The sequence below is a fragment of the Apium graveolens genome, chromosome 6, assembly GCF_009905375.1.
Source record: "Apium graveolens cultivar Ventura chromosome 6, ASM990537v1, whole genome shotgun sequence".
Lineage (NCBI taxonomy): Eukaryota > Viridiplantae > Streptophyta > Magnoliopsida > Apiales > Apiaceae > Apium > Apium graveolens.
In genome coordinates this window covers 266,961,274-267,033,362 of record NC_133652.1, presented here as the reverse complement: position 1 = coordinate 267,033,362, position 72,089 = coordinate 266,961,274, and positions in this window count along the sequence as shown.

Here is a 72,089-nt window from a genome sequence, read left to right as displayed (position 1 = left end):
GAGGTCGGTACGGGCTGATCACCCGTATTATAATCAATTAAAAGTTAAAGTAATCCAATCAAGGGTTCCATGACTATTTAAAAAGGAATTGAATTTCCTATTCAGTAATTGATTCTTTAAAAATGAAAAAGCTTATATTGTTTTGAAAAGAGTTGATTGTGATATTGTAAAGCTTACAGCTTGTGAACCCTGATTTTTGATTCTGTTGATATTATCAATCATATAATTGATTCCCAATAATGAAAAGATTATCACTTTCCATTTGAAAGATCATTTGGGATCCTATTAATGATTTGTGTTGAATGTCGGCTTTCACCCTATCCTGAGCCTTGTTCCTTGAAAGCCCAAATCTTTTTTTCCCAAATCTTTTCTTCGTAACCCTTTCATAGCCCAAAAGATAGAAATCCGCCACCTAGAAATGATAAAGTAGAATGCCCTGAGTTCAGAAATGGTATATTGTGGTTTTTGTATCGTAGAACTATTTTATAGTTACTTGCTGAGTTTTATACTCATATGTTTTGTTTAATCTAACCATTGCAGTTAAGCAAGAAGATGACCAGGCTTAAGCGCACTACTCGTAAGAGCGTACCTGGTGGTCCCTACCATGTTGAGGGCTTCCGGTTGCCAGAGAAGGTAGTACAGGTTTTGCGTGAGCAAGCGCTTAGCCGAAAGGTTGTTAAGATACAATGGATATCTGTCGATTCCAAGTCGGGATCGACTATGTAAATTTGGATTTAATTCGGGTTGTAAATTATATTCTATGGTTGGTAGTTGTAATCTTGTCTCATACTTTATCCTGTTTGATCCTGTTAGTAGCTAATCGGGGTTTATGCTTATTTAATTCATAGATTAAAGGTGTGTGGGTCCTCATTTCCTAACCCCGAGATTGAGGGCGTCACACCGCGCACCTCTTCTCATACTTTAACAGATAAATGTTTAATCCAAGTACGTTCCTCAACTTAAAAATTATTCTAAAAAAATTACCCAGATTCCTTTCACGAGTTGTTGACGCCTAGTGCAACTGGTTTGGTTCACCGACGACTAAATTTGATTTAGGTCTTCGTATTATAGCCTTGATTACATTGTTAAGCTTGCAACAACTTTAACACTTTGGACACTGACTGTCAATAAACAAATATACTTTCACTGGAATCCTTTATGGTACTTTAGACAACATCATCATTTGCTACTACAATCTTGAATATTTCATTCACTGTTCTTCACCAACGCTTGAACATATTAAATGAAATCCTGCCAGTGAGTATAACTTCAAGACTGTAGCTGTCATCTTTAACCTCTTTCTATACCATGTCTTCAATTCTTCAGAATCCTATACTTCAAACACTGTCTATCTTTAATCAATTTCAATACACTAAAATCTTCTGGTAGCACTTATACACTGAATCTTCATCATTTCTGAAACCCTGAAAGTCTTTAACCTTTATTCTTCACTGAGGCATGATCATATTAATGAACTTCTTTTAGTGACCTGTAAACAGACTACAAGCTTTCTTCTAATCTTTTGATTCTTTGTATTTTCCATGTCTTTATTTTTTCTGATTTCTTGTGTAGGCGTAGTATTATTTACCTATCATGTTCTAGTGTTGTTCTCGTGTTCAGTTATCACGTAACTGTTCATACAGCTACGCAGTCTCACCAACAATCTCCTCTCATTTGATTGTTAAACCTAAAAAACAAATTAAATAGAGAGGATAACTCAACTAACAACTAGAAAAAATAAAGTAATAGGACTTGCAAATAATGCTACTGGTTTTCAGGATCAAATTCTGCATTTTCAGATTTCTTGAGTAAGTGAAATGAAAGTTGTTTGTTCCTTTAGCACTGGACTGATCTTCAAGTAGTTTCATCATCATTTCCTTGGTTCTTTAAATCTCTTCCAGATAACACTTCTCGGTCTTGAAGTAATCATCAGCAGCTTCCTTTGTACAACCACATTTCCTGTTGAGAAGCACATATCTCGATTGTTTCTTCCCTTATGAAAGAACAATGATGAAACAAATCCACTTCTTGTGATCACTAGGAAATCACCTTCGTGTTTACCACATCTCCCGTACAATAGGATCTGTAGTTACAAACAACAATGGTGTGATGTAGTGTACATGCGCTTTACCTTTTTCCTCCCGCCTGCTATTTCTCCCCTTTAGTTGAGGAATCCTCCAAACTAATATTTAAGCTTTTATCTCCCCCTTAGAGAAGGAATATATGCTATTGTTTGAAGGAGTTCTCATATTTTACTTAGTTGGAAAGAAATAACAAGTCATAGTTTGATCAACCATGTCCCTTTAAATGCTGCAAAAATAGCTTCACCGTTGATCATCCTGTTAACCAACCTTCCCTAAATCCTTATACCCCCCAAATTTTAGATCATAATTGTTAGGCCCAACTATTAGAATCCAATCTATAAACATTAGGTCCCTAAGACTTAGGTTTCAGTCATAAACTGATTTAAGGCCCGAAGTATCAAGAACTATGTTTAGGGATAGGGAATGGGATATGGCATTTCTCTTTCATTCTTACTGTGAGTGTGTGATTCTGTGTTGTGTACCTCATAAGTGTTTCAATCTTCTCTCCATTTGTGTTTACACTCATTCTCACAAGTATATCACTCCTCTCATACCTCCAAAATCCAACTGTACCTTCAAGGAAATTACCTTAGCCATCCTTAAGGAGGTCACATGTTATGCAATGGGAGTTCGCAAATCCCCATCCTCGTTAGAATCGTCAGATAAATCTGAATTATAATCTACAAGTTGCTAGTTTCCCATTGAGGGTTCAAGATTTGAACTCTGGGAAGGTAAACAATGATCCAAAGAATTTAGCATAAAGATCAAAGTTCCCTTCTAATGTCTGTAAAGATATTTCCTTGTGACTCATCAGGTAAATCTGAATCATTGTCAACAAGTTTCTGATCTACACCTATGTCAGATCCACTATCCGCAGATGCATCCATGGGATTTAAGCTTGGGGGGGTAGACACTGACCACTGACATATGGCTATTGGATCAGTATCCTCTCCTATCACCTGTAAAGGCAATTGGTCCATTAAAGAACCTTGAACAATCGAATTTGACCGTAAAATGGTTGAAACTCTTATTTCCGTCAACTCTTCCTTTGTGTGTGTAACCTATCCTTGTGCATCAAAAAATGTTTATGTTTGAGGTGGTGACACTATATCGGATACCCTGGCCGACATGCGAATTTCAATAGACGCACCATGTTGAGACGCACATATTTATGTGCCTTTTCAGCCATTACATCTTTTTGAGAAGATGTATGGGAGCTAGAAGTTGTCTTAGTTTTGATACTACTCAACTTTATAGGAGACAAAGTTGTTGGGTTGACTTCAGAACCTTCTTTATATGGTGCACTAAGGCACTTTATCCCTCACGCTCATTCATACTTCATTGTAGGGGTAAGAGAGTGTTGGTTGGTTCTGTTTCTGTGTCTGTCTTTACAATCTGGGATAAAAGTTGTGGGTTTTCAACCTCATGACTATCAATGAAAAAAGGCCATTGGAGGCTGAACCTGCATCACAGAACATATGGCAATATAGAGATAAAATGCACTTAAGATCTATAATGAATGAAAATTATGCATTTAATCTTTTGAGAGAAATGATGTACAATAGTGATTTCACAAAGATTTTCATGAAATAAGCAATCACTAATATAGAAAGAAGTTTGATTTTTCTCTTAAAACTGTTTAAGTGCACGAGTCTGTTTTTATGCATAAAAAAATAAATAATCATGTCTTTTAATATGAAAAACACATAGACTCATGACCTAAAAGTATTAAGAAGAGAAATAAAGATTTTGTCTTTTAATATGAATGAGTTTTTAAACAATCATTGACCACTTAGGGTAAAGTCTAAGCAATTCTCATTCATGTCAAAAGCTCCATAATCTATCTTTATAAAACTATTTCCAACAACATTGTTTATTGATAAATAATCTTAATAAGAATGACTATATTGTTGATTTCAAATTATAGTGAATCTTTCAGATATAGCAACACACATAAATTTACAAGAACTTACTCACAATTATCTACAACATAATATATTAACAATATATCATTGACTGATACTTGTCAAGTACTTTGATACCAATAATTATGTTGCACCTTATTCTAATATAATTTAAATCATGAAACTGATTTGACATGGAATTGTCTAACATCATAATTTTTTTATCGTAGGTAATGTAACGACTGGGAATTTCGTGACATAATTAAGTGAATAAAGTATGATTTTTGTGGTGTAATTATAAAATTATGTGATTTAATAAAGGGATTAAATGATTTTTGTTAAATTGTCCTTATTGTATATTAGTAACTAGGAGCGTAAGATGATGCGTTCCAGTTTAATGAGTCAGCTTAGGTGTTAAGCTGTATTATCGGGCCGTTAAGTAGAACGGAACCCAACCGAAAAAGGGATTAAAATGTTTAAATATGAACTATGTGTTGTTATGTGAAATGGAATGTTTAAGTGAATATTATGTTCTAGTGACGTGTTGGTTGGTAAAGATAATTGTGAAGCGTAATTGAAACGCTTAGCGTCAGGCCGTCAAGCAGAACGCAGCCCGTTACGCAAAAAGAGGAATAATAATAATAAAAAGGGAAATTTTATGATCAGATATGAGTTGTGATGTGTGAATGTATGTGCTTGCTTGTTTGTATGCATGATTGCGTGATCTGTTGATGTTTAAAAGGATTTAAGGGATTTATTTGATTTAAAATAAGGTTTATTGAATCTTTATACCTTTTTATAAAACTTATTCGAGTAAGGTCAAGGCGTGAAATTTGTTTTGTTACCTTCAAAATAGTCCTCGAGACTTTCTAAAAATGATAGATGGATTTATTTCGTGATCGTTGCATTTTAAAATGATTTTATGGAGTTAAAATGCTATTTTCAGCATAATCTTGTAAAATCCGTATTAAATCAATCGTTCGTTTAAAAATTATTTTAAAAATATGGCTGAAAATCTAGTTTCGAGATCTATGCTCTAAAATTATTATTCGTTTCATTTTCATCTTTCCTGAGAGAGTTATTTCTTGATTAAATTCATTTTTAGATTGAAAAATAAGAGAAAAGAGAAAAGAAAAATTAAAAGTATGGTATAAGGCCATACTACCCTTGCCAAGATAATATATATACTTCCTCCCCTCCCCCTTTCTTTTCCTTCACACGGTCTCACTCTCTCTCATCTCTCACTTTCTCTCATCTCTCTCTTTTCTCTCTCAAACTCTCGAAGCTCTCGAAGCTCTCTCTCTCTCTTTCTCTCTCTCTCTCTCTCTCTCTCTCTCTCTCTCTCTCTCTCCCTCTCTCTTCTTTTCTCTTGGTATAACCCCCTTCTCTCATTGATTTCTATAGAATCATTCAAGAAACTTCATGCTCATCCTAGATATATACTTTAAATCATTTGCATGTGTGTATTTGTACATGCATGCGGGTGTATGTATGTGAGTTGGGCTCCTTTTTGAGCCATGTATGTAGTCTTTGCTTTCTTCGAGTGTTTGCTTACAATTTTTGTAAATTTCTGTGAAGATTAAGCCTTGCATACGTGTGTTGCTGTGTTTTTGAAAGTAAATCGGGGGTTTTGTGGTTGGACACCCTCGAATGAGGGCACCACCATGAAGCCACTGCCACCGGTGATGAACTCCGGCGAACCAATGGTGAGTGATGATGTTGTAACTGAGCTCTAGTACTCATAAAACTTATTTTTGGTGGTTGCATGTGGTGATTACTTAAAAACCGAATGGGTTTTTGATTTCGGAAGTTATTGAGTTGACTTTTGTTGATTAAAGTGATTGTGGATTATTGTTTTAGGATAATAGTGGGAAATTAGAGTGGTTATTGGTTTAAAGAAATGAATTAATAATTGCATGTAAGATTTGAGTATAATCGAATAAGTTAGGTTTGATTTGTAAAGGAAATGAGTTGAATGTCTAAGTTAGGCTTAAAACAAGTTGAATTTGTGATTTAAAACTTTGCATGTCAATGTTGGATGGTGCTTGTGTTCGAATTTTGATAATTGAAAGAAGGTTTTGATTTTCGATTTTTAATGTGATTATGATTCGGTTTTTGGATTAAAAAGGATGAAGCTTGATTTGGTAAATGACTCTTGTAATTTGCATGTTACCAAAAGAGGTTTATTTGTGTTTGATTATGCGTGATTGAAATTGAGTACACTTGATTTTGTTTTATGATTATAGCCGAATGGTTTGTAGGTATAAAAGTGATTGATTTGATCCTAAGTGAATGCATGTGTAATTTCTAGAAGTTATGTGATTTATGTGTGTGTTTTGGTTCGAATTAAATGATTAAAAAGGAAGGATTGAGTCGTCTTGCTATGACGTTATATAATTGATATGATAACTCAAGTATAGAGTTTTAAATATAAGGATTAAATATTATATGATGTATTTGCATCGTAATGCGTGGTTCAAAGTCTATTTGGTTAAAGTATACGGGCATTGGTATAGTCTTGTTGTGTGATTATATTTGAGTATACATACTCTTCGGGTATTGCAATTAAGGGAATTGTTAAGCGTTCTGGGAACGTCGAGTGGGAATCTAATTAAGGTTTTGATTTTTGGATTGTAGATTCGGAGCGTGAGGGCATTCAGACTAGGAAAGGGAAAAGTGTACTAGGTGGCAGTAGTTCAACCTTTGTGAAATAGGAAAGCGAATTCAGGCAAGTAACTCTACTTACTTATGCAAGTTGACATAGAAAGGATATTCCTCATGCCATGATAGAGTATTGAACTTTTATAGTGGTTATACACTTATTGTTGATTCTTGAGATACCCTGTCATTGTCCTTGTGAACCTTTTATTGATAAGATTATTGTTCATACCTTTTAGTAACCTTTTTTATCCTGATCACTTATTAATACCTTGAACTTTTTTAAACCCTATAAGAACCTTTGTGAACCCCCTTGTATAATGATCCTTCATTCCTTTGTTACCTTATCGTTTAATTATCCTTGAAACGATTTTGATTCCCTAACTTGAATACCTTGTTATCATTTGATCAACATCCTTAGCATTGAACTTTGCTTATCTTTGGTTTATTCACTTTCTTTAAATTCTTGAAATTGAACTTAAGAATGAGTTTCGACTTGCAAGAGTCTGAATGATTTCATATTCTCGGTAATGATAAAATGAATTTAGTAAACCTTTCTTTTCCAACACAAGGTTTTCAAAACGAATTCCTGATGGATTGGATTGAGATGTAAGAGACTTGTGGAATAGTCCAGTCATATAAGAGGCTAGCGGGGCTAGTCTGATTTGAGGCTGAAATAATGTCATAGGTACCTTAAAGACCGGATGGAGGCCGGTACGGGTTGATCACACATATTATTATAAATTGAAAGTTAAAGTAGTCCAAAAAAGGGTTCCATAATTATTTAAAGAGGAATAGAATTCTCTTATTCAGTAATTGATTCTTTGAAAATGAAATGGCTTATACTATTTTGAAAAGAGTTGATTGTGATATTGATTAGCTTACAGCTTGTGAACCCTGATTTTTGATTTTAATAATGTTATCAATCGTATAATTGATTCCCAATGATGAAAAGATTCTCGCTTTCCATTTGAAAGATCACTTGAGATCGTGTTAATGATTTGTGATGAATATCGGCTTTCAACCCTATCTTGAGCCTTGTTTCCAGAAAGCCCAAAGCTTTTTCTTCATACCCCTTTCATAGCCCAAAAGACAGAAATCTGCCACCTAGAGATGTTAAAGTAGAATGCCCTGAAAAACAGTAATGGTATATTATTGATTTTATATCGTAGAATACCCTAAAGTAGAATGCCCTGAGTTTTATACTCATATGTTTTGCTTTGATCTAACCATGGCAGTTAAAAAAGAGGATGGCCAGGCTTAGGCGCACTGCACGTAAAAGCGTACCTGGTGGTCCCTACCATGTTGAGGGCTTCTAGATGCCTGAGCTGGTAGTGCAGGTTTTGTGTGAGCAAGCGCTTAGCCAGAAAGTTGTAAAGATACAATGGGTTATCTGTCAGTTCCATGTCGGAATCGATTATGTAAATTTGGTTTTATTTTGGGGTTATAAATTATATTTTATGGTTGGTAGTTGTAATCTTTACTCAAGCTTTATCATGTTTGATCCTGTTAGTAGTTAATCGGGGTTTATGTTTATTTAATTCATAGATTAAAGGTGTGTGGGTCCTCATTTCCTAACCCCGAGATTGAGGGCATCACAGATAACCAGCAACCGCTACTAAAATAAGATATCAATGAATTAAATACCAACTATCTATTAAATAGACATTAGAATTCAGTTTCATATAATATACAATTGTTAGCTTCTACCGACTGTAATATCTCAAAAAATATTGGTTCGATAAATAAAGCAGTATTAACCAACATTGTCATATTTGTAATCTTAGAAAAGGGCTGACTTCTATGGAGTCCTCCTTTTTGTCGGAGTCCTCAGAGTCCATCTACGTTCTGCAAATAAAATATCTTATAAAATGTGTACTTTTGCAAAACATGTTACACAAATAGCATAACTTCAACAAAATTATGCAAATCTCATATATTTACAGTACAATATGTATGTTCTGCAATATGTTCTGCAACATGAACATTTATGTTCCGCAAAATAAACATGTTTTGTAGAATAATATATTTTTGCAATGTTTTGCTTGTAAAATATATGCAATATACAAGATTTTTAATAGAATAGTGATGTTTGTCGAAAAATAATATCTTTTGCAATATTTTACTTGCAGAACATATATGGACTCCGAGGACTCCAATTAAAAGGTGGACTCCATGGAACTGTACTCTCTTAAGAAAATATTCTAAGTTCCATATTGTGATATCCCGGATTTTTAGCAATTATTATTATTCCTTGAATATGTTTATGTGATTTTCTGATTTAGAAGGAATAAAATTATGGATATTTTATTCCTGTTTGACGTGTTTGTTTCCTTAAAGAGTAATGTGCTAATTGGTAGTTGGTCTCAGTCCCTGTTATTATTGTGAAAGTATTTAATTACTTTTACAATTAAAATTTTATCTCAAAGCCGATTGTTTTATCGATATTGGTAAAACTGAATGTGTTTTTAAGTCTTAGTGATAGAGTGGATATTTTACTCGCCTCAATATTTTATTTTTGTCTGAAATATTATTTGGTATTTTAACCGTATTCACCCGGATATAGGGTGAGGTTTAAAAATATTTAAAAATAATATTTTACAGCTATTTTGTGACTTGTTAAATGAATAATAATATGGTTAATATTATTGAAAATGTGTTTGGCCATGATTTAATAGGCGGTGGATTTGTATGTGGTCCTGTAAGGACCGGAGTATTTTTCGGATACTCATAACGTGTTTAAAATGCATTTGTATGAAATTAACTGCAATCTGGATGCGTGTTAAAGTGCATTTTTATCGAGTTACTTATTTATCTCGTTTTGCGGGCCTTTGCATATATTACATATGTTTTCGAGGTTTACTATTAATTTAGAAAAACAATTGGTTTTATAAGAATTATCGAACCGTGCCCCTATCGGGACGTAAAACCCCACAAAAATCAGACTTTTGTTTTTATAAAATCGTTGGACATCCAAATATTTTATATTTTCACATTTGTCAAATAATCATAATTTTTAGGAAATTTTGGTAGAAATCTTATATTTATTAGATTAAATATTATTCCCCGCTATTTATTAATTTTGGGCTAATTTTAATTATGGTGTATTGAATTTTAGTATAAAGAAAAAGAAAAAAAACAAAAAAAATAAATTAAAACGTGTTACCACCCCCCACCCCCACCCCCTGCCACCCCCCCCTTACTCTCTTCCCCCCTTATCTGTTCTGTTTCTTTTCTTTTCCCCCGGATTGCACTCTTCTCTCTTCTGTCTCTCCCTATTTTATATTTTTTAATTTTCAAAAATTCATAACTTTTCAACCGTCCGTCCAAATTTCAATTTTTATATATATAAACGATCAGCGCTTCGATAACTACGCAAAAGTATATATTGCAAGGTTTTGAGGAGATAATTTCCGTGTTAATTTATTTTCGGGGCATAGAAAAAGAGTTTAACGACGTTAATTACTCCCCATGGCATTTCAGCGTGAATATGTTTATGGCCATGAATTTCAAATTTTTCTGTAGATATTTTCCGAAAATCAGATATTCTTTTCGGGGTGATTATGAATTTATTTTGGGTAACGATTTCGAAATTCCGCTTTCGTACTTTTGTATATTATAGCATGTTTGTGTTTATGTATTTATTTCGTAATTTTTAGAAGTTGTTGTAGAAGTCACTTTTGGCCGTGTTTTTCATTTCTGGCGTGTTTATATATGCAGATATAAATTATTGTGTGTGTATAAATTTATTGATTTTATTAGAGTATAGTTGGATTGTATGGTTTGGGATTAATTTTGAGGGTTTATGACCATGGAAAAAGTTCGTTTTACAAAGACGTTATTTTGAATTTTTTCTAAAATATCTATTTTAATTTTAAATCATTATCATTTATTATTTTCAAAAATCATAATTTGAATTAATTATTTATAATTTGTTTTGATTAATTATTTATTCATTTAATAAATTGATTAATTCATTTAATCAATTAATTTTATTTATAAATAATTGAATGAAGTGTAATTATTTATAATTAAGCCAAATAATATTTTTAAAATTATTTTGAGTTTTTAAAATTATATTGGTATTGAATATTCAATTAATATTATTATTAATTGAATTATTCTTATTTTATTCATAGAAAATAGACCGTTCATCCGTTTAATACGAAGTGAACGTGTCTACACTCAGAAAAATATTATGCTTCTACTAAAAAATATTTCCGAGATACAAATCCTTTTATTTTGAAAGGTCGCTTATTTTGTAAGTTAGTTCTGAGTCACATATTTATCAAAAAGTCGTATTTCGACTCGATGTCAGTTTTAAACATATCGAGTCAAATGTTTTGACAAATTGAGTCATGTATTATATAAATTATGTGATACGTGAATTATGTGTTTACTGTAATATTCGGGATATATCGTGTAATTATTTTTGTTAATAAATAATTAATATATGTGTTCAGTATTCATTCTGTGAATTAATTTTTTTTTTATCGTAGGTAACCCGCAACCGCTACCCTTCGAGTGCGCACTGGGTAAATCCTACGGGCTCACGCAATAGCCTGCAAACCACGTAAACCAAGGTAAACCGCATTTAAGCGACAGGCTCTGACTCAGGAGGCATAATCATAAATTCTCCTCCCGTGAGATTCGAACCTGTGACCAAGAGAATAATTTTCCTCTCTTTAACCAACTGAGCCAACGCTTGCGGGCATTCTGTGAATTAATTGTTAAGTGTTAAATATGTTTGGATGTTTAAAAATATTATTAATTGAGTATTTTAATTTTTATATGTCCAAAATAAAATATAGATAATTGTCATATCTTCCTAATTATTTTTATGTTGATTTATGGATTTATAAGGATCATATGAAATTTATAAAATCTTTTTCCGGGTATTTCAAATCTATTTTATAAAAACGGGAACCAACTGACATCATCCGTTGTTACGTTTTTGGAACCCGAAACTTTTCCGAGAACTCCTTCCTAACCTAATTGTAATATTCCAAGCATATTCCATGTTTCGACTTTTTCAATCCGGCGTACGGTTTGTCCTGCGCGGGTCCCGGCGCAACATTTTCGATACAATTTTCGTACGGTTTGTCCTGCGCGGGAGCTTTTTATTAAACTATCCCAATTATCACCTCGTAGTACGTGTAACCAGGCGTTGAGACCAAGACCACAGTAAAAATTGTACTGATTTGGATAACTGTCTCGAAAACCGATACTGGTTGGATCAATTTTTATAAATAAACGTACCGTTTTATATCCGGAATGATCCAACAGGATACTAATTTTTCGTAATTAAAAATAGCTTTTCCCCGTATTTTATTTCGTATCAAAATCATTTGCAGACAGATAATTATATAATTTTCCAGAGAAAAACCCTATATTCATAAAATCTTCCAAGAATCAAACAGCAAAACGAAGGTGTTATTGATCTCTGTTTTCAAAGCTCGAGTACTCAATCCAAAGGTCTTGAGGTGTTCTATCAGATTCTGTGTTCCAAATCACTGCAGAAATCAAGGTTTATTTTCTGAAAATTTAATTATTTTCGAATTATTTTTATTAAAAATATGAATTTTTGTTCGGATGATTGTTTGTATGATTTGATGATTGCATGTTGTAGAGCTTGTTTTCCTGATGATTTTCATATGTCATACGTCTGATTTGGAGTTCAATAACATGTTCAAAAGTGGGTTTAATTCTCGAATTTTAAAATTAGGGTTTATAACCCGTATGAATGTTTTCAATTGAAACTTGGGGCTTTTTGATTTAGGGGTTATTAGCTATTGATTTATAGTGGATTGTGTTCCTTATGAAATTTGCAATCGATTGGTATATAGCTCGTTAACAGAGGATGCTTGAATCGTAGGGAGTTGTGTTTTGAAGATTTCCGAAGTTCGCCGGAAACCGGTGATGTTCTTGGCAAATTTCCGGCCAAGTCTGGGGTTATGGATATGTTTTGATTGCATGAATCGATTCCTGGTTGTCTGTAGATGTGATCTGGAGCTTGTGGTGGGGTGAGGATGCCGGGAACGTGTTCTCCGGCCACCCCCTACGTTTTCCCGACGACCCTTGTCAAAATTACAGTTTAGTACCTTATTTTTTGAAAACGATGAAGTTCAGTCCCTGAACTTTCCAGAGTTTTCAAAAATAGGATTCCTGTATTAAAATTATTCAAAAATCATATTTTCTATTTATTTTAATTATGAAAATTCGATTTTAATTTCTGAAAATTCCAAAAATTATTATTTTAATTCCAAAAATTATATTTAATTCAAAAATAAATATGAATTAATTAGTTAATAAATTTCAGTTAATTTTTAATTGATTAATTAGTCAATTAATTCGAAAATTAATTGATTAATTGATTTAATTAATTATTAATTGATTTTAGTTAATTATTTAATTGGATTTAATTATTTAAAAATGATTTAAAAATTCCGAAAAATAGTTTCGAGCTTTAAAATATTATTTTAAATTGTTTTCAAGGCTCGATAATTATTATGAAATTGTTTTGAAGCCAGAATTAGCCAACCGAACCCCGTTTATTATTCCGAAATTGATCCAACGACTTGTTTTAATTCCGAAAAATGTTTTAAAAATTATTTTAAATACCATAAAGCTTGTTTATGACCCGAGAATTATTTATAAATGGTATATTATTGATTATGTGATGTGCTATGTGTTATATATGACTTGTTGGTTGACTGTCGGTCTGTGTATTCGATATTTACTTGTTTATTGCGTAACTTTCAATCCGTTAATCGGATTTGGGTGAAACGAAGGGTAGATGGAAGTATGTGTCAAATAGAATCGTATAAGTTAAATATTGATAGATGCTTATGATATGTGAGCAGAAGAGGCAAGGCGTAGGAAAGGGAAACAGATAGTCAAGGAGTAAGACAGTGGTGATTGAGAGCAAGTGCAGTGTAGTCAGCTAGTACCAGGAAAGTGTTCTGAACTTTCTCGAGATATTGTCGTGATTGATATTCCTGTTTTATATTGCAAGTGCTTTGAAGCACTGAACCCTAAACCTTGATTCCAGTTATTGATCTTGAGCCGTAAACCTGATTTTTTTTAGACCATCAATTGTTGTATACCCAAATATGAACCTCAAATATACGGTACTACTCCACAAATACATACAAACTAAATATCAAACACTGAACCAGATTGCTTACACATTCAAACCATTGTATCTTATGCTTTGAAAGACCAAATCCTTGAAATTCTGAAATGTCATTTCCTTTGTTATCCAATTCTTTCCTTACCCAGCATCCAAGCTTTGAAATTAGCATCCAAACTTTGAAAATGCTCTTTTGATCCTTATGCAGATTAAAACCATTTCATTATTGAACGTCCAATGTTGTTAATGATTCAAGTTATTGTTTATTATTGCTTATTCTGTTATTATGTTAGAATTGGATTATTTTTATAAAATTGTGGACCAGATTCGTGGTCAGACCATATAATGGTCAAGTTAGGCCAATGTGTGCCTTGGATCCAGTTGTTAGAGCAGTGCTGTGTGCTTTGCTCGGGATTAGTGCATGACGGATCAGCAGCCTAACCTTGGTTTTTAACATGAAAATATAATATCCAATTCTAAATCATAATCCATTGTTCACTTGATATCATAACCATATTTACTTGATGAGCATTATTCTTAGTTTTATCATTGTGACTTGCTAAGCTAGTTAGCTCATTTGTGCGATATTGTTTATGTTCTTTTCCAGTTAAGAAGAAACCGGTTGGTACCGAGGATCCCCAGTCCAGCGCGAGAGCTAGGGGTTCAGGTTGATCAAGCTAAGTTAGTAGGCTTCTTTTGGGATAATTTGAGTTTGTAAAAGTTTGTAATAATGTTTAATACGCAGTTCTGAGTTTGGAATAGTTGGGATTTGAACTTTTGTAATATAAGTAGGTGTGTTTGGCTTGTGTGCATACTTTAACCTATTGCGGTCCGTGGTAGTTGGTAAGTAGGGTTACTGCATATTATTATTATCTTTATCATTGTTATAAGCAGGTTATTAATAAGGTGTGTGTGTGGACCCAAACTTCTGACCCGGGTTTGGAGGGCGCCATATTTACTGCAAGTCAAGGTAGATTTTCTTATGTGTTTACAACAAGTCAAGGATGATCTTTACTATATATTTGATTGTTGATTAAGATTGGAAACAGGTGGATATTCCAATAAATAGAGGAAATGCTGTCGAATTATTGGTAGATTTCCTATCCATTTATTGGATATGAATGAGTTTTTTATATCAATATATTTTCAGTTACATATCATTGAAACATTTCTACGTGCATACGTGGGTCAAGAGTCTTGTGTCTGACTTTTTTCTTTATATGTGGGTTATCGTTTGGGTAGACGATAGAGTTTTGACGCGTAGTTTGTCTAGTAATTATCGTGTAGATGATTAAAATTGTATTTTTTAATTATAGATGCGAGTTGTTCGACACGATCAAGGAGAGACTTTGGGATCCATAGTAAAGTTGAACCGTAATGCATATCGGGCTTCTAGCAATCGCAGGAGCAGCATATCAGTGAATTATTGAAATAGAAGACAACAATGTCATGAGATGCCAGAATGAGTCAATTGTGTTACTACGAGTGTGCTTAACTGCTAAAAACCAAAGGAAAGTATTTCTATAATATTCTAATTCCAGAATATTTTAACGTTTTACTTATCAAATTACTTAGATTTCTACAGGTTTGGTATCAGAGCTACAGGTTATAAGTCACTGACACAAGCCTAGGTTGACGGGAATGGGTAGAGGGTTAGGATTAGAAGTAAGGAATAGAAAGATAGGACGTCAAGAGGTTGAGTGCTTCGGTATAACAGGTATTAGTGTAATTCGTGTTGTGGTTCGAGATTCTTATATTGCGATATGATTTCAGATAGCAGCGATGGCCGACTCTTTCATTCCTGTATCAGCTGATCACTCAGAGCCTTCAGTTGGAGTACCGTCTTCGGATCCACGTCCTGTTGTTCCATCAGTGTTGGCTATAGTACCTCCACCTGTGTTGCAGCCCGTACCACTGCAGGCTATTCCACCCCTAAGCATGAGGCCACCTATCAGAGGACCCCCACCTGCTGATTCAGGCTTTACTAGTCAGTCAGTTACAGGAGTACCTTTCCAGTTCTCTTCCTATCCTGTCCCATATCATCAGTTTGAGGCTTGCCTTATGGAGCAGCGATTTCTACAGGGTCAGATTCAGGAGTTACTACATATTATGCGTACCAGAGAGGTTGGGAATGGTGAGAGGCGACTCAGAGAGAGGCTCCAGGAATTTCGTAGAGCAGCTACAGTGAGGATTGCTGAGGCTACACATGAGGACATCACCCCTGATTTTCTAGTGGAGTGGGCTAAGTGGGTTCTAGAGGAGCTTGAGGAGATTGGAGGTCCAAACTTGCCATGAGTTAGAGATCTAGAGATACTGAGTAGTATTGTGATGGTTGTATAGTATATACAGTAGTGTGTAGTGTGTATCAGTAGACTTTTGAGTTGTATTTATAAACTAGCTATGCTGACTAGTGAGTAAGTTGTTGTACCCTTTTGCTTTTGCTTTCGAAGCATCTTTACGCTTGTACTACCTAAAACTTTTGATCTATATATATCAGCACCTTTCCTTTCCAGTATTGTCATTCATTTTACTACTCATGTTTTACTTTACCTTATTTATTGCACCAGTTATACCCCTGTGATACCATGTACCCTGTTTTTCATAACTGTTTATATTCTGTAAAGAAGCATGCAATTTACTTAGTTATAACTGTTTTCAAAAAAGGAGATATTTCCGTTTTACAAAACTTTTCTTTTCTACAAAGAATTTGGTTTAAAAGCTAAATAAGTTGTTTAATTCTTTACAGAAAAATGCCTCCTAGAAGAAATACCCGCACCAACACCCAGAATGAAGAAACTAACAATAACAACAATAATAACAACCAAGATGATACAAATCTGAATGTGAACCCAGGACCCATAGACCCAGCAATAGCCCAGATTCTTCAAATCTTGGCCCAACAAACAGTTCACCTGGCACAACAACAACAAAGACAGACCAATCCCCAGGTAACTTTCAAAACTTTTCAGGCAATAAACTCACCAGAATTCAAGGGATCCCTAGAGCCGATTGAAGCAAATGTTTGGTTAAAAGAAATAGAGAAGGCATTTGCCTTAGTGAAAGTAAAGGAAGAACAGAAGGTTGAGTTTGCAAGTTACTATCTGAAGAATGAGGCCACCTATTGGTGGGAGATGGTGAAGACATTGGAAGGTACAGATGTTATTACTTGGGTGAGGTTTAAGGAATTGTTTTTAGAAAAATATTTTCCTCAGTTTGTCCAAGATCAGATGGAGCTGAAGTTTTTAGAATTAAAGCAAGGGAATATGTCGGTGGCAGATTATGAGAGTAAGTTTGAGGAATTGTCAAGTTATGTGCCGTCGTATGTGGATACTGACAGGAAGAAAGCTAAAAGATTCCAGCAAGGTTTGAAACCATGGATCAGAGGGAAGGTAGCCATTTTTGAATTGGATACCTATGCAGGAGTGGTACAGAAGGCTATGATCGCAGAGACAAAGAGTGAGATGTCCCAGAAGGAAAAGGAAAGCAAGAAAAGGAAATTTGAAGGGAATGAAGGTCAGTCACAACTAGGGAAGTTTCCAAATTTTAAGAGGGCAAGTTTCAGCCAGGGAGGAATTTTAATTTTAGGAGACAAAATGTAAGCGACGGAAGCCATGGCAACCGTCCAGTTAATGCGAATCAGCCAAATCAATTGAGATTAACTTTTCCAAATTGTCAAGTATGTGGGAAGAAGCATGGGGGAGTTTGTAATAAGTTGAATGTAGTTTGTTTCAAGTGCAATCAGAAAGGGCACTATTCAAGGGAGTGCCGAAATCAGCCAGTAAGAGAGCCAGCAAATAGGGATCAGCCTATCTGGAATCCAACAGTGAAGGTTCCAGCCATTGGATTTACCTGCGTTAAATGTGGGAAACCAGGACATATAGCCAGGGATTGCAAGACACCAGCCCCAGTCAGTAATGCATTGAGGATTATGGGATCTACCCCAGCAGTGAATGAGACTCCAAGGGCTAGAGTTTTTGACATGTCTGTGAAGGATGCTATCCAGGATACGGATGTCATGGCAGGTACGCTTAATGTGAACTCTTTATGTGCCAAAGTGTTAATAGACTCGGGAGCAACTCGATCATTTGTTTCCCAAGATTTTGTTAGTAAGTTAAATTGTCCAGTTGAGTATTTAAATGAAATAATGACTGTGGAATTGGCAAATCAAGAACGAGTATCTGTTAATCAAGTTTGTGGGAATTGCGATATTGAGAATTCTAGTAGTAAATTTTGTGTAGATTTGATACCATTTAAGCTAAGAGAATTTGACGTTATCTTAGGAATGAATTGGTTATCTAAGCACGATGCCCAGATAGATTGTCGAAATAAGAAGGTAATGGTAAAAATGCCAGATGAAAGAATAGTAACGTTCAAGGGTCAGAAACAAGTAAAGAAGTTCTTAACGATGATTCAAGCCAAGAAGTTATTACGACAAGGATGCTAGCATTTTGTAGCATATGTGATTGACAGAAGTCAGGAGCCAACAAAACTTAAAGATATTCCAGTAGTGAATGAATTTCCAGACGTGTTTCCCGACGAGTTACCAGGACTTCCTCCAGATAGAGAAATTGAGTTTGTAATCGACTTAGCACATGGAACAGAACCAGTATCCAAGGCCCCGCATAGGATGGCGCCTGTTGAGATGAAAGAGCTAGCGAAGCAATTGCAAGAGCTGTTAGAGAAAGGAGTATTCAGACCCAGTGTATCCCCGTGGGGAGCCCCGATATTATTTTTCAAGAAGAAAGATGGAAGTATGAGACTGTGCATCGACTATAGGGAACTCAACAAGCTTACAATCAAGAACAAGTATCAGTTACCCAGAATTGACGATCTGTTTGATCAATTGAAGGGAGCCAAGTACTTCTCTAAGATTGATTTAAGATCGGGATATCATCAACTGAAGATTAAGCCAGAAGATATGTCGAAGACAGCTTTCAGAACAAGGTATGGACATTATGAATTTTTAGTGATGTCTTTTGGATTGACCAATGCCCCAGCAGCATTTATGGACCTGATGAATAGAATTTTCAAGGAGTATTTGGACAAGTTCGTTATTGTGTTTATAGACGATATTTTAATTTATTCAAAAACGGAAGAGGATCATGTGGAACATTTGAGAACAGCTTTGGAGATTTTAAGGAAATAGAAGTTATATGCTAAATTCTCGAAGTGTGAGTTTTGGCTACAGGAAGTTCAGTTCTTAGGACACACAGCCAGTAATGAAGGGATCAAAGTGGACCCAACAAAGATCGATGCAATTACAAATTGGGAAAGACCGAGAACACCCACCGAGGTAAGAAGTTTCTTGGGATTAGCCGGATATTATCGTCGATTCGTTCAAAAATTTTCAAGGATTGCAACATCATTGACAAAGCTTACGCGGAAGAATGAAAAGTTTATATGGAACGACAAATACGAAGAAAGTTTTCAGGAATTAAAGCGAAGATTAATCACGGCACCTATTTTGTCACTTCCAGACGATCAAGGGAATTTCGTGATTTATAGCGATGCTTCTTACAAAGGACTAGGATGTGTTTTAATGCTGCACGATAAGGTGATTGCGTATGCGTCAAGGCAATTGAAACTACACGAATAGAAGTATCCTACTCATGATATGGAGCTAGCAGCCATAGTTTTTGCTTTGAAAATTTGGAGACATTATCTGTATGGAGAGAAGTGTGAGATTTATACGGATCACAAAAGCTTAAAATACATATTCACACAAAAGGAACTTAATATGAGGCCAAAGAGATGGTTAGAATTGATCAAGGATTACGACTGCTCGATTAATTATAATCCCGATAAAGCGAATGTTGTAGCAGACGTGTTAAGTCGGAAGGAAAAGTTAAATATGTTATCAGTACCTGAAGAGATTTATAAGGAATTTCAGAAACTGGAATTGGAGATTATAGTTTGCAGGCCTAATGAAGCAGAAGTGTACAGTATGACTTTTCAGCCGGAGTTGCTAGAGAAAATAAAGAGGTGTTAGGAAGATGTAATGAATCAAGATATAAATCATTTGGTAGGTGAAGAATTATGCACGCAGAAGGATGATCAAGGTATTCTTAGGTTTTCTTCAAGAATTTGGATTCCACCAGTAACGGAGCTGAAGAATGAAATTTTACAAGAAGCACATTCAAGATATTCAATCCATCCAGGGAGTACCAAAATGTACAGAGATTTAAAGGAAAATTTTTGGTGGCCAGATATGAAGAGGGAATTGCGGAATGGGTTAGCAGATGTTATACATGTCAGAGAGTTAAAGCCGAACATCAAAAACCAAGTGGATTTCTACAGCCATTGGAGATTCCAGAGTGGAAGTGGGAACATATTGTCATGGATTTCATAGTTGGATTACCAAGGACAAGGGCTAATCATGATGCCATTTGGGTTATAGTGGATAGATTTACCAAGTCAGCTCATTTTCTGCCTATAAATGAAAGATTTTCGCTCGACAAGTTGGTCCATATGTACCTGAAGGAAATTGTAGTTCGTCATGGAGTTCCTGTGTCTATCGTATCTGATCGAGACCCAAGGTTTAATTCAAGATTTTGGAAAAGTTTTCAAGAATGTTTGGGAATGAGATTGAATATGAGTACGGCTTATCACCCCCAGACGGACGACCAAAGTGAAAGAACGATCCTAACAATCGAGGATATGTTGCGTGTTTGTGCTATTGATTTTAAAGGAAGTTGGGACGAGCATTTACCTCTGGTAGAGTTTGCTTATAACAACAGTTACCACGCCAGCATTGGGATGCCACCCTATGAAGCCCTTTATGGACATAAATGTAGATCTCCAGTATATTGGGACGAAGTAGGAGAACGTAAGATACTTGGACCTGAATTGGTACAGCAAATAAAGGAAGTTGTTAAAATTATCCAGAAGAGATTGACAGCAGCACAAGACCGTCAAAGGAAATATGCAGACCAGTCAAGGAAAGACATGGAATTTGAAGAAGGAAACTTGGTATTACTGAGAGTATCACCGTGGAAAGGACTAACGAGGTTTGGAAAGAAAGGAAAGCTGAGTCCAAGATATGTCGGACCTTTTGAGATTCTAAAGCGCGTTGGCAAAGTAGCTTACGAGTTGGCGTTACCTCCGCACATGGAGCACATTCACAATGTTTTTCACGTATCAATGCTTAAAAAATATAATCTAGACTCCAGGCATGTAATAGAATATGAGCCAATAGAGTTTCAGGTAGATTTGTCATATGTAGAGAGTCCGATAGAGATCTTAGAGAAAAGAGAGAAGGTATTGAGAAATAAAGTGGTAAAGCTAATAAGAGTATTATGGAGAAACCCAAAGGTTGAAGAGTCAACCTGGGAGTTAGAAAGTGATATGAGAGAAAAGTACCCTCATTTATTTTCTTAGGAGATTCTGAGGACAGAATCCTTTTAAGGGGGGAAGGATGTAATATCCGGGATATATCGTGTAATTATTTTTGTTAATAAATAATTAATATATGTGTTCTATATTCATTCTGTGAATTAATTGTTAAGTGTTAAATGTGTTTGGATGTTTAAAAATATTATTAATTGAGTATTTTAATTTTTATATGTCCAAAATAAAATATAGATAATTGTCATATCTTCCTAATTATTTTTATGTTGATTTATGGATTTATAAGGATCATATGAAATTTATAAAATCTTTTTCCGGGTATTTAAAATCTATTTTATAAAAACGGGAACCAACCGACGTAATCCGTTGTTACGTTTTTGGAACCCGAAACTTTTCTGAGAACTCCTTCCTAACCTAATTGTAATATTCCGAGCATATTCCATGTTTCGACTTTTTCAATCCGGCGTACGGTTTGTCCTACGCGGGTCCCGGCGCAACATTTTCGATACAATATTCGTTTCGATAAATCAATAAAACTCGTATTATCGATAAACGAGAGCTTTTTATTAAACTATCCCAATTATCACCTCGTAGTACGTGTAACCAGGCGCTGAGACCAAGACCGCAGTACAAATTGTACTAATTTGGATAACTATCCCGAAAACCGATACCGGCTGGATCAGTTTTTATAAATAAACGTACCGTTTTATATCCGGAATGATCCAACGGGATACTAATTTTCCGTAATTATAAATAGCCTTTTTCCAGTATTTTATTTCGTATCAAAATCATTTGCAGACAAATAATTATATAATTTTCCAGAGAAAAACCCTATATTCATATAATCTTCCAAGAATCAAACAGCAAAACGAAGGTGTTATTGATCTAACAAAGGTCTTGAGGTGTTCTATCAGATTCTGTGTTCCAAATCACTACAGAAATCAAGGTTTATTTTCTGAAAATTTAATTATTTTCGAATTATTTTTATTAAAAATATGATTTTTTGTTCGGATGATTATTTGTATGATTTGATGATTGCATGTTGTAGAGCTTGTTTTCCTGATAATTTTCATATGTCATACGTCTGATTTGGAGTTCAATAACATGTTCAAAAGTGGGTTTAATTCTCGGATTTTAAAATTAGGGTTTATAACCCGTATAAATGTTTTCAATTGAAATTTGGGGCCTTTTGATTTAGGGGTTATTAGCTGTTGATTTATAGTGGATTGTGTTCCTTATGAAATTTGCAATCGATTGGTATATAGCTCGTTAACAGAGGATGCTTGAATCGTAGGGAGTTGTGTTTTGAAGATTTCCGAAGTTCGCCAGAAACCGGTGATGTTCTTGGCAAATTTCCGGTCATGTCTGGGGTTATGGATATGTTTTGATTGCATGAATCGATTGCAGTTTAGTACCTTATTTTTTGAAAACGATGAAGTTCAGTCCCTGAACTTTCCAGAGTTTTCAAAAATAGGATTCCTGTTTTAAAATTATTCAAAAATCATATTATATTTTTATTTTAATTATGAAAATTCGATTTTAATTTCTGAAAATTCCAAAAATTATTATTTTAATTCCAAAAATTATATTTAATTCAAAAATAAATATGAATTAATTAGTTAATAAATTTCAGTTAATTTTTAATTGATTAATTAATCAATTAATTCGAAAATTAATTGATTAATTGATTTAATTAATTATTAATTGATTTTAGTTAATTATTTAATTGGATTTAATTATTTAAAAATGATTTAAAATTTCCGAAAAATAGTTTCGAGCTTTAAAATATTATTTTAAATTGTTTTCAAGGATCGATAATTATTATAAAATTGTTTTGAAGCCAGAATTGGCCAACCGAACCCTGTTTATTATTCCGAAATTGATCCAACGACTTGTTTTAATTCCGAAAAATGTTTTAAAAATTATTTTAAATACCAGAAAGCTTGTTTATGACCCGAGAATTATTTATAAATGATATATTATTGATTATGTGATGTGCTATGTGTTATATATGACTTGTTGGTTGACTGTCGGTCTGTGTATTCGATATTTACTTGTTTATTGCGTAACTTTCAATCCGTTAATCGGATTTGGGTGAAACGAAGGGTAGATGGAAGTATGTGTCAAATAGAATCGTATAAGTTAAATATTGATAGATGCTTATGATATGTGAGCAGAAGTGGCAAGGCATAAGAAAGGGAAACAGATAGTCAAGGAGTAAGACAGTGGTGATTGAGAGCAAGTGCAGTGTAGTAAGCTAGTACTAGGCAAGTGTTCTGAACTTTCTCGAGATATTGTCGTGATTGATATTCCTGTTTTATATTGCAAGTGCTTTGAAGCACTGAACCCTAAACCTTGATTCCAGTTATTGATCTTGAGTAGTAAACCTGATTTTTTTAGACCATCAATTGTTGTATACCCAAATATGAACCTCAAATATACGGTACTACTCCACAAATATATACAAACTAAATATCAAACATTGAACCAGATTGCTTACACATTCAAACCATTGTATCTTATGCTTTGAAAGACAAAATCCTTGAAACTATGAAATGTCAATTCCTTTATTATCCAATTCTTTCCTTACCCAGCATCCAAGCTTTGAAATTAGCATCTAAACTTTGAAAATGCTCTTTTGATCCTTATGCAGATTAAAACCATTTCATTATTGAACGTCCAGTGTTGTTAATGATTTTGGTTATTATTTATTATTACTTATTCTGTTATTATGTTAGAATTGGATTGTTTTTATAAAATTGTGGACCAGATTCGTGGTCAGACCATATAATGGTCAAGTTAGGCCAATGTGTGCCTTGGATCCAGTAGTTACAGCAGTGTTGTGTGCTTTGCTCGGGGTTAGTGCGTGGCTGATCAGCAGCCCAACCTTGGTTTTTAACATGAAAATATAATATCCAATTCTAAATCATAATCCATTGTTCACTTGATATCATAACCATATTTACCTGATGAGCATTATTCTCAGTTTTGTCATTGTAACTTGCTGAGCTAGTTAGCTCATTTGTGCGATATTGTATATTTTCTTTTCCAGTTAAGAAGGAACCGGTTGGTACTGAGGATCCCCAGTCCAGCGCAAGAGCTAGGAGTTCAGGTTGATCAAGCTAAGCTAGTAGGCTTCTTTTGGGATAATTTGAGTTTGTAAAAGTTTGTAATAATGTTTAATACGCAGTTCTGAGTTTGGAATAGCTGGGATTTGAACGTTTGTAATATAAGTAGGTGTGTTTGGCTTGTGTGCATACTCTAACCTGTTGCGGTCAGTGGTAGTTGGTAAGTAGGGTCACTGCATATTATTATTATCTTTATCATTGTTATAAGCAGGTTATTAATAAGGTGTGTGTGTGCACCCCAAACTTCTGACCCGGGTTTGGAGGGCGCCACATTTACTGCAAGTCAAGGCAGATTTTCTTATGTGTTTACAACAAGTCAAGGCTGATCTTTACTATATATTTGATTGTTGATTAAGATTGGAAACAGGTGGATAGTCTAATAAATAGAGGAAATGCTGCTGAATTATTGGTAGATTTCCTATCCATTTATTGGATATGATTGAGTTTTTTATATCCATATATTTTCAGTTACATATCATTGAAACATTTCTTCATGCATACGTGGGTCAAGAGTCTTGTGTCTGACTGTTTTCTTTATATGTGGGTTATCATTTGGGTAGACGATAGAGTTTTGACGCGCAGTTTGTCGAGTAATTATCGTGTAGATGATTAAAATTGTATTTTTTAATTTATAGATGCGAGTTGTTCGACACGATCGAGGAGAGACTTTGGGATCCATAGTAAAGTTGAACATTAATGCATATCGGGCTTCTAGCAATCGCAGGAGCAGCATATCAGTGAATTATTGAAATAGAAGATAACAATGTCATGAGATGCCAGAACGAGTCAATTTTGTTACTGCGAGTGTGCTAACTGCTAAAAACCAAAGAAAAGTATTTTTATAATATTATAATTCCAGAATATTTTAACGTTTTACTTATCAAACTACTTAGATTTCTAAATGTTAACATACTCGAAAATTTAGAGTATTTTATAAAGATTTTGGGAGACATTCCATGCATATAATCATTGGATTATTGAAATCATGCTATTCTAGTAATTGTTCTGCTAGAATATAATTCATTTCCAGATAGATAGTGAATAACTATTCTATCAATATTTTCTTTATACAGTGGATTTTGATTATATATTTAGCTAATAACTAATCATTCTAGTTATTTCGCCATCAGTTATTGAGATTACTCCGGACCATGTGAAATAGGGAGTAGATTATAATAGGATATCGATTGATTAGATTTCTTTATGACGGAAAATTATTTTGATTGAAAGATGCGTAAGTGGCCCGGGCGGACGGTCCAGCATTAGGCCTTTGTATTAACTGAAATATGTTAACATAATTTTGTCCTTTGGCCACAATGTGCCTTTTTATTAAAGTACATATCGGTTATGGCCGGTATGTAGCTTTTGTTTGAGTACTGATTTTTGGGATCTGAATTCTACGAATTATGATCCAGCTCTATCATAGTGGCTGATCAGAATGTGATAAGGCATCTGCCGGAATATTGTGATTCCCAATCTAAAAGTTATCGCTTACTGTTTTATAAGTTTACTGGTAGCTTCAGTTATTATTCATATATCGTTGATTATCTATTGTTCTTTCTTTATCAGCATAATACTGTTGTTGATAATCATACATAAATGATTTATCCCGTGCTTCTGTTTTGAATAAAAGGTGAAAATGCAGTGTTGATTCAGTTTCTGGTTGATATTGATATTTAGTTTGTTGTTAAATATCAAAGGTGGTATTAATATAGATGATTGATATTGACTCCAAAACAAGTTTTCTATTCGGATTATTCCAATGTTTTATTTATGAATTTTTTTGTCGCATAAAAAAACTTTTTGAGTTTCCAGTAGAAAGAGATTTACCTAATGACAACGCTTTTAAGGCTGCCCAATATCCCTTCCCTTTTCAAATATTTTTACGAATACGCTTTTTTGAGATAGAAGTACGTTTATTTGGAACTGCCATTTAAAAATTAAGAGGTTACTCGTTGTTATAGTTGGATGTGAAAGACATCTATTGGTCAAAACAAATATATTCATTATCTAGTTATTCTCTAGATAATAATTAGATAATATAATATATATTATCTAGAGAAACAAAAAAATATATATATATAGATAAAAAATATGCGAAAATGTATGGGATGTTATTAGCATCAAAGTTCATATTAATATCTAATTTGATATGACAATAAAATGAGTATTAATTTCAAGAGTTTGGTTTTGAATGAGTTTATGATTCAGTCTATAATCACTATTTCATATTTTTGTTTACGATAATCATGTAAACACTAGTTTACGATTTTTATTCTCATCGAGATTTAAAGTATTGCTGAAGCATTTTCGCTCGAAAATATCAAAAGGATTTTAAATACATTTAAGGAACCAATTCTGGGATTCCTTAACTAAAACTTTCCTGGTTCAACAATTATTATTTAAAATATTCTGCCCTAGTGCAGATGTCAGTTTTATATCAAAAGACCATATATATATGCTATAATGAACTTGCTGAGCATTTCTTTCGCTCATACTTGCTTGTTTTTAAATTTAACCTTCCATTGAGGATTAGCTTGCGCTGTTTAGCCGCGTAATTGGAGAAAGCAAAGAAGATGCTTTTGGAAGGTGGTTGGTCCAGGATTTGCGGACTAGTGTAAATTTTATTGTGTAAAGTTGTTTGTTTATATATTAGTTATGTTATCTTATATTTGGTCCTAGTATACTTCTTTTCGAAGTTATACTAGCGGGTTAAGTTTTGAGTTGAAATTGGTTGAAAAGATGTTTTAAAAGAAAGTGAAAAATTTATTTATGGAATTTGGATATCTTGTTTCTAGAACTATAACCTGAAAAGATCTTGGTGTAGTTTGGGGTCACAGATCCTATATTTCGGTTGCTGGCTCTTATTTTCTGTTAAATAGGTTATTTTGGATTAAAATTTCATCGTGACGACCAAATCTTTTGACCCTCGATTTGGGGGCGTCACAGAATGGTATCAGAGCTATGGTTATGGTAAACTAGAAACGAGAGTGTGTGAGAGTGTATATAGTTATGTAAGGACGCTAGAGCATATATCGAGTTCGTGTAGGACTATTGGATATAATACCAATTAGTAAGTTAATATAGGCGTACTCGTTTGAGATTATTATGCATAGCTAGATAGAATTCCTGACAGCTGTGAACGTCTATTGGGGAATTTTCTGAGGATACTATGAGTAGACGGCGACGTAGATTATCAATAAATTAAACATACGGAGAAGAAGACTTTGGAAATGGATGACGAGTCATTTGAAGAATCGATAAAGAAGATAAGTATGAAGAATTTGGCAATACCTTTTCTTTCTATAAATTATTTTGACATTTCTCAAAAAAGAGGTATGTGTTAGAGGATATATTCCCTAACACTTATTTTCAAATCACGTATGTGTTTTAAATGTGCCAGAGGCTATTATGATGCATAATTTCAGGATTTCATAGCTCTGTCAAGTTATGATATTGAACTTCCACTTTTCTTATATGGTGGATAGTTTATTGGTGATACGAAACCACTTGGTCGTTTTGTACCAGAATCTTGTTTTCTGAATTTTCTTTTCCTCCAGAAATATCAGCTTTGAAATCTATTCAGTTTTAATCCAAGGAATACATTTAAGAGTTATTTATTATAAACCCTTGATTATTCATTTAATTTTGAACACTTTTCATATTCTTTTACTCTGACTGAGATGAACAACCTTATTTATAAGGGACGCCAGGACTCTCTGTCTGTGTGATAAAAGTTAGATGGGACGCCATCACTGGTGTGTTTTGCATTACAAAAAGGCTAATTACCTTCACTTTAAAGTTTCTTAACTAAGGCACGCAACAAAAGTTATTTGATCATATTGATCTCTTGGTTATTCTTTTATTCAAACAAATTTTACTCAAAAATCATCATATTTTGATAATCACATTTGTGGAACATGTGTTAGTTGTCAGATCCTTTTCTTTACAGAACTTCATTATTTTATCATTTGAAATATTTAAAGGTATGCCAATTGACTTGAGATGAGTTATGCTAGTCAAGTCAAAGTAAGACTTTGTAATGGGATTACCAAGAACGACAATGGTGAATGGCAATGTGATTATAATATTTATTGTGTATAGCGAAGTAAGCTTGTTTTTTTAGTTCTTTCTCTGTATCCCCTTTCATTTTTCTTTCTTTTTATCCCTCTTTATCTTTCTCTTTCTCCTTTTCTCTATCAGTGAAAGTGATTCTATTGTGAAATTGGTCAAATGGTATTTGGATGTAACAATGGTGAGGAGTAAAGCTCCCGTGATAATTATGTAATATAAGGAATCTAAGTTTTTATTGAGATTTTCAGAAAGGTTGCTTATGCAAGGTTGGAAAGTTGGTAAGAAGATCCCTAGTGTTCTCTTTTGCTGATTGCGAGAACGGAATCCTTATAAGGAGGGTAGATTGTGATATCCCAGATTTTCAGCAATTATTATTATTATTATTCCTTGAATATATTTATGTGATTTTCTGATTTAGAAGGAATAAAATTATGGATATTTTATTCCTGTTTGACGTGTTCGTTTCCTTAAATGGTAATGTGCTAATTGGTAGTTGGTCTCAATCCCTGTTATTATTGTGAAAGTATTTAATTACTTTTACAATTAAAATTTTATCTGAAAGCCGATTGTTTTATCGATATCGGTAAAACTGAGTGTGTTTTTAAGTCTTGGGGATCGAGTGGATATTTTACTCGCCTCAATATTTTATTTATGTGAAATATTATATGGTATTTTAACCGTGTTCACCGGGATATAGGGTGAGGTTTAAAAATATTTAAAAATAATATTTTACAGCTATTTTGTGACGTGTTAAATGAATAATAATATGGTTAATATTATTTAAAATGTGTTTGGCCATGATTTAATATGCGGTGGATTTGTATATGGTCCTGTAAGGACCAGAGTAGTTTTCGGATACTCATTACGTGTTTAAAATGCATTTGTATGAAATTAACCGCAATCTGGACGTGTGTTAAAGTGCGTTTTTATCGAGTTACTTATTTTAACTCGTTTTGCGGGCGTTTGCATATATTATATGTGTTTTCGGAGTTTAATATTAATTTAGAAAAAAAATTGGTTTTATAAAAATTATCGAACCAAGCCCATATCGGGACGTAAAACCCCACAAAAATCAGACTTTCGTTTTTATAAAATTGTTGGACATCCAAATATTTTATATTTTCACATTTGTCAAATAATCATAATTTTTAGGAAATTTTGGTACACATTTTATATTAATTTGATTTAATATTATTACCCGCTATTTATTAATTTTGGGCTAATTTTAATTATGGTGTATTGAACTTTAGTTAAAAGAAAAAGAAAAAAAACAAAACAAAAAAATAAAACGTGTCACCACCCCCCACCCCCTGCCCCCTGCCACGTGCCCCCCGCCTTATTCCATTCCCCCCTTATCTGTTCTGTTTCCTTTCTTTCCCCCTGGATTACACTCTCCTGTCTTCTGTTTCTCCCTATTTTATATTTTTTAATTTTCAATAATTCATATTTTTTCAACCGTCCGTGTAAATTTCAATTTTTATATATATAAACGATCAGCGCTTCGATACCTACGAAAATGTATATATATTGCAAGGTTTTGAGGAGATAGTTTGCGTAGCATATTTCCGTGTTAATTTATTTTTAGGGCATAGAAAAAGTTCCGGACATCATATATTCTTTTCGGGGTGATCATAATTTATTTTGGGTAACGATTTCGAAATTCTGCTTTCGTACTTGTGTATATTATAGCATGTTTGTGTTTATGTATTTATTTCGTAATTTTTAAAAGTTGTTGTAAAAGTCACTTTTGGCCGTGTTTTTCGTTTCCGGCATGTTTATATGTGCTAATATAAATTATTGTGTGTTTTAAATTTATTGATTTTATTAGAGTATAGTTGGATTGTATGGTTTGGGATTGATTTTGAGGGGTTATGACCCCGAAAAAAGTTCGTTTTACAAAGAAGTTATTTCGAATTTTATCTTAAATATCTATTTTAATTTCAAATCATTATCATTTATTATTTTCAAAAATCATAATTTGAATTATTTATTTATTCATTTAATTAATTGATTAATTCATTTAATTAATTAATTTTATTTATAAATAATTGAATGAAGTGTAATTATTTATAATTATGCCAAATAATATTTTTAAAATTATTTTGAGTTTTTAAAATTATATTGGTATTGAATATTCAATTAATATTATTATTAATGGAATTATTCTTATTTCATTCATAGAAAATAGACCGTTCATCTGTTTAATACGAAGCGAACGTGTCTACACTCAGAAAAATATTATGCTTCTATTAAAAAATACGTTCGAGACATAAATCCTTTTATTTTGAAAGGTCGCTTGTTTTGTAAGTTAGTTCTGAGTTGCAAATTTATCGAAAAGTCGTATTTCGACTCGATTTCAGTTTTAAGCATATCGAGTCAAATGTTTTGAAAAATTGAGTCATGTATTATATGAATTATGTGATACGTGAATTATGTGTTTACTGCAAGTCAAGGCAGATTTTCTTATGTGTTTACAACAAGTCAAGGCTGATCTTTACTATATATTTGATTGTTGATTAAGATTGGAAACAGGTGGATAGTCCAATAAATAGAGGAAATGATGTCGAATTATTGGTAGATTTCCTATCCATTTATTGGATATGAATGAGTTTGTTATATAAATATATTTTCAGTTACATATCATTGAAAGATGTCTACGTGCATACGTGGGTCAAGAGTCTTGTGTCTGACTATTTTCTTTATATGTGGGTTATCGTTTGGGTAGACGATAGAGTTGTGACGCGCAGTTTGTCGAGTAACTATCATGTAGACAATTAAGATTGTATTTTTTAATTATAGATGCGAGTTGGTCAAGAAGATCATGGTGAGACTTTAGGATCCAGAGTAAAGTTGAACAATAATCCATATCGGGTTTCTAGCAATCGCAGGAGCATCATATCAGTGAATTGTTGAAATAGAAGACAATAATGTCATGAGATGTCAGAATGAGTCAATTGTGTTACTGCGAGTGTGCGTAACTGCTAAAAACCAAAGGCAGGTATTTCTATACTATTCTAATTCCAGATTATTTTAATATTTTAGTTATCAAACTGCTTAGATTTCTAAATGTTTACATACTCGAAAATTTAGAGTCTTTTATAAATATTTTGGGAGACATTCCATGCATATAATCATTGGATTATTGAAATCATGCTATTCCAGCAATTGTTCTGCTAGAATATAATTCATTTCCAGATAGATAGTGAATAACTATTCTATTAAAATTTACTTTATATAGTGGATTTTGATTACATATTTAGCGAATAACTAATTATTCTAGTTATTTCGCCATCAGTTGTTGAGATTAATCCGGACCTTGTGAAATGGGGAGTAGATTATAATAGGATATCGATTGAATCGATTCCTTTATGACGGAAAATTATTTTGATTGAAAGATGCGTAAGTGGCCTGGGCGGATGGTCCAGCATTAGGGCTTTGTGTTAACTAAAATATGTTAACATAATTTTGTCCTTTGGCCACACTGTGCCTTTTTATTAAAGTATATATCGGTTGTAGCTGGTATGTAGCTTTTGTTGGAGTACTCGTGTTTGGGATCTGAATTCTACGAATTATGATCCAGCTCTGTCACAGTGGCTGATCAGCATGTGATAAGGCATCCGCCGGAATATTGTGATTCCCAATCTAAAACTTATCACTTACTATTTTATAAGCTTACTGTTAGCTTCAGTTATTATTCAGATATCATTGATTATCCGTTGTTCTTTCTTTATCAGCATAATACTATTGCTGATAATCATACGTAAATGATTTATCCTGTGCTTCTGTTTTGAATAAAAGGTGAAAATGCAGTGTTGATTCAGTTTCTGATTGATATTGATATTTAGTTTGTTGTTAAATATCAAAGGCAGTATTAATATAGATGATTGATATTAACTTCAGTGACATCAAAATGAGTATTAATTTCAAGAGTTGGGTTTTGAATGAGTTTATGATTCAGTCTATAATCACTGTTTCATATTGGTGTTTACGATAATCATGTAAACACTGGTTTATGAGTTTATTCTCATCGAGATTTAAAGTATTGTTGAAGCATTTCCGCTCGAAAATATCAAAAGGATGTTAAATACATTTAAGGAACCAATTCTGGGATTCCTTAACTAAAACTTTCCTGGTTCAACAATTATTATTTAAAATGTTCTGCCCTAGTGCAGATGTCAGTTTTATATTAAAAGACTATATATATATGCTATAATGAACTTGCTGAGCATTTCTTTTGCTCAGGGCCGTTTGTTGTCAAATCAGTTATTTTACATGGAGCGGTGGAAATTTTTGAGAATGATCTGGGCCAAGTATTCAAGTTAAATGGTCAGAGGTTGAAGCATTACTATGGTGACATGGCAAACCGTGAGGTGGTTAGTGCCATTTTATTATCCGTTTGATCACACATTTCTATGTCAAGCTAACGACATAAAGCGAGCGCTTCTTGGGAGGCAACCCAAGTTTGTTCTACATTAGTAGATAGAGGAAGAAGAAAGAAAAGAGAAAAGCACAAAAAAATAAATTCGGGGCCAGCTACAGTAGCACGGCTCGCCCGCGCGGAGGAAGCGGGGCGGCCGCGCCACTTTTCCAGAAATAGAGCGCAGCCGCGCTTCCTCGCGGGGCGGCCGCGCTGAAAAGTCAGAAGCACGGCCCACCCGGACTGAGGTAGCACTCGGCCGCGCTGCCCCTTGAATCCAAAAAATAATAATAACAACTGGGAAAAGAGAAAATCGGGGACTTATTCCAAAAATCAATTTCTACCCAAATTTTACTCTTCCACATCCCAAATTTCCGTCTCCAAATCAAACCCATTATTCCCACTATTCTCATAATCAATTCCCACTTCTATTACATATCTAATTATCTTCCAACCTCCTATATATACACACACTTATACTCAAACTTCTCCATCACTTCTCAAATTCTCGAACACTTATCTTTTATTCTCTCTTATTCAATCCCAATGGCACCCAAAAGACAGCGAACTCAAGTAAGCAACAGCAACACTGATTTTTCGAGTGCGGGCGGTGTGAGGCCAAGGTGTTCAACTCCCGAGGCTGAAGCGGAGTATACGAGGCTTCTCTCGAAGCTTATAGCCAAGGAGCGTGGTTTTCTGTCATCGGGGAAAGATGGTTAGTTGTTGGAGATGATCTTGGAGATGGGTTGGGTTGCTTTTGCGAGGCACCCGTTGTTGTACCCATGAGTGTGGTTCGTGAGTTTTATGCTAATTTTAAGGCGGAAAAGAATGGTTTCACTGTGCTTCGAGGGATGACGATGGAGTACAGTGCTGAGACGATAAGGAGGGTGATTGAGCAGCCTGCCAGGAAGCCCGGTCAGGATATTTGGAATGAGAAAACTGCGGAGGAGTTTGATTTGGATTTGATAGTTGCTACTCTGTGTGTTGACTCACTAGAAGTTCAAGAGGGGCATGACTGATTATTCCACTTTCCCTGCTTCGTGCATGAACAGGTTTGCACGTGCATGAAATTTTTTTATTTGTGTTAACATCATGCCACCTTCTCACGTGCATGATGTTACTGTGGAGCGTGCACATTTGTTGAGGGGTATTCTGCAGGGTGACTATGTGGACCTTGATATGGTTATTCACCAAGGGATTCTGAGATTTTGCGAGGGAGTACTACGGGTTCTATACCCTATGCATCGATTGTGACGAAGCTCTGTGTGGCAGTTCGTGTTCGTTGGGCCACACATGAGCAGCTTCAGCTTCCTAGTTCTGCTATCAATAGTTCGACATTATTGAGCATGATGGAGTGGTACGGTGGTAAGCCAGATCCTAAGGGGCTTGGTTATTCATATGATCTTCTTCCGGTAAACGGCCAGCTGATCAGACGTTTGATGGTGGGATGAAGCATGCCCGTGAGGCGGCATGGAGAGCTCATTTAGGAGAGGAAGTAGAGTCGTCCCAGTCATAACAACCATCGCAACATGAGCAGGAGGAAGCAGGAGCAGATGTTGGAGTTGGTATGAGCATGGCGCAGTATAGTCGTTTACTGAGGAGGATGGATGCGATGCATGACATCCATAGTGGGTTTGCACATGATCTCACCCAGGCATTGGGGACAGCTTTTAGAGCCATAGGTGTTGACATCCAGTGGCTAGTATTTGGTGAGAATTCCATGTATCCACCTCCAAACACGCCTGACACTCCACCCATTGGGGGTGAGGATCCTAATTTTGAGTAGGTATCCCCAATTCCTTACTATTATCTTCACTGCGGACAGTGAAAATTTTAAGTTTAGGGGTAGTAGTTGAAGGAATATGTTTTGTGTGAGTCGCATATAGTTGCATATTCATGATAGTTTAGCGCATATAGTTACATATTTGCCATGTAGTAGGTTTTTTTATTATTTTTGTATTTTTTATGATAGTTTATTCATATAGTTTCATGCATTTGCATAATAACATGATCCCTTAGATGATTTTTCCGATTGATTTGTGATATTGATGCTAGTGTAGTGATTTCGTATTTAGTGATGTTAAGTCTTATCGAATTGATTTGCATGCTATAGACAATTATATTTCACTAAGTCTTATAGGTTGCTTGAGGGCTAGATCATGGTCATGGTTTATTTATTTGTCAAGGTTTAATCGCTTATTTATATTTAGAGTTTAGGATATTCTCTTAATAATAAATTAAAATGGATATCTAAAAATTGGAGAAAATTGGATTTCATTGCTAGTTATTGTGGCTAGGTGTCAAATGGCTAGTGGCCAGCTCATTTTATATGAGTAGTCTAGGGTTGAGCGAGATGGAGCGAAGCGCACTCGCTCAGAAATTTGTGAAAAGAAAAAAAAAGAAAAAGAAAAAAAATAAGTGTTATGTATAATTGATCACGAGTGGGCTCTTTATTACTCGAGTTATTAAGTTCTTAGGGGACTTTGTGCCTAGTGACCTAAGGCTTGTATAGTCTGGGATTCGCTAACCTAACGTTCGCTACATATGTGCTATTGTATAAGTCTTTTGTGGACCTCACTAATTGCACGATCAATTAAGCATATTTGTGTTGTTTATGTGTTATGAATAAAAGCGTGAATCCATATAAAACTCCAATATAAGAATTGAAGTGTTATAAGTTATTTTGAGTCTAGCTTTTATTTTATCTATAACCTTGCGATTGCTTTGATGAGTAGTGAGTCATGATTATTGATCTAGTGGCGATGGTATGTCTGTAAGCATTTGCACACACACACACACGTCTTTGGATTGTAGGTTATTTTGTGAGGTTTGATTGATCTTTATGCGAATAACTGTATTTGTTGAGATGTTGCTTGTTGATTGGTTTAGTCATTCTATGGGGATCGTTGCATTCATATAGTTTGCATTCATGCATTTTTTTATTTCTTGTTCTTTGAGTCTGTTTATGGTTGAGGATAAGAATCGATTCAAGTTTGGGGGTATGTTGAGTGGCATTTATGACACTTTATAACGCTCCATAAGCTTTGAATTGGTGTATTTGTACTCAAGTTATTGATGTTTTAATGTGTTTTCTAGTGTTTTTGCATTTCATACATTAATCCGAAATTCAGGTGAATTAGCATTGATTTGATGCTAATATGGTGTTAGGATGGTGTCCAAGGAATAAAGGCTCGTGAAGACCAACTCATTGCAGCAAGAAAAGAAGGCAATTTCAGTTTTTTCCAGGAGACCGGTGCGCCGGCGCTGTTCTAACGCGCGCCGGCGCCAGAAAAGCAGAATGTCAGCACGCCCGCACTGGTAAAGCGCACGCCCGCGCCAGGTCGGAATTCCAGATTCCTGTTTCAATTAAAAGACTATTTTTTTGGGCTTTTGAATTAATTGGGTTGCTATTTAAAGACAACAAAAAGACGTTTTTCATCACAGAGCTTAAAAAGAAGACGACAAGAAGACCTATAGCACAATTCAACGAAGGCGAAGACAATCTAGTTTATTCTTGTGAATCTTTGTTCTAAGTTGTAATCTTGGATGCTCGTTTCTTGTTTTGTTGAACCTAATACTATGGATTACATACTTTGTTTATTATTTATTTTATAAAGACTATGTTTATTATACCATGCTTTCATCGGAACCCACGTTGATCATGAGTCCATTTATGGGCTAATCGTTATCGTGGGGTTCTAGCGGATTTATTTATGGATTTCTTTAGCTAAATTGTTTTGATGCCTTACTGTGTGGTGATTGTATGATAACCTAGTATTGGTTGTGCTTATTCGTCTTATGAGCATCGCGGACTTATAAGATAGCGTGTTAATCTTTAATGAAGCGAAAGTGAATTTAAGGGTTTAGAACTTGCCATGCTAGCATAGGTTCATTTGTTATTGTTATGCATGATTTGTAGGTAATTTTAACCATCTAACTTGCCCAATGTAATCACGATAGAAAACTTGTGCATTAAACCTTTATGTTGTCAAATTCTATAGACATATAGGGTCTCAATATAATTGGTGTCTATTCAGCTTCTATCTATTTTGTGGATGCCTGGTAGTATGGTATTCGTATAACAAAATTTGGCGTTTATCAGTTTCGTGTTATTTGATTAGTATCATCACCATTACATGTTTAGAATCCCATGTTTGTGTTATATATTATTCAACTCTCTTTAATCTCTTAGTTAATGTTCTCTAGTATAATTCTCAATAGTTAATCGTAGTATAATCAAAACCCAAATTGTTATTCGTCTTAGCATTGAATAATAGCCATATCATTGTTGCATAAGTGCATAAATCAAAAAGTTAACCTAAACCAGCCTTTATGGGAACGAACTAGAAATAATTCTATATTACTTACGAACGCGTATACTTGCGTGAATTATTAGCGGGTGTTTAGCGACTAACACATACTTGCCTGTTTTTAAATTTAACCTTCCAGTGAGGATTAGCTTTGTCATGCCCCGACTTAACAATATATATTATACAAATTATTACAATAGCTAACAAAAGAAAGTAAATACATATGAATCCAAGATCTTACAGTTTAGGGTTTAGAACAGCCCAACACTATTAACTATTATAACCTGATTTTTAATATCGAGTCCTCACACAAACCGATCACTTAATCTACCTGAGCTCGAACATACGTATCGGCATCACAAGTCTTACGCGCTGTCTGCTTGAATCTAACCATATCTGCTAGCTGTAATATCAGGGTGAAAGCAAGTAGTGAGCCAAATGCTCAACAAGTGCTATACAAAATAATACATAGATCAACATAAAGGAATTAACAATGTGAAGGAAGAGCTAATAATATCAAGGAATAAACATTTAGGTGATGGCATCATTTATTTGTAACAAAACCATTTCTTTATCAAAAACCATTTTATGACGCTACGGATTATAGCCGGTGATCAGCCGCGAAGTAATCCCGAACCTCGCCGGGTTCTAGAACATTAATGGGATCCCTAGGCAACTTTTAATCCTACAAATTAAGAGCGGAAAGGACTTGCATCTCAGTCCAGATCCACTATCTAAAGAAAATTATTTGTCCCCCTTTGGGACTGAAAATTAAATTCTAATTTTTTTTTATTTTATTAAAAACTGATGCCAAGTGACGGTTAATTTCTTAAACAGTGAGCATCTTCATCAAGGTTTCTAGATCAACTTTGAAGCACAGGGAATAGGTCCACTAAATTTCAAGGCCATGATCAACTAGACTATACTTTATCAAGAGAATTGCGAGGTTTATATATACAAAGATTTTGACAAGGAGATTTAGCAAGGTTATCAGATAGTATGAAGGAACAAAGTCAAACTAGGTCCAAGGTAATGGTTCTAGATAAGAAATAGGTATTAAAATATAAAGAAGGTGATCATTAATGGTTCCAGATAAGTTTTAGATATTAAAATATAAAGAAGGTGATCATTAAATGGTTCCAGATAAGATTTAGGTATTAAAATATAGAGAAAGTGAGCATCAGCTCAAGGTACAACAGAGTATCATGCTTTAGGGTAAGGATAGGGTTATCAAACAATTATGAACAATCGTTAAGGAACAACTGACTTTTAGGTATCAAGAAAAGGTACATGGGTATAACTTGCACATGGTTCAACATCATAATTACTTTGGTGACTAGCATGGTATGACTTTTGATTTACTTGCATAACAATCTTCAAGTAAAGTTTAACTACTTGCAATAAATAATAGAGGGTTCATGTCATTTTCATATAATACAAAGATAGATTTGAAACCACTTGGTTCATGTATATCAAGGTGAATTAGAATACTCGCATCATACATAAGAACTAGTTATCGCATACTTGCAGTGTAAACAACAAGATAGGTTGAATCACTTGCCTTGAGATTGGCTTGACTTGACTGGAAGGTAGGAGCAACTGGAAGCTTTACTCGACTTTAATGGCAAGTTTACCCTCGTCTCGAGATCCTACACAAATAATAATAACCTCATTATAATATGCTCTCACCAACTCATCCTATTTGCAAACCGAAATTAAGCACAATGGCACTTAGGCCTATATACACACATATTTACAAACACCTTATAGGTATATTAATACACATAACCACTTATGCTCACATACCATATTTAAGTAAAAAATACTATATCACATACTATATTGCATCACTAAGCTTGGATGATCTTACTCCACTTACCTAAGTCTCTTGGTCGCTAAACTAGACAAAACTCCAAATGTTGGCCTCCCAACTCGAAGTGCCTTTACTAAACCATCCAATTCCTATTGACCCTGACTTGGGCCTTTCACTCTACTGGCTTTAAGCTATCTTTCAACTATGGTGGTCAACCAAATCTTCACTCATAAGTGTTCTAAAACTATGTGATAAGTGAATGTGCTCATTTAGTAAATTTCAGGATGACATCTATGGTTTCTTGGGTGCTTATGACACTCTTATACTTCAAGTTTACCTCTAAAACTTCTACACTAGACTCTTCTGATCCTAATTCAACTCCCAAACTTGGTGTGGCTCAAAGGCCTAGCTTGGGCCTCCCAAGGTCTAAGCTTAAAGTCCACATTTCCCCTGTTTTCTGGGCATAAAAGGGTTCTAATTTAAACTATCTTATGACACATGATTCTAATTCAAATCCTATGAACTATGGCTGGAAAAACTCCTCTGACACTCCCTCTAAATAAGGCCCAACAAGGCCTAATGAGGGCCTACCTATGACATGGTCAAAACTTCCCATTTCTAAGTTGTAACAAAGCTGTCCCCTGGTGGACAAATTTTATGTTTCCACTCGTGCACCTAACCAAACGACTTACAAACCTCTAAAAAACACCGAAAACCTAATGTATACTCCTAGTGCTAGCTTCTGGTGACTTGGGCCTCAAAGTGCACAACAATGACAAGGTCAAATATCACTCTAAACCTCATGGTACCAAACTGATTTTTCTGCAGAATCTAATGCTCTCCTTTAACCATGATTCTCACTTGACAAACTCAACCAAACATTAGCCAAAAACCCAAAACAAACCTCAACCAAGGGAATCTACTGAACTAAGTCTCCTACATTCAATATTGGCTTAGTGGAGATCATCCTTACCTAAGGTGCAACATAGCAAAACAAAAGTTATCACACTACACTAATTACAAGTCATCAAATTTTCGAAAACAACAACTTATATCCTTTATATATATATATTCGAATTAAAATCACCTATCAAGGAACACAAATCCAAAATCAATATCTTAACTCAACTGAAATTAAAGCCTATTAACAATTATCAATCCAAATGATCAAGAACTTTCAAAAATCATGAATTGATTCCATGCATGCATGCCTTCGAATTTTACAAGCCAAAATCATATGATTTCCATAATAAATTTTATCATAAAATCAACATGCAAGCCTATCATAGACTATAATTAAATGATCACTTAGCATGCAAAGGGTTTTATCAAATTTTTACTATAAATTCATGCTATTATCACAAAAACACACAAAATTGAACAAGGCAACAAAACACCATTCCATTCGGCTCCTAACAAGTCATGGCCGAATGGAATAGGGTGAAAACAACATTTGCATAAGTGTAACACACTCATGTCTAGCCATTCTCATCCCTATGATAATATAACTCATGGTGAAAACCTTTGATTCACAAGAATCAAAGGTGTTCACTTTGAGTTTAACAAAACACCACCATGCAAGGTCAAAACATAGGTTTTTCACTCTAAACTTTTTGGATTATGAATGATCAAGATATAGGAAGTAATATTTACTTGAATGGAAGATAGATGCTTGAATGAAAAATGAAGAAAAAGAGGGGGGGCTGGGGCTTCGGCTATGGGAAGGCCGAGAGGGAGGAGCCGAGAAGGGGAGGGAGGAGAAAAGGGGAGGGTGAAGTGGTGGAGTGAAAAATGAAGTGATCATGATACTTGTGCTTGTTTTTATGATTTTGATTTGACTAAGTGTGAGTGGAATTAGTAATTGACAAGGGTAACCTTCTAGCAAAAGTTGGGTAAATTTGCATGCAAGGACAAAGAGGTAATTTGGCTAGTAAAATGAGAGTTAGTGGGGTTGGAATTGTCTTTTTAGCCCTTCAAGTTGAATGGGTGGGTATTTGCATGCAAGGGTATTCATGTAAATTTCTAATTACTAAACAACTAATTTTCAAAGATTTACTTTTATAAAATAAAATAAACATTCAAAAATTATAAAATTGTACCATAAAATAACTTGGATTTTTTTGAAATTTTATGAAATCATTTTGTGATTTGTGAATGAAATAATTTTTAAAAATAATTTTTTCCATGGTAAAGAATATTCTTTATAAGTCAAAAATAAGAGCAACTAATAAAACTTTCGCTTTGAAAAAAAATTATATTTTAAATAAAGCAATTTATAATGTAGCAAATTCCATTCACACAAATGTACAATCAATAAGTATATTTATAATCGACTCTAATATTATACAGAGTTCACAATTAATATTACAGAAAATGTCGGTCGTAACATCCTCTCCCCCTTAAAGGCTTCTGTCCTCAGAATCTAAGAGAACAGATGAGGATACCGGTAACGCATATCAGACTCTAACTCCCAAGTTGACTCTTCGACCTTGGGTTTCCTCCAAATTACTTTTACTAACTTCACCGACTTATTTCTAAGACTCTCTGCTTTCAGTCGAGTATTTTAACAGGTTGCTCCACAAATGACAGGTCTGCCTGAATTTCTATAGGTTCATATTCTATCACATGGTTGGCATCAGGATTGTACTTCTTAAGTAATGACACATTGAACACATTATGCACATGATGATACTGAGGCGGTAAGGCTAACTCATAAGCCCACTTGACTCAAAATTTCAAAAGGACCAATATATCTAGGCGCTAACTTCCCTTTCTTGCCAAATCTAGATAATCCTTCCTCGGTGTCACTTTCAGCAAAACGGCTTCACCCACTTGGAATCTGACATCCTTACGCGCTGGATCCACATACTTTCTTTGCCTATCTTGAGCAGCAAGTAACCTCTTCTGAATTAATTTGACTGTCTCATGCAATTATTGTACCAATTCTGGGCCTAGAATCTTTCCTTCTCCCACTTCATCCCAACTAGTTGTTGATCTGCATTTTCGTCCGTATAAAGCTTCTATGGTGGCATTCCAATACTGGAGTGATAGCTGTTGTTATAGGAGAATTCTACCAATGGCAGGTGGTCATCCCAACTTCCCGCAAATTCAATTACACAACTGCGCAATATGTGTTTGATTATTTGAATTGTCCTTTCGCTTTGACCGTCTGCCCGCGGATGATACGCCGTACTCATGTTTAACTTCATGCTAAGACTTTCTTGAAATTGCTTCCAGAATCTCGAGTTAAATCGAGGATCTCTGTTTGAAACAATCGATACGGGTACGCCATGTCTTAATACAATTTCACGCACATACAGATGGACCAATCTGTCCAATGAAGACTTCTCATTAATTGGAAGAAAATGCACCGACTTCGTAAGGCGATCAACTATATCCCATATAGCGTCATGTCCGAATTTTGTTCACGGTAGTCCCACTATAAAGTCCATAGCAATGTTTTCCCATTTCCATTCTGGAATCTTTAGGGGCTAAATTAATCTGCTTGGTCTTTGATGTTCTGCCTTCACTTTCTGAAAAGTATAACACTTCGCAACCCATTCTGCCACTTCTCGCTTCATATTTGGCTACCAAAAGTTTTGCTTCAAGTCCTGATACATCTTCGTGCTTCCCGGATGGATTGAAAATCTTGAATTGTGGGCTTCTTGCAATATCTCATTCTTTAATTCAGGTACATGAGGGATCCAAATTCTTGAGGAGAACCTTAGTATACCTTGTTCATCCCTTTGAGTACCAATCTCTTCTCTGGTTAGCTGATTACTCCCCTGCTTCATTACTTCTTCCTAACATTTCTTTATCTTCCCCAATAATGTTGGCTGGAAAGTCATAGTATGACAAACTTCTTCAACTATTCCCCAATCACAAAGTTCCAATTCAAATCTCTTAATCTCTTCAGACAATTCCTTTAGTATTGCTATCATATTCAATCTTTCCTTCCTACTCAAAGCATCAGCTACCACGTTCGCCTTTCCCGGATGATAATTTATCGAACAATCATAGTCCAATCAATTCCAACCATCTCCTTTGCCTAATGTTGAGCTCCTTCTGAGTGAAAATATACTTTAAACTCTTGTGATCCGTGTAGATCTCACACTTTTCTCTTTAAAGGTAATGTCTCCAAATCTTAAGTGCAAATACTATGGATGCTAATTCCAAGTCATGCGTAGGATATTTTAATTCATGTGGTTTTAACTGTCTTGACGCATACGCAATCACCTTATTATGTTGCATTAGCACACAGCCCAGTCCTTTATGTGAAGCATCACTGAAAATCACAAAGTTTCCTTGATCGTCTGGTAATACTAACACCGGAGCTGTAACCAACCTCTGCTTCAACTCTTGAAAGTTATCCTCATATTCTACATTCCATTCGAACTTTTGATTCTTCCTAGTCAACTTAGTCAATGGCGTGGCGATTTTCGAGAAATCTTTGACAAATCTTCTATAATATCCCGCCAATCCTAGAAAACTTCACACTTTCGTAGGTGTCTTTGGCCACTCCCAACTCATAATTGCCTCAATCTTTGCCGGATCTACTTTAACTCCTTCATTTCCCATAACATGTCCCTAAAATTGAACCTCTTTTAACCAAAACTCACATTTAGAAAACTTGGCATACAACTTCTCTTATCGGAGTATCTCCAGTGCTATCCATAGATGCTGCTTAGGTTCTTCTTCCGATTTTGAATAGATAAGAATGTCATCAATGAATACCACTACGAACTTTTTCAAATACTTTTTAAATACCCGGTTTATCAGATTTATAAATGATGTCGGAGCATTAGTCAACCCAAAAGGCATTACTAAGAATTCATAATGCCCGTATCTTGTCCTGAATGCTGTCTTCGGGATGTCTTCTTCTTTGATCTTTAATTGATGGTATCCTGATCTTAAGTCAATCTTTGAAAAGAATTTTGCTCCTTTCAGCTGATCAAATAGGTCATATATTCTTGGTAGCGGGTATCAATTCTTAATCATTATCTTATTCAACTCCCAATAATCTATACATAACCTCATGCTTCCATCTTTCTTCTTTCCGAACAGAACAGGTGCTCCCCATGGCAACGTACTTGGCTGTATCACTCCTTTGTCCAACAATTCTTGTAGCTGGCTCACCAACTCTTTCATTTCTGCTGGTGCCATCCTATATGGGGCCTTCGAAACTAGTTTCCTGCCTAGCCTGGTAGTTCGTCTGGAAACATATCTGGAAATTCGTTGACTACAGAAATATCTTCTATGCTGAGGCTATCTCTTTCTGAATCTACCAAATAAGCTAGGAATGACTCGCAACCTTTCTTATGCAATTTCTTAGCCTGGATGATTGTAAGAAATAGTCGCTCTTGCCTCTGTCCCTTAAATACTACTTTCTCTCCACTATCCGTCTTTAAGTACACCTTTTTGGACCTACAACTTATCTTAGCGTTGTTCTTCCCTAACCAATCCATGCCTAAGATTATATCAAACTCCCCCAACTTGAAAAGTATCAAGTCGGCCGAAAATTTATGCCCCGAAATATCAATCTCACACTTAGGACAGAGTTGACTCACATGAATCTTCTCTTGATTCGCAATTACCATATTTACTACCTCGTTCATAGCCATTTTATCACATTGAAGTTTATCAACAAAAGTTTCTGATATAAAAGATCTCGTCGCTCCAGAATCAATCAATACTTTAGCTTCGACATTATTTAATAAAAGTGTACCTGCTATCACCTCAGATTTCTGAACAGCGTCCTTTATTTTTAAATCGAATGTCCTTGCCATTGCTTGTGAAGTGGTTGTAGGTGGTGGGGGTAATGTTAATACCTCAGCGGGCATGCTTGCACTTGTACTTGCCACGTTCATCAAAGCTTTGACTGGTCCGGTTGACTTGCACTCCCTAGCTATGTGTCCAATCTTTCCACACTTGTACCATGTGACTCCCGGCTTCGGCATCTTACACTCGTTAGCAAAGTGTCCCTTCTGGTTGCATCTATATCATGTCATATTCAGCTTATTACACACTCTGGGGTGTCTTTTTCCACAATGCTTGCATTCTGATCTCTGAAATCTATTTTCTCCAACTTGCCCTTGGCTTGCCTGGTTGTTCCCCTTTAATTGTTGTCTTTTATTCAAATTTCCCTTCTTCTGAAAATTTCCACCTTGGTGGAATCCAATCCTTTTCACACTCTTGTCTTGTGAGCTTCCAGCTTCAGACTTTTCTCCATAAAATGGAACCTTCCTCTTCTTATTATCCCTTTCCTTCCTTGATTGCATCCCATTACTCTCAATCAGAGCAGCTTTTTGTACTACTCCTGCATAAGTATCAAGCTCAAACATAGCCACTCTATCTCTGATCCAAGACTCTAACCCTTGTTGGAATCTCTTTGCTTTTTCCTCCTCACTATTGGTATACTTTGTCATAAACCTTGACAGCTCTGTAAACTTCTTCTCATACTCCAGCACAGTCATACTCCCTTGCTTCAATTCAAGAAATTTAAGCTCCATCTGATTCTGCATGTACTTAGGGTACTACTTTTCCAGAAATAACTTCTTAAACTTTTCCCAAGAAACTTGCTGAATTGCCTCCATAGCTTTCACTGAATCCCACCAATAAATGACTTCGCCCTTCAAGAAGTAAGTAGCATATGGTATCTTCTAATCGTCCCCTAACTGTACCAATTCAAAATCTCTTTCCATTTCCTTAATCCATGTGTTAGCTATTACTGGGTCAGTGGTATCATGAAATGCAGGAGGATTCACATTCTGAAAAGCCTTGAAAGTGACAACTTGTCGAGGTGGCACTGGTGGATCAGGTGGTTGGTGTGGATCACGTTTATCTTGGTTTTCAATTTGTTGTTGAAGAGTTCTTTGTTGTTGAGCTATATCATTTGTTTGCTGTTGTAAGGTTTCCAGTAATCGAAGAATATTAGGATATGTGGTAGATATGGTTGTTGGGTTCTTCTTTTTGGGTGGCATGATCCTGAAATAAAAGTTATATCAAAACAGGTTTGGACAATAAGAAAATTCGAGGGTAGGGTGTTACATGGCATTCTTGTTCACATATGAGGTCGGGTTTCAAATTAAACAATAAGGGTGATGCATATAAAGGCATAAAAACAATTGAAAGCAAATAGAACGATAGTGCATAATAATTGAAATTTTAAGGTCAAAGTACATCAAGATTAGAATAAAGTTTGAATCTAGGAATAACATGCTTATTTAAAGGAAACAATAGGGAATTCTACAAAGTCCAATAATACAACAACATGAGAGGTAGATAATGGAAAGAACTAAGGCTCCTCTCCGTCAGAATGGGGTTTGGTAGTTTTATCCTCTCGAAGCGTCTTCACAATACTCTGGAGCTCGTCTGCAACTATCTGGATGATATACTGGCTGGTACGGTATCGGTGTGATGGCATCTCATCAAGCTTAGCGTTGACGTACTGAACCAAAGTCTCAAGTCTCGCAGTCATATGCTCCTTAGGCTTTCCTTCATAGTTTCGGCTGTCCGGATACATGTTCTTCAGTCGGTCTAACAGTCGGTCATACTGGCCCTGAAGCATGTCAAACTCGCGCCTCAACTATGCATACACAGAAAAAGCAATTGTGTCATTTGGCCCAGAGGATGATGAGGAATGCGCCCTTTGCTGACAGACAATACATAGATATATATAAGAGGAGTATTAATGATAGATCCGCTTAACCTACTATCTCGCATAATATCCTATAACTTAATCATATATCCTATAACCTATTTGGGCTGTCCAAGGACTCTAAACCGTAGCTCTGATAGCAAAACCTGTCACGCCCCGACTTAACAATATATATTATACAAGTTATTACAATATCTAACAAAAGAAAGTAAATACATCTGAATCCAAGATCTTATAGTTTAGGGTTTGGAACAGCCCAACACTATTAACTATTATAACCGGATTTTTAATATCGAGTCCTCACACAAACCGATCACTTAATCTACCTGAGCTCGAACATACGCATCGGCATCACAGGTCTTACGCGCTGTCTTCTTGAATCTAACCATATCTGCTAGCTGTAATATCAGGGTGAAAGCAAGTAGTGAGCCAAATGCTCAACAAGTGCTATACAAAACATTACATAGATCAACATAGAGGAATTAACAATGTGAAGGAAGAGCTAATAATATCAAGGAATAAACCTTTGGGTGATGGCATCATTTATTTGTAACAAAACCATTCAAAACCATTTCTTTATCAAAAACCATATTATGACGCTACGGATTACAGCCAGTGATCAGCCGCGAAGTAATCCCAAACCTCGCTGGGTTCTAGAACATTAATGGGATCCCTAGGCAACTTTTAAGCCTACAAATTAAGAGCGGAAAGGACTTGCGTCTCAGTCCAGATCCACTATTTAAAGAAAATTATTCGTCCCCCTTTGGGGGCAACTGGAAGCTTTACTCGACTTTAATGGCAAGTTTACCCTCGTCTCGAGATCCTACACAAATAATAATAACCTAATTATAATATGCTCTCACCAACTCATCCTATTTGCAAACCGAAATTAAGCACAATGGAACTTAGGCCTATATACACACATATTTACAAACACCTTATAGGTATATTAATACACATAACCACTTATGATCACATACCATATTTAAGTATAAAATACTATATCACATACTATATTGCATCACAAAACTTGGATGATCTCACTCCACTTACCTAAGTCTCTTGGTCGCTAAACTAGATAAAACTCCAAATTTTGGCCTCCTAACTCGAAGTGCCTTTACTAAACCATCCAATTCCTATTGACCCTGACTTGGGCCTTTCACTCTTCTGGATTTAAGCTATCTCTCAACTATGGTGGTCAACTAAATCTTCACTCATAAGTGTTCTAAAACTATGTGATAAGTGAATGTGCTCATTATAGTAAATTTCAGGATGATATCTATGGTTTCTTGGGTGCTTATGACATTCTTACACTTCAATTTTACCTCTAAAACTTCTACACTAGTCTCTTCTGATCATAAGTCAACTCCCAAACTTGGTGTGGCTGAAAGGCCTATCTTGAGCCTCCCTAGACCTAAGCTTAAAGTCCACATTTCCCCTGTTTTCTGGGCAGAAAAGGGTTCTGATTTGAACTATCTTATGACACATGATTCAAATTAAAATCCTATGAACTATGGCTGGAAACACTCCTTTGACACTCCCTCTAACTAAGGCCCAACAGGTCCTGATGAGGGCCTACCTATGACATGGTCAAAACTTCCCATTTCTAAGTTGTAACAAAGCTGTCCCCTGTTGGACAGATTTTGTGTTTCCACTCGTGCACCTAACCAAACGACTTACAAACTTCTAACAAACACATAAAACCTAATGTATACTCCTAGTGCTAGCTTCTGGTGACTTGGGCCTCTAAGTGCACAACAATGACAAGGTCAAATCTCACTCTAAACCTCATGGTACCAAACTGATTTTTCTGCAGAATCTAATGCTCTCCTTTGACCATGATTCTCACTTGACAAACTCCACCAAACATTAACCAAAAACCCAAACCAAACCTCAACCAAGGGAATCTACTGAACTAACTCTCCTACACTCAATATTGGCTTAGTGGAGATCATCCTTACCGAAGGTGCAACATAGCCAAAACAAAAGTTAACACACTACACTAATTACAAGTCATCAAATTTTCAAAAACAACAACTTATATCCTTTATATATATATTCGAATTAAAATCACATATCAAGGAACACAAATCCAAAATCAATATCTTAACTCAACTGAAATTAAAGGCTATTAACAATTATCAATCCAAATAATCAAGAACTTTCAAAAATCATGAATTGATTCCATGCATGCATGCCTTCGAATTTTACAAGCCAAAATCATATGATTTCCATAATAAATTTTATCATAAAATCAACATGAAAGCCTATCATAGAATATAATTAAATGATCACTTAGCATGCAAAGGGTTTATCAAGTTTTTACTACAAAATTCATGTTATTATCACAAAAACACACAAAAATTGAACAAGGCAACAAAACACCATTCCATTCGGCTCCTAACAAGTCATGGCCGAATGGATTAGGGTGAAAACAACATTTGCATAAGTGTAACACACTCATGTCTAGCCATTCTCATCCCTATGACAATATAACTCATGGTGAAAACCTTAGATTCACAAGAATCAAAGGTGTTCACTTTGAGTTTAACAAAACACCATCATGCAAGGTCAAAACATAGGTTTTTCACTCTAAACTTTTTGGATTATGAATGATCAAGATATAGGAAGTAACATTTAGTTAAATGGGAGATAGATGCTTGAATGAAAATTGAAGAAAAAGAGGGGGTGGGGCTTCGGCTATGGGAAGGCCGAGAGGGAGGAGCCGAGAGGGGGAGGGAGGAGAAAAGGGGAGGGTGAAGTGGTGGAGTGAAAAATGAAGTGATCATGAGACTTGTGCTTGTTTTTATGCTTTTGATTTGACTAAATATGAGTGGAATTAGTAATTGACAAGGGTAACCTTCTAGCAAAAGTTGGGTAAATTTGCATGCAAGGACAAAGAGGTAATTTGGCTAGTAAAATGAGAGTTAGTGGGGTTGAAATTGTCTTTTTAGCCCTTCAAGTTGAATTGGTGGGTATTTGCATGCAAGGGTATTAATGTAAATTGCTAATTACTAAACAACTAATTTTTAAAGATTTACTTTTATAAAATAAAATAAACATTCAAAAATTATACAAACTGTACCATAAAATAACTTGGATTTTTTTGAAATTTTATGAAATCAATTTTGTGATTTGTAAATGAAATAATTTTTAAAAGATAATTTTTCCATGGGAAAGAATATTCTTTATAAGTAAAAAATAAGAGCAACTAATAAAACTTTCGCTTTGAAAAAAAATTCATATTTTAAATAAAGCAAATTATAATGCAGCAAATTCCATTCACACAAATGTACAATCAATAAGTATATTTATAATCGAATCTAATATTACACAGAGTTCACAATTAATATTACACAAAATGTCGGTCGTAACAAGCTTGCTCTGTTTAGCCATGTAATTGGAGAAAGCAAAGAAGAAACTTTTGGAAGGTGGTTGGTCCAGGGTTTGCGGACTAGTGTAAGTTTTATTATGTAAAGTTGTTTGTTTATATATTTGTTATGTTATCTTATATTTGGGCCTAGTATACTTCTTTTCGAAGTTATACTAGTGGGTTAAGTTTTGAGTTGAAATTGGTTGAAAAAATGTTTTAAAAGAAATTGAAAAATTTATTTATGGAATTTGGATATCTTGTTTCTAGAACTGTAACCTGAAAAGATCTTGGTGTAGTTTGGTGTCACATATGCTATATTTCAGTTGGCACTTATTTTCTGTTAAATAGGTTATTTTGGATTAAGGTTTCATCGTGATGACCAAATCTTCTGACCCCGAATTTGGGGGCGTCACACATATACTTTGATTCATTGAGTATTGCATCTATATCAAAGCATTTAGGAATTTGCAAGTAAGTATAAAAGTTATTCTAAGTGGACAACATATGGTTACTTCTAATAAAGCATCAAACACAATAACCATAGTTGTACTTTAAGAAACATTTCCACACTTTGTATATTAGTATAGTGACCGAGGATAAACATTGATTACTTAGAGGAGTTCTAAGTAATGTCACAAATACTAATACTTCACAATTAGTTCGTACTTAAAATCTTAACTCAATATCATTAACTGATTTAATTAAAAAATTAGCATACAACTAATCATGCTACTTATTTATTTTAAGTTAATTTGAATTATGGAGCAAATAAAATCATTGAATTGCTTCAATTTCCATAATCCAAGCTACCAAAATAAATGTAACACCCCCAAATCCGGGGTCGGGGATCCGGGTTCTCACGAGTTCTATTTCCCTTAATGACACCCAATCTTAATAATTAATTGACTACTCTGTACTGTGACCCCATAATAAACACACACACACCACACGTTATAGTCTCAGAGATGAACATCCAAAAATGATCACAATTCATTTTATTCCACAATTATCTGCCAATACACCTTAAAAGGTTTTCTGAATAAAGTTTACATTTTCTTTGCCATTATTACAATTCATAAATATACATAAACCTGGTACATCAAAAGTTGAAGCCTAGCCTATTGGTAGTTCCTACCTCAGCTACAGCGACATCAATGCCCATAGGAAGCTGCGGAACATTTCCTATCCGCTCGCGAATTAGGAGCTTGGTCCTGTTCATCTTGTCTATCTGATGTTGTGTGATGGAAGAAGAAAGCAAGGGTGAGCAGCAAGCCCACCAAAATAATATGTATAATGATTTACAGTATATGAGCCTTCTCATAGTATTCATGAAAGTCTTGGTCAAAAGAAATGAACCAAGTTGATATCTTAATGCGATGAAGTCGCAAAATATTCAGTATATATACATATATACTTTTCAAAATCTTGGAAGTCCTCTTCCATGTATAATATACACAAAGTTCCAGTTTATAACTGTATAAAAAAATATCGTTGCAAGGTGATCTCATATATCTAACCTTGTCTCAACATTTTTCTGAAAGTCTTTGATATGCATAAGATAATCATTTACTAGATATAAGTTTAAAAGATGAAATTACAAGATACTCCAATATACTTATATCTTTTCCGAATACTACTTGAACTACCACCGTTCAAGTTATAATTAGTTTCAAAAGTTCATCACACTGATGAGACTACAAGATAAGACTTGAATAGATTCATTCTTTGAAATATTTTGAAGGAAATGAAGTTATTATATACTTCATTAAGTCCCGATATATATATACACCTATATATATACATACGTTTCCTGAAAACCTCTGTCATGTAAAGTATGAACAGAATTACAATATCCAATAAATTTGGAAAGGAAAGAATTTTGGCATAAACCTGATATCTTGCTGATCAGGCAAAGATACCAATAAGTAACCTTTTCTACTAGTAGATGGACGAATTCCCCACTGGTCATCACCCTGGTCGTAATAGGACCTTATGCTGGACTGCCACTCAGCCACTTATGCATTTGATGGACTCCCACTGAGCCACTTACACTATCATGGACGCCCACTGAGCCCATGTTGCTTATGCCGACTCAATAGATGGACTTACTTCCCGAACATTGGGTAAGTAATCAATTCATTTACCAAAACTGCAACCTTGTTGCGAATATAAAATACACCATAGAGCCGGATCCCTTAGATTTTTGAGTGAGTATTCAAGTCCCCTTAAAATGGAAGATCTTGAATTTGAAAACAAGTTTTGGGATCCGCTCTACCCTTTTAAATTCATTTTGAAGACTCGAAAACATTTTTAAGAATGTTTGGAGTAATGCTGATTTATAAAATAAATCAGTCCCAATATGAAAGAAATATCTGAATATTATTATTTAAATAATATTCCCATAAAGAATAATTGAGGTAGAAGTTGGAAAACTTATACTTGAAATGAATAGCAAATAATCAAAGATATACTTATACGAAAGTAATATCTTTACTTGAATAATCAAAACTAAGTTTGATTATCGACACCTTTTTCTTTAATAGAATAAAGAATATATCTTAGCAAATAATCGGAGTCATAGATCCTCAAATGAATATTCAAATAATATTCATTAAATAATATAAACTGAGTCATAAGCCCTCGAATGAATATTCGATATAATATTCAATTAATAAAATAAAAGGAGTCATAAGTCCTCGGATGAATATTCAAGTAATATTCAAATAATAAAATAAACTGAGTCATAAGCCCTCGAATGAATATTCGAAATAATATTCAATTAATAAAATAAAAGGAGTCATAAGTCCTCGGATGAATATTCAAGTAATATTCAATTAAGTAAAATAAAGGTATCGAATAAACCTTATTCGATCAATAGTTTTGAAAACTATATCCATATATATATAAATATAATTATATATATATAATATACTCGGGAACATCGACTCCCGGCTTAGAAATATGTTCACCTTTTATCCCCTATACTAAGGGTATACGCAACTACTTGCTTATTTCTAGCATAGGTATTATGCAACTATAAGCATCGAAATCAACAGATAGATAACCAGATTACGAAACAGACATGCATATATACCATATCAGCATGCTCCAATATATCGCAAAATTTGCTAATAACAATCATGCACTTATCACAAGATAATGCATATACATATATTTACATCACAACAACAGTATAACGGGTAGAAAACTTGCCTGAGCGACTGGGGGTTACGAATGGCTCAACACGAGTCTGGTAACCTATAAACAACAAGTAAGTTGGAATTAAACCAAAGTCACTTGTAAATCTATACTCTAACCAACTCAGACTCTAACGATCGTTTTGCGCTTACTGATTCTCTTAAGTCACTCGAGTACCCTCGGCTCCATCATTTTTAATAAATTAACCATTACGAGTTTTAAAGCGATTCCTTCGCGAGTGTCTTACCAACTGCCTAACACTCTTACCATAATTGTTTCATACATTAATTAACCCTTTTTGGTCTTTAACCTATGTTTCAAAGTAAGGCGAGGGGAAATGTTTCGTTCGCGAAATGCCGTTACTTGAAACGGTCGTTTCTCCTAAACCGTGCATCAGAATCGAACGAACTACATATCAAAACGAAGCTCGTAACACGAGCTATCTAGACATGGCAATGGTAATAATCTAGCAGGTGGTTCTCGGGTCCTAATGTTATGCACAAAAACAGTCTAAAGAAAATCGGACGTTACGACGGCTATGTTTACGTGATTTCCCAAATTTAAACCATTCAAAACCAACCACAATTCAACCCCAAATCAATCATACAACCAACATCCATCCAAACCACATCATAACAGCCCCAACAAATCCACAGTAACCATTTATACTTATTCCCCACATGAACTAAAAGCTTTACTTAGGTTCTTTAACTAATTATCAAGATTTACAACTCCACCAATACCACAAAACCAACTAATCTCTACAAACTCAACCAAACTTCAAACAATCAAGCATCATGCTTCACATATACTATATCAATCATATTCAATCCTAATTACTCAAAACTAAAGCTAGGGTTTGTAGTTTATACCTTCCTTGGAGAGTGGAGAATCAAGAGAATGGCTTGGAATCACCCTTAAAGTCCTTATCCAAGCTTAATCTAAACAAAACTTCAAGAACACAAATTTTAGTTCTTGAAAAACACTATTCACCATCTTCTTTCATGATTTATAGAAAAAGATTGGCTTGGAATTAGAAGCTTAAACTTATAGGAAGTATGTAACTATCCATGGGGAAGCTTAGATAATTACCTTGCTAAATAGTAAGTGGTGGAGCTTGGATCTTCATTTTTTAAGAAAGAAGCCGAGAGCATGAAGAAGAAAGAGAGATTTTTTTGTGTTTTGATGAAAATGATTTGCTTGGCCTGGTTGATTTGGTTTTGTTTTTGTTTTAGTTAATTACCTAATTAACCTTGGACTTTGTGTGGTTCTCATTCAACCACACCTCCTTCCTTCCCATGTCATGCGTGTGTCATCCTCATGATGTCATCCTCCCCTCCTTGTCCTCTTCTCATTGGTTGGGTGACATCATCCTCTCTAATCCCTTTGATTAACTTCCTAATTGTTTGCCTAATGACCAATGATCTGTTATACGGTTCGCTTAACTTTCGTTTTCGTTTATCGTTTGAGGGATCATACCCGGGATCTTATTACTTAGGTTCCCTTAACCTTTCTCAATATATTATATTCCTTTTTTATGATCCTCTATTATAATCCTTTAATTTAAATCCTTTTTATCCTGTTACCTTATACTCAATTCTTTCCGTATCTATTGGATTTCCGGGAAAAATCAAAGTGTTCGGAATTGGATTCTAACGATCTTTGCATACACTCATATACCATATAGAGTACTAATAAAATCTCAGAATATCCATATCAGAACCCCTACATAGTGTGGCATGAAAAATTTTCTCATTCAGCAAAAACACTATTCATAAGGGTTTCAAAAATTTCCAAAAATTTGGGGTTATTACAGTCTCCCCTCCTTAAAAGGATTCCGTCCCGGAATCAGATAGAAAATGAATAGGGATACTCCCTTAGCATTGCGCTTTCTAACTCTCGAGTAAATTTTCCCACATTGTGGTCCTACCACCAAACTCTGCCTAGTTTGATAACCCTTCTCCTAGCACTTGTTCCTTTTCACTCTATAACCCTTCCTGGTTGCTCCATATAGGTTACGTCGGGTTGCATGTCTATGCGCTCATATGCCCCTATTTATCTGGCACCCGAATTACACTTTCTTAACATTGATACGTGGAACACGTTATGAACTTGTTGTAGGTTCGGGGGTAAGGCTAGCTCGTACGCCAACTTCCCAATCTGTCTTAGTATCTCAAAAGGTCCAATGTATCTTGGGCTTAGTTTTCCTTTCTTTCCAAATCTCATTAACCCCTTCCAAGGGAATACCTATAACGACACTAGGTCCCCTACTTCCTATTCCTTGTCCTTTCGTGTCAAATTGACATACTTCTTATGTCCATCTTGGGCTACTACCAGCCGTCCTCTGATTAGATCTATTATATCCTTGGTCCTTTGGACTACTGCGGGTCCGAGCATCTTGCGCTCTACTACTTCATCCTAACATAAGGGAGATCGACATTTTCTTCCCTCAAGGATCTCATAAGGCGACATCTCGATAATGACATATGATCTATTGTCGTAAGAAAACTCAATCCGTGTTAAGTGATCATTCCAATTTCTTTCAAGTCTATAGCACAGACTCTCATTATAGCTTTTAACATTAGAGCTTTTGCTTCTCAATACCCATTCTTTTCCAGTTCGTTATCGCTACTGCCCTCTGTTCCTAATATTATACTGGTTACACTTTTGCTCATTAGCGTTCTATAACCTTTTAATAACCACGTCAACCTTAGTATCACGAATGTGTTTCCATTCCGAATACCACCAAAATTTTACTACTCCTTTTTTAGCTGTTTCTATTATCGAAAGCTTCATCCTTCATATAGAAGTAAAAGAATTTATTGAGAGATCACTATGATCATGAACACTTGTTATATCGCATAGTTAGTACAGAAGGTGGCCAGCCTTTAGTACTTGACAAGCAATTAAATAATAGATGGTATCCTACTAGGCTTCTATCACACAGATAGATAGTCATTCGGCAATACCTCCCCTTCTGGAAGGGTTGTTCTTCTCAGCTTATATGAAATAAAAAGAAGAGAAAAGAACGAGTTGAAGAGAATTGTATATACGTACAAAAAAAAAATTTATTGCCATAAAATATCTGACTTGGAATCTACCTCTGAACTATAGGGGTTTGTCATAGGAGAACAAAACATATATGTATTATAGCATCGTATTTCACATGCCTAAATATTTTTGCTATTCCGTCCATCATTCTATGGACCCATGCTCTTCCTCAAGCTTATACACAATCACCTTTGAAACTTCCTCGATATCGAAAATCGAATCTGGGATCTCATTCGAGACATCATCGTCACTAGAATTCTATGCTTACACCGCAACCTTCCTCGTATAATAATACGACTCTCTTTTCATAAGAGGGAAATAAATATTCAATAGGTAGATACTCTACTTAATTAGTCTATCAATGATAACTTATACACTACCACGACCCGATTAGTGGTACTCAATCTCAACATCCATTCCAATACAACTCTCACGGTTGTAATCAGCTCATTACTCGCAGAATCATTGCTGCATTACTATGGTCCACCACTGACCTACTGTCATCATTCACTTTCCATGAAATCTTAATATCTAACCATACGGAGTCCATACATCTCGTATCTAATTCTCCTAAGGAGGTAACATGATCACCGTTCATGATTCATGAAGAACACTCCTGAACTTGACGTACTTTCATGATATGAAGTAGATAAAATTGCAGAAGAGTTTCAGTCAAAGCAACGATAGCAGGTTAATACCATTCTTAATCGTATGCCTTAAATAGAAGACTTAACTCAAAGGTTCGTTTAGTCCTTTTTGAAACATGGTCCTGGATTATTCTCAAGATAGTACCTTATGAGATAGATAGCCCGCTCCTGGCGATTACACGAATTAAACCTTTACCGAACTACTATTACGGTTGGGTATTGCACAGTCATCAGAAGGAATGTCAATCTTCCAAACCATAATACAACCTTCATAGCTTTAACCATCATCACTGTATTCCTTTGGCACAAGCGCCTATAATTATCCTCTTACCTTTAAAGTGTCGGCCACCTCTTTGGCCTTTCCTGATAGTAAAATTTCCTTACAGTCAATGTCATTTTAACCACTTCCAAATAAATTTTCTACCTTATTTCAATCACAGCTTATGTGAAGATGTTTTCCTTAAAATCTGATGAGTAAAAAAAATTTACCATTTTTCCATAAGTTATTGCCTCAGTCTTTAGAGGTTAATCACTGTCATGACTGACTCTCAATCATAATTAGAACATCTTTTATCTTAAGTCCTAATTGCCCTGAACAATTTCGACCATTACTGGTTCGATCCATACTTTCTCGTGGTTTAACACGTGCCCCCCTTGGCATCATTATAATTACGTCATATTTCCTTTATCAACATTTCTATTCTTTAGAATTTTGAATATTACCTTTCTCCTTGTAAAACCTCTAAGGTTATCCTTCAATCGTTCCTCCTGTATTCCCTAGATACAGGGCATATCAAAATACCATTTACTATTACTAGAACCATTGTCTATATACTTCTGAAAAATTTCTCCACTGATTCTTAAAGGTTGTTGTTACCTTAATCCTTTCCAATTCATACTGTCAAAACTCATACTATCCCTATTAAGGGTGAAATGCCAACCTTTATGCATTCCCCTAGGATTCATTTTAAGTTACCGATGTTCTATCCTTAATTCCACCTTTAAAAGGTACATGCATCCTTCCATGGATAAATCAAGTCATATATCCCTGATAAGGGTGTCTTATTCCATCATTCCCACCTCGATAGTATATACCTAATTTCACAATAACATCTGTATTCAAAATGAGGTCAATCAATATGGCCTCCAAAAGATAACAACGGTTATCCGCTTTTCTTTTCCTGATTTGGTAACGATAACAAGGATGTTCTGGAAGATATTGGTCGTGTTCAACGTGAACTTCTTCTTAATAATTCCTTATTTACTTATGTTGTTTATCTCAACAGTCATCTTAATATTGGGATATCTTTCATATCTGGCGTCTTCCTTTCTGGGTATCAAGCCACCGGTCTTACACTTCACATTCTTGAAGGTCACTTCCTTCATCCAATTTTCCTACTTTCTTACTTTCTTGTCTCCTTATTCTATCCGCGTCTCATTATTTATCCGTCGAACTATCTCAAGGTTTCCTCGAATCCTCCCAACTCACAGGGGATAAAATATATGTATCTCTTATGCCTTCAACCATCAATTTTAACTCATGGTGAATCACCCTCATCCTGACGATTACATATTTTCTATTTCTATTGCTACGAGTCTTTAGGGTTTCCTCATACCCAACTCCCTTATCATTCCTCAAACTCTATTGCCTTTATATTCCTTTCCACTTCAATTCCTCTTTTTTTTCCTTTCTCTTATCATTATTTCATGAACCAACACAACATAAGCATTGATTTCAAACATCCCGTCATTCTGGATTCGTGCCCTTAGAACGAATCTTGACAACTTTTACAACTTAAATTCACAATTCATCATACTCGTTTGCCTTTGTTCTGGCTCTAAACCTTTTACACTCTCTCCATAACCTTGGGAATTACTTTCCCGAAAACAATTGGCTGACCTTTAATCAGTTTATCATAACCTCTGGCTCCGTGCCTTTCTTGGTCTTTCACCAGCGGGTGGCCTCTCTCTTAGGAGGGTAAGTGACAAAAACAGTCCTTTGTGGTTCATCAATCATTTAGAATCTCAAATGATTCCTCTATTTCCTTTAGCCAGGCTCTTACCTCGGCTGGGTCAGCTTGTTCCATGGAACTCTGAGAGCTTAGTGACTTAAAGGTCCTGAAAGAATTTCTCACCGCACTGTCTCCTCAGGGTGGTGGTTGGGGATAATAGTCTAAGTTCTTTTTAGACAGGTCCATGAATTGCCGTATATGAGTGCCGTCTCGGGTCTCCTTTCCTTACTCGACTTTCTGTTTCCTTAGTATGAAATGTTTCATCCTTCTCCCATACTTGGGGTTATCTTATACATTTTAAATCCTCATTTTTCCACTTCATTATGTTATGGTTCATTCTATCTTGATGGCGACCTCCCTGACTATCAGGTTCAGGGTTTGCTCTAAATCTTATTCCTCAAACTAGCTTTCATCTAAGATTTCATCTTTAGGCTCTTGAACATTTGGAACCCAAATTCTATAGGAATACCTCATTATTCCCTTATCATCTTTCTCGGTATTAATCTTTTATCTAATTGTTGGCTCTCTGCCTTCATTCATAACTTTTTCTGGCACAATATGTTCTTTTCCGATCATTCGGTCTGTATTGCAATCTCAAACAGCTTTTCGGTACCGGCTCCGGTTACCTTCACTTCTATTTCCATTTTCTCACAATCTCTTATAAACTCTCCCAAAGACATTATCATCTTGAGTCTTTCCTTTTTACTAAAGGCATCAGCCACCACATTGGCTTTCCCCGAATGATACAGAATCTCCCAATCATAATTCTTGATTAGCTCTAACCGCCTCCTCGGGCGTATGTTGAGCTCTTTCTACGTAAAAATGTACTAGAGCTCCTATGGTTTGTGAATCTCGCACTTCTCTCCATACAAGTAGTGCCTCAAATCTTTAGGGCAAAACTATTGCCATGAGCCCAAGCTCATGGGTGGGGATATCGAATTTTATATTCCCCTAATTATCTTGATGCGTACGCGATTACCTTGCTGTGCTGTATAAGAAGCACCCTAATTCCTTATGCGAAGCGTCACTACAATTCACAAAATCTCCTTTTTCATCCGGCAACGCCAACATATGGGTCGCCACCAACCTTTGCTTTAGTTGTAAAAATCTTTTCTCATATTTCTCTGTCCATTCAAACTTCTTAGTCTTACAAGTAAGCCGCTTCAAAGGGGCTACTATCTTTACAAACTTGAACGAACCTCCGGTAATGACCGGCCAATCCTACCTCTGGTAGTCGACCTAACCATGGTCATCAATTCATCAGTGGTCCTTTATTCATTCTTGTCAGGATCCTCCATGGGATCCTCCTCAGCAACTATCCCTTCTAGGACAATATCCTCAATCACTACATCCTCAATAGGAACATCATCCGATCCCGCGTTAGGACGCTCTATCGGATCCATAATCTGATCTCCAATTAGTAATAAAACATCATCGCGCTGTTTCTCCTCAACCTCAGGGTTCGGAGTCCCGCTACCATCTACGATAAAGAACTACGCTTCTATCACGATATTTATAAGGGTTCCCATAAGGGTTTTAACTGTCAGTACTACGTTAGGTAGCCCGACTATGAACTTGGCAAGAGTTCTTATTATCTTAGTTATTATCTTAACGTCACATCATCTCTGAGGTTTATAACGCTTGGCTCTGATACCACTTCTGTAACACCCCCAAATCCGGGGTCGGGGATCCGGGTTGTCACGAGTTCCATTTCCCTTAATGACACCCAATCTTAATAATTAATTGACTACTCTGTACTGTGACCCCATAATAAACACACACACCACACGTTATAGTCTCAGAGATGAACATCCAAAAATAATCACAATTCATTTTATTCCACAATTATCTGCCAATACACCTTAAAAGGTTTTCTGAATAAAATTTACATTTTATTTGCCATTATTACAATTCATAAATATACATAAATCTGGTACATCAAAAGTTGAAGCCTAGCCTATTGGTAGTTCCTACCTCAGCTACAGCGACATCAATGCCCATAGGAAGCTGCGAAACGTTTCCTATCCGCTCGCGAATTGGGAGCTTGGTCCTGTTCATCTTGTCTATCTGATGTTGTGTGATGGAAGAAGAAAGCAAGGGTGAGCAGCAAGCCCACCAAAATAATATGTATAATGATTTACGGTATATGAGCCTTCTCATAGTATTCATGAAAGTCTTGGTCAAAAGAAATGAACCAAGTTGATATCTTAATGCGATGAAGTCGCAAAATATTCAGTATATATACATATATACTTTTCAAAATCTTGGAAGTCCTCTTCCATGTATAATATACACAAAGTTCCAGTTTATAACTGTATAAAAAAATATCGTTGTAAGGTGACTCATATATCTAACCTTGTCTCAACGTTTTTCTGAAAGTCTTTGATATGCATAAGATAATCATTTACTAGATATAAGTTTAAAAGATGAAGTTACAAGATACTCCAATATACTTATATCTTTTCCGAATACTACTTGAACTACCACCGTTCAAGTTATAATTAGTTTCAAAAGTTCATCACACTGATGAGACTACAAGATAAGACTTGAATAGATTCAATCTTTGAAATATTTTGAAGGAAATGAAGTTATTATATACTTCATTAAGTCCCGATATATATATACACCAATATATATACATACGTTTCCTGAAAACCTCTGTCATGTAAAGTATGAACAGAATTGCAATATCCAATAAATTTGGAAAGGAAAGAATTTTGGCATAAACCTGATATCTTGCTGATCAGGCAAAGATACCAATAAGTAACCTTTTCTACTAGTAGATGGACGAATTCCCCACTGGTCATCACCCTGGTCGTAATAGGACCTTATGCTGGACTGCCACTCAGCCACTTATGCATTTGATGGACTCCCACTGAGCCACTTACACTATCATGGACGCCCACTGAGCCCATGTTGCTTATGCCGACTCAATAGATGGACTTACTTCCCGAACGTTGGGTAAGTAATCAATTCATTTACCAAAACTGCAACCTTGTTGCGAATATAAAATACACCATAGAGCCGGATCCCTTAGATTTTTGAGCGAGTATTCAAGTCCCCTTAAAATGGAAGATCTTGAATTTGAAAACAAGTTTTGGGATCCGCTCTACCCTTCATTTTGAAGACTCGAAAACATTTTTAAGAATGTTTGGAGTAATGCTGATTTATAAAATAAATCAGTCCCAATATGAAAGAAATATCTGAATATTATTATTTAAATAATATTCCCATAAAGAATAATTGAGGTAGAAGTTGGAAAACTTATACTTGAAATGAATAGCAAATAATCAAAGATATACTTATACGAAAGTAATATCTTTACTTGAATAATCAAAACTAAGTTTGATTATCGACACCTTTTTCTTTAATAGAATAAAGAATATATCTTAGCAAATAATCGGAGTCATAGATTCTCAAATGAATATTCAAATAATATTCATTAAATAATATAAACTGAGTCATAAGCCCTCGAATGAATATTCGAAATAATATTCAATTAATAAAATAAAAGGAGTCATAAGTCCTAGGATGAATATTCAAGTAATATTCAAATAATAAAATAAACTGAGTCATAAGCCCTCGAATGAATATTCGAAATAATATTCAATTAATAAAATAAAAGGAGTCATAAGTCCTCGGATGAATATTCAAGTAATATTCAATTAAGTAAAATAAAGGTATCGAATAAACCTTATTCGATCAATAGTTTTGAAAACTATATCCATATATATATAAATATAATTATATATATATAATATACTCGGGAACATCGACTCTCGGCTTAGAAATATGTTCACCTTTTATCCCCTATACTAAGGGTATACGCAACTACTTGCTTATTTCTAGCATAGGTATTATGCAACTATAAGCATCGAAATCAACAGATAGATAACCAGATTACGAAACAGACATGCATATATACCATATCAGCATGCTCCAATATATCGCAAAATTTGCTAATAACAATCATGCACTTATCACAAGATAATGCATATACATATATTTACATCACAACAACAGTATAACGGGTAGAAAACTTGTCTGAGCGACTGGGGGTTACGAATGGCTCAACACGAGTCTGGTAACCTATAAACAACAAGTAAGTTGGAATTAAACCAAAGTCACTTGTAAATCTATACTCTAACCAACTCAGACTCTAACGATCGTTTTGCGCTTACTGATTCTCTTAAGTCACTCGAGTACCCTCGGCTCCACCATTTTTAATAAATTAACCATTACGAGTTTTAAAGCGATTCCTTCGCGAGTGTCTTACCAACTGCCTAACACTCTTACCATAATTGTTTCATACATTAATTAACCCTTTTTGGTCTTTAACCTATGTTTCAAAGTAAGGCGAGGAGAAATGTTTCGTTCGCGAAACGCCGTTACTTGAAACGGTCGTTTCTCCTAAACCGTGCATCGGAATCGAACGAACTACATATCAAAAAGAAGCTCGTAACACGAGCTATCTAGACATGGCAATGGTCATAATCTAGAAGGGCGTTCTCGGGTCCTAATGTTATGCACAAAAACAGTCTAAAGAAAATCGGACGTTACGACGGCTATGTTTACGTGATTTCCCAAATTTAAACCATTCAAAACCAACCACAATTCAACCCCAAATCAATCATACAACCAACATCCATCCAAACCACATCATAACAGCCCCAAAAAATCCACATTAACCATTTATACTTATTCCCCACATGAACTAAAAGCTTTACTTAGGTTCTTTAACTAATTATCAAGATTTACAACTCCACCAATACCACAAAACCAACTAATCTCTACAAACTCAACCAAACTTCAAACAATCAAGCATCATGCTTTACATATACTATATCAATCATATTCAATCCTAATTACTCAAAACTAAAGCTAGGGTTTGTAGTTTATACCTTCCTTGGAGAGTGGAGAATCAAGAGAATGGCTTGGAATCACCCTTAAAGTCCTTATCCAAGCTTAATCTAAACAAAACTTCAAGAACACAAATTTTAGTTCTTGAAAAACACTATTCACCATCTTCTTTCATGATTTATAGAAAAAGATTGGCTTGGAATTAGAAGCTTAAACTTATAGGAAGTATGTAACTATCCATGGGGAAGCTTAGATAATTACCTTGCTAAATAGTAAGTGGTGGAGCTTGGATCTTCATTTTTTAAGAAAGAAGCCGAGAGCATGAAGAAGAAAGAGAGATTTTTTTGTGTTTTAATGAAAATGATTTGCTTGGCTTGGTTGATTTGGTTTTGTTTTTGTTTTAGTTAATTACCTAATTAACCTTGGACTTTGTGTGGTTCTCATTCAACCACACCTCCTTCCTTCCCATGTCATGCTTGTGTCATCCTCATGATGTCATCCTCCCCTCCTTGTCCTCTTCTCATTGGTTGGGTGACATCATCCTCTCTAATCCCTTTGATTAACTTCCTAATTGTTTGCCTAATGACCGCTGATATGTTATACGGTTCGCTTAACTTTCGTTTTCGTTTATCGTTTGAGGGATCATACCCGGGATCTTATTACTTAGGTTCCCTTAACCTTTCTCAATACATTATATTCCTTTTTATGATCCTCTATTATAATCCTTTAATTTAAATCCTTTTTATCCTGTTACCTTATACTCAATTCTTTCCGTATCTATTGGATTTCCGGGAAAAATCAAAGTGTTCGGAATTGGATTCTGACGATCTTTGCATACACTCATATACCATATAGAGTACTAATAAAATCTCAGAATATCCATATCAGAACCCCTACATAGTGTGGCATGAAAAATTTTCTCATTCAGCAAAAACACTATTCATAAGGGTTTCAAAAATTTTCAAAAATTTGGGGTTATTACAATAAATATTAAATAAATAAATACTAAATATCTATAAGTTAGGTACTAGCACATAAATATTTACAATTATCCTTGAATAATTACCAATAGGATATATGACTTATATACATGACAATCACTCTCTGGATAATTAATAATTTTAAAAATACTTTCTAAGTATATAAAATATTGATAGTCTTATACACATAAATTAGAAAATACTTCAACTTTTAAAATTAGTAATTTTAGAGATAAGCATTGATTACTTTAAACAAAAATTCTATATATTATCACTAATACTAAAAGTACCATAATTATTTATACAAGATACAAATAACTATGCTGCATATTATTTTGATATAATTTAAATTATGAGACTAATATGGAATGGAATTGTCTATCATCATAATTTAAATCAATTAAAATAATATTCAAACTTAATGCTATAATACTTAATTACCACATATTTATATGATATTATAATCATGATAATGAAGATAGTAGCACTAAGTACGAGGTATTGGATTACTAATAAATTCACAAGTCCTTTAAATATTGAAGATTTAATACTTGTGAACTTATATAAAAAATTCTTTATACATGGGATTTTCAACTAATGTGCAATGAATGATATCCCACAGTTACAAATCAGTCTTGAAAGATTAATTTTAACAAGTGATTTAATAAGTGTTTATACAACTGACTCTTTGACTAAAAGACATGCTCTTGAGATAAATGATACCTGGTGTGAAGGTGCACGGACTTAGAGTGTTCCACAGAGTTGTTGGAGTTGTAGTTATTTCTCATCGTAACAAAAAATCCATCTTCTTCCATAAAGTTGACAGTTTCCTGAGATGCTTCTCCAGTCACTTAAGTTGACAGCTTCAGAGATGCTTCTCCTATATTTCTTACAACCTGGGTAATCTATATCTATATAGCCAAACATGTTAAGCACAATATCTTTAGGGTACTTTACTCAAAGAGGTGGTAGTCCTGTAAGATATTTAATAATCTTTTTAATAGCTATACAGTTGCATTCTCTAGGATCCACTTGGAACCTTGCACTTTGACATCTTGAGAACATTACATGTTGTCTATTAGAATTTGAGTTAAAGAGTGAGCTTGTCATACCTTTATAGCTTGTCATTATACCTGAGTTGTACAGCTTTAGTGGTTTCTTCATTCTTTTGGTTCACTTTTAGTAATTCCAAATAGAATTGCAACCTTTCCAACACGCTCCTCCATACCTACTCTGTAATTACTTAGCAAATAATCTTGCACAAGTTTTTGTTAGTAGACCAACATATAACATTGTCATTATATAACTGCACATATATAACATTATGTTTATGCCTAGTTGTTAGGAATATGTTGTGAACTTGATGATAAGTTGAACAAAGCATCTTAGTAGATTTAACTTAGTGTTTTTGTAGCTCTCGATGGATGTTCTAATATAGTCCCGACGGATGAACTCTATAATCCCGACGGATGACAACTGAACATCCATCGAGAGTGTAGCTTATGTAACAATAAGTATTGTAGCACATTTCTGCAAACAACAATGTTTCAGTTGAGTAGATGTTGTAGGATTCTTTGAGTCATGATGACTACTAGATTAATATGCAAAATAGGTTGGCTAATTGTAAATATAAGATGTCTTGTAATTCTGTATAAATAAAATAGAGTCAAGTAACAGAAAGACTCCCGACGGATGATCTACAAAGGCTCCCGATGGATAATTAACAAGGCTCCCGATGGATGACCAACATAGTCCTGACGAATGATCATAATTCAAAAGAGCAGTTCACAGTGACAACACAGTCACATGCGTCGGGTGTTTACAAATAGAATGTGGCAACCTAATTGCAGGATTTAGAGAACAAAGAAGAATTACCATTTACATGCAGTTGTGAAGATATTTGAAGTTGCTGGATAGAGTAATGTAGCAGCATGAAGTTAGACTAGATATAGTTTGTCTTATTGTCTTGTCTTTCTATCATATAACTTGGTAATATATAAACCAAGTGTAGCAAGTAGAACAAACTAACTGAGTAAGCATAATTTTCAGAGAGATAGATAAAGCTGTATCTGTTAATCATTTCTCTGTAATTCTGCATGTTCTTTTGTAAGCAGCTGTGTGCTATTCAAGCATCACAGAGTTCTCGTCTTTATATATATCACTGGTGGATAAGTTCAAATCAACCAGAAAGTTTTAATGCTTTGTGTTTTATTGCTTTGTCTTTTGATTTCTATCTTATTCTCATTCCGCACCTCTTGCAAAATCAGACACAGTTATATATTAAGAAAGAACATTCTTATAATCAGAAAAAGTAGCCAGAATTACATTCAACCCCCCTTTTGTTATTCTTGTTGCATTGTTTGGGATTAACAATTGGTATCAGAGCAAGCTCTTGAAGTACAAAGAGTGTAAAGATCACCACAATCTGCAAGCTGATCAGAAAGGATGTTGGAGTGAAAATTCCATTTCTGGACAAAGACAACTATCACCACTGGAAGGTGAAAATGCCCCTCCATTTTCTTTCTCAAGATGAAGCCTATGTGGACTGTATTGGGAAAGGTCCGCATGTTCCTATGAGAGCTGCTACAGGAAATGAGCCATCAGTTCCAAAGCCCAGACATGAATGGTCTGATCCATACATTGAATAAGTAAGGAAAGATAAAAAGGCCATGAATATACTGTTTAATGGTGTTGATGGTGATATGTTTGACAACATCATAAACTGCAAAACAGCAAAAGAGGTTTGGGACACAATTCAAATTATTTGTGATGGAACTGAGCAAGTGAGAGAGAACAAAATGCAGCTCTTGATTCAGCAATATGAGCATTTTCACTGTGAAGAAAGTGAGTCACTCACTGATATATTTAGTAGATTTCAAAAGTTACTGAATGCTCTCAAGTTGCATGGAAGGTTCTATCAAATAAAAGACTCAAACCTTAAATTCCTTAGATCTCTACCAATGGAATAGAAGCCCATGATAGTCTCTTTAAGAAACTCTCAATATTACAAGGAATTCACCTTGGAAAGACTGTATGGAATTCTAAAAACCTATGAGCTTGAAATAGAGCAAGATGAAAAGATGGAGAAAGGAAGGAAGAAAGGAGGATCTATTGCGCTAGTTGCTGAACAAAAAAAGGAAAAAGAGATGAAGGTTGAAGCTGTGGAATCTGTATCAAACTCAAGGGTTTGTGAAACCAAGGGTAAAGGGCTAGTAGCTGAAAATGAAGAAAAGTTGAGCCAAGATGACATGGATGACATAGATGAGCATCTTGCTTTTCTATCCAGAAGATTTGTCAAGCTCAAATTCAAGAAGAATTTTGGAACAGCTAAGTCAAACAGAAACATGATTGATAAGTCTAAATTTAAGTGTTTCAAGTGTGGCTTAGCAGGTCATTTTACAAGTGAGTGCAGGAAGCCTGATTCTGGTAAAAAAAAGTTTAAGCCTGTTGATTACAAGAAAAAATACTTTGAGTTGCTCAAGCAAAAGGAAAGGGCTTTCATTACACAAGAAAATGACTGGGCTGCATATGGATTGGATGAAGATGAAGAAACAAACTATGTCAACCTAGTCCTAATGGCCAAATCAGATGAAACAGAAGTTAGTTCATCCAGTAATCAGGTAATCACCACTAACCTAGCACATTTAACTAAGTCTGAGTGCAATGATGCCATCAATGACATGTCTATTGAGCTGTATCATTTGCATGTAACTCTTAAGTCTCTCACTAAGGAAAATGCTAAAATTAATGAAAGTAATTTATTTTTAAGTAAGAGGAACAATGTGCTAGAGTCTCAATTCATTGAGTTTGAAAAATTAAGAATTGAATGTAAAACTGCCAAGGATGAATTAACTAAATTTTTAAAGAAAGAAGAGATTTTAAGAAAGCAACTTGAACGAGAACAGGAAGTAATTAAGGCATGGAAGTCATCTAGAGATGTCCATGCTCAAATTACTAAAGTTCAAGGTATAGAGTCTTTTTGTGATGCAGCCTGGAAAAAGAACAAGGAGAAGCTTGATTCCAATCTGGTTGAAGGACTTTCAACGGATATGGATTCGATGGATGATGAAAATTATCCGTCAAATAATCAAAAGGATTATCTATCGAAAGACAATAAGCCACATCCGTCGAATGTAAGTAAGCCAGTTAGCAAACTAAGCTAGCTAAGTTGAAGATAAATATGGATCAATTTCTAAAAACTTTATTCCAGGGGAATCAAGTCAAGTGAGAAAAGAAAAGAGAGTTAATGTTAGTCATCTGTCTATCAAGAAATTGAATGACATATTAGATAAGATTGAGGTTAAAGCAGAATCAAAAAGGAAAAACAATAGAAATTTGAAGATAGGAATTAACAGACATAACATCTACACACCTGATAAATATTATCCAAGAAAGATCTGTGTTAAGTGTGGTAGTGTTAATCATTTGTCTGTTAATTGCAAATTGCTATGCATACTCCTATGTCTGCACCTCCTTCATTTCCCAGCATGCCTACAATTCCTGTTAATGTTATGCCCGTACAAAATTTGAATGCACATTATGCTAACATGCCATTTACACCTAATCCCTATTATACTGCATTTAGTATGCCTCAAATGCCATTTAGCATGCCCTATTGGAATAACATGTTTGCACATATCATGCCTTTTCATGTTAATCAAAATGTGCATTGTAACAACCCAAATCCGGGGTCAAGATTTGGTGTCACTAAACAATCATTACATAAAATAAAGAAATAAATAAATAACCCCTTGAATTCGAATCGTATGCAGGCTATGGTATGAAACAAGAATCTAACCTTCTACAACTCATCAGAACTAGAATACAAGTGTAAATACCTTTGAACTAATGCTCTTGTCACATTCTTCTAACACCTTCAACCTCTCGCAGCGGAAATTTCCCTAACTTCTGCTGTCTATCAAAACTATTCACTTTTATCCTTATCGGTTTCTGGCAGAAATAAGAATTCACAAAGCAGGAGTGAGCCAAAAATACCCAGCAAGTATATAATTTGAGTTCAAATATTACTACCAAATGAAAAACTTCTGGACAAAATCTTAAAACAATTTTAAACAATTCTATTTATTTTGAGTGAGTGAGCGAATAAACGTTGGTTGTCACCAGCCTTTAACTAAAATCCAAAAATGACAAGCGATTCCCCGATTAATCTCCTGAATCAGGGTTTTGTCAGGTTTTGGAATCATAAAACCATTCGAGAGAGAATGCCGTTAATGGCGATCAATAATAAATTAGACTGGACACTAGTTCGCATCTATATTCTGCTGATCAGTCAGAATATAATGCAGATCTATATCTCAATATATAGATCCAGTCGGGTCCCCAGGCACTACGGCCCATCTCGAGGCACCAGTCATCCCGGTCCTCAGGATTAAGACACACTTAATCCCCAAAATATCATCATTATCCAGCCCATGGAGTATTTTGATGTCAAATCACTTTGAATTCAAAACATCCCAATTCAAGGTTCGCAAATAACCCGAAAGAATGGGTATTTGCTCAAGAGAGAAATCGAATTATAGGAACACGAATAAAAAGAACATGCATAATCAGAGTAATTGCAGCAAAATGTAAAACATTTAACTATTCTTAACTTAGAATAGGAATGAATAAATATTTGCAGTATTTAAAAGAAAAATCAAGAATACTTACAGTACTTAAAAGAAAGTTCGGGAATACTTGCCTCAATAAGCTTTAACCGCTATTGACTTTGGTTCGACTTTGATCATTCGGCTTTATCGTCAAACTACTATCCTATTCTGGATATGATCCCAACATTCAGACCCTTCAGTTGAAACTTCGTTGATCTTGACGTCTAATCACTACATCGTTCCTAGTCTGATGTCAATTCTCGGGTCTTCCGTCTAAAACCTACAGGGTTGAGATACCCTAATTTAAATAACCGCTTACGCCTAACATCAAATTGTTATCCTATTCTACCTATACTATTTCATAACCGAATTCATATTTATATGTATTATTGAAATACACATAGCAATTATGGTTCACATCTTCGAAACTCGGTTCGGTATTTAATTTCAGAAAATACGTATATTTGTTGTTTTGAAAAAATAGGGTAATCGATTATTCATAAAATATCTTGTCACGTCACGTAAATAGGTTTCATAAATTTCAATTATATCCCCGTTTGACGTTTCCGACAATTACAGGTTACGTTTCCGTATTTTCGGAATTAATTTTCCCGAAAATCGGGCAGCGTCTCCTTTGTTTATCGGCTTACCCGTCGAATCATTTCGACGTCAATCACAACAACAAGCAACAACCAATCCAATTTCAAATTCGAAAGTCCCAACCACCGATACATTTTCATTATTTACAATTATTTAATATTCATTTTTCATTTCAAAATTATTTCACAAACTAATTTTAATTTTTACTTATTTAAAATGTAGGACTCGGAATTAATCATCATTGTCCATCGTCGGCTCGCCGAGGCTCATCGCCGATGGCGATAAAATTCACGGGTTTTCGATTATATCGAACATCCTTCGCGAATTCCATCGATTAAATATTATAATTCTCGTACAAAATTTATTTACATCACGCAACATTAATCAATTATTAATCAGAAAAATCCAAGAATCTAAAATTAGATTATGCACAACAGTCCGGAAGAATAACCGGAAAACAAGGCACAGTCGGAAAAACACGGTAGCACAGAACAAGAGCAACACGCCCAAGAATCCGGGGGATTAACCGGAAAAACAACTCAGCCAACACCACCATACCCAGACAGGGCACACACACACACCACGATCAACACACACACACGCACACAATCGCACACACGCACACTGTATATTACACAAAACATACACACATATAATACTCAATCGAAACCCCACACTCACGCGCCACCATACCCGCCGGAAAGCAGGGCAGGCGGCGACGGAATACAGGGGCAGCGGCCGGAAAAACGTGGCGGAAATGGGTAAATTTACCGAGACAGGGAAACGAAGGTGGGGGAAAACGAAATAGAAGAGAAGAGAGTGGGAATTGAGAGACTTCAGGGATGAATTGAAAGGGATTCGAGAGAGAGTAATTAAATCAGGGATACCCACGAAGAAGAAGAAGAAGAAGCAGGTCTGGCTGCCAGGTTTTAATAGGAATGGAGGCAGGGGCATTATCGTCCTTTTGCCTCCTCTGGATTTTCTCTCCGAAATTTTAAATAATACCGCAATTACATTTATAAACTGTACAATAATTATGAAACATGGAATTTAACTACAAAATAATTTTTAAAATAAAGTTCATAAAAATATCTATCCCCCGATGTTTTTAAAATAATTTTTGAGTATATGTTTATTTTTTGCGAATTTTACGAGATTGCACACACAATGGAAATAATTCTTGTTAAAGTCATTTTAAAATACTTAGACATCTCAATAAATCCATCTACTATTTT